Raw genomic sequence first — 64,950 nt, 5'->3', positions numbered from 1 at the left:
TTAATAGGAAAATGATCATCATATCAGTGTATAAATGTATCTTTAATTTGACTGTTGTTCAGTTTTCTAAGTTTCATAACATACACACATATTTATATTCTTACGCTGTTTGTTAAATGCTGTTGTATTTATATACTATATGAAAGTGTAGCATTTTTGTAATTCTATGCTGAAATTCCTATTTTTCATAATAGTAAGTTGTGTTTTGAGTTAATTAGGAATATGTAAATATTGGTTACAAGTCTGTATCACTATATTTGTATGATTAGTTAAAGTGGTATTCTGGTCACCGTAGTTCTGATTGCTGCATTGGTTTTATGTTTATTAGGTTTTCATAAAAATATTTTAACAATTGAATATTAGCAGGTATAGTATGAACTTTTCTTAAACTATAAAGTTTCCACAAAAGAAAACTGCTTTGAAAATTTGTCATGGAAAATCATGGCTCGCTTGTATCATTAATTGCACTATTAGCTAACCGCTGTATTTTTTTATTAATATACTTTTCTGGAAGTTTTTCTATTTGGGGATATGTCTGTTAAAACATATGGATTTAAATTTCAGTAACATTTAGCTAACAGCTACAAATTGTTGTGCATGTATTTCTAGTTCTTTGCACTTTTTCTGAATATTATCTATTACTAATATTAATTAATAAAAAAGTGTAACTAATATTCCCCGAATTTAGTAGAAAAACTGCAAGATCCCTCTCAATAATCTTTTGCTACAAAGTTTTTAAATAGGTTAGGATCAGTTCTGATTTTTGATAAGTGAGTGGGACGAAACGAAAAGTACAAACTTCCACTAGAATCGATGGGGGTGTATCGGTGAATTTCAGCAATAATTTGCATTAAACACAGCGATTTCTACCTTTAAAATTCTTAATACTAAACTTCTGTAATTAGAGAGACACGGCAGCTGTTATGTTAACGCCAGCAACACTGACATTTACCCGCGGCTAACGCTTAGCTTAATGTTGAAGGCAGATGTTTGGCGACTTACCAGGGAATTTATAATGCCCTTGTGTTACCACCTTCATAACTTTCCAAGCGCCTAGGGGCTCAGTGTTGTTTTGGGGTGAAATGGGGGTGTTTAAATGTGATGTTTTTCACAGCGGTGCTAAAATTTTCAATCAACATGAAGGCACGTTTATAGCTAGATGATTTAAATAAGTGATTGTGAAAATCTTAAACCAAAAAAAAGCAAAAAGTTTCACGTATTGCGGTGTGAAAGATTGTTTAAAAAGACGTTAACATTTTTATTTCGCCCTAAAAGTTGCAACATGTGAGCTGGACGGTAAATAGGTATTTCATGTCATGTGATATGTTTTTTGCATTTTGAACTTACATGCTGAAAATATAAGTTTATATGTGGAGTAATATAAATTTAAATTTTGCCATTCAATACTTTCATCACTTTATAAATGCGAATGCTTTTTGCATTTTAGTAAATGGTCCAATTGATTTTGTTTGAACAAACAATGTTCTTTATTATATAACTGTAAATGTTCATATTAATAACCCAAGCTACTTGAAAGCAATAGTTTATTCGCTAGGCAATAATTTGCTTAATTGCAGGTAAACAAGGTATAAAGAACTAAGACTGAACTTCAGGCAGTTTTATTTGATGGCACAATCTAACAAAATTTAGTCGTAATCAGGGAATCAAACTGCTGAGAAACAATTCTGTGCGAAAACTACAGTTTGGGAAAGGTGGTATGCAGTTTCTTTCTTTAACGAAAATATACCTTTTTAACAAAATGAACTACCACTGTTTAAATGACGAATGGCTATTTATCTCACATGACAGTAAAGATTGCTGTGAAAAATTTTGAAGTCGGTTCAAAAAGTTAAATTGGTCGGTCTCCAGCATATCTGCTTTTAGCTGTTGTTCTTTCAACTAACCCAGTGTTTTTTACTTTTTTAAGTAACACAAATATTAAGCGTAAGTATAACAATAAAGCTTTGGTATAGGCTTGAAAGATTGCCTTTGCACACCCAAGCCCCAGGTTGAAAGTTTGGCCTGGGATAAATCCCCATGCAGTTTCTCGCTCAGCCCCGGTCATAGCCGCGCATTTCACGTAAATTCAACGTTAAATGCGGTCAGCCGCGAAAAATCTTAAATGCGCAAAACTTACGTCGCGCTAACGGTTTTCAGTATAGTGCTCCATTTTCAATTTCAGGCGTGCAAATTTTACAAATACCGTTATTAGAGCCGAGCAAATTTGGGTGGAAATGTTATTACAGCCGCGTAATTTCAAGCTGCAAAATCGTCTCCCCCGCGCAAAATCCAAAGTTTCCAATCTGGCCCAAGCCCAGAACAACTAGCCATATCTTTATATTGCTTCCAGAATTTTCTAATTTTTTAAGAAATCTTGCTCAGAAATAATCTCAAAAAAATACATTGGATTGTTTTACATTTAGAACAATCGGCGCTCTTTCACTATTGTACGTGAAAAGTTATGCAAAAAAAAAAAAAAACGCATATTGTTTGGGTTAGGGTTAGCGTTTGGGTGGGTCAAGTAATATTATGTCTATTATTAATAATAACTTGACCCCAACCAAACGCTAACCCGCACCCTAACCCAAACAATATGTGTTGTGGTATGCGGAATTTAAAGATAAAAAAAATTTTATTAATTTTCACGTACAATAGTGAAAGAGCGCCTAACAATCTTTAATGCAAATAAAAAAATACTTTATGGCTTATATTCAGAGTAATAGACTGGCAAACAAAAAATGCGATATTTTACCATTTTAACGATAGTACTTTACTATACAAATATAGTTCTTACAAAACTTACCTAAAGCTCTGCAATCTACACTTTTTCTTGTCAGCAAGATCATGGGCGTGTAGCACAAACAAGGTTTTTGCATACCGGAGTTTGGGAATCCTACCACATCTCAAACTTGATTTCTAAAGTTTAGGGGGACAATCCTACCACATTTTTTCGTCCGGGGGGTTAACATTGATGGAACAAAAATGTGGTAGAATTTAGATGAGCGCCTTGAGTTTTACTCGTAAAACTCTGAGATTCTAAACATTTCTTCAACTGGCGACAAACTTTTGTTTTAAAATAAGTGGCGCGAAATGGCGGAAAAACTTTTCGCGTCGCGTGTTGCGACACACGACAAGACGTAACCTAATCGTTTAGAATGCCAGAATACTACTTTCACGATTGAAATTATCGTTCATTACGCTTTGCATAATTGTTTAAATGACTATAAAACAAAATAGTTTAGTTTATCTCAAAAAGATCAACCACACCTTATTTAAAGCGAATTTGTTGGCATAACAGAACATTTAAAAAGGCGTGTCGCGTGGTATGCTGCGACAAACGTAACACGTAAACTTATCTTTAATTATACCATAGAATACTAACTTATATTTTTATAAGTTGTGCATGTAAAAACAAGTTGTAAAATGACAGATAGTATGTATTTTATATTTTCCACACGTCAACGTTTATCACCCACGTTTAGTATTTGTAACCATAATCACTTCATTTGCTGGTGTCACCTTAAACTTTAAAACGACCAGAGTTTAGCTACAAACTGAAAATTTTAAGTCTTGAAAATACAATAATCCAATGAACAAAATATATCCGCTATGGTGAAAGTTTGTTTGCGAAATATGAAAAGTTCTTTGTCCTCAAAACTCAACCAAATAGCAGATAGATCGATTTCAGCAATGAGAGGTGCGAGTAAATCAATCCGAACAAGGGATTTGAGCCAAATACCTAAGAATACTGTGTTTGACTTTGTATCATGTCGCCTATAGATTAATATATAGATGCGTGTTTACTAACATTATGGTATTTCACTGCAACGTGATAAAATATTTCTATCCAACAGTCAGTTATATGAGGAACAAAAAGACAACTAATATTCAGGAATATTTGTTTTATTAGAGTTTGGCTGATAATAGAAGGGAAAGAACAGTGTGATACAAAGAAATATATTTGGGTAACTTAATCAGGACGGAAGCATCTGAATATCAAACTTCTTTCTAAGAAAGTTTTTAAGAGTTTTGGCAGAATTTTCATCAAGCCTGCCGTGCTTAATCAAATCATCGATAGAGCTGTAAAAAGGAACAATAAAAAGTTGACAGAAGTTCAACGTTTGACTATTATGTGGTCGGCAAATGTGGACCGCAGAACCATTTTTTGTGGGCCGCGAGTTACTTTTGAATAGCTTAGTGTTATAATGTAGTTGTGGGCCGCGTGATAGCCGTACATTCATTGCACTTTATTTTAACAATTGGTGTGGCATACAATTTTTAAATTGTCTCAGCTTGGATGGGCCCACGTGCCAAATTTGGTCCTGGGAGCCTGTCGAACTATATTCTTTGCCAACTTTAACAATATGTAATAGAATATTTATCGCGTATATTCTTCGTTTTATATTATAGTATGTTTTTACATTAAGATATGGCAATGTTTTGGGCACCAAGGCCTTAGGACGTAACCGGTCAACATTTGTTGAGAAACACAATTGACTCGCTACTTTATTGATAACCTTAAATAAAACTACGAACGCCATTTAATCTCCAATCGCCAAAATAGTACGTACAGCTAGTTGAATGCAGAGTGTCGAATGGTAAAATAAATTCTACATAGAACACAGTTTTAAACAGTATTTTACAGGAAAGAAAAAAAAAGATTTTCTAACCGGAATGATTGAAAGAGATAAGGTCACAAAATACGTGCTTACGACCGCCTAAAACAAGTAACATTATATGTAAACTGGGTTTATCGTTCGATGTCGTGCACAAATATGAAACTGAAACCTAGTTTAAATACATTCAAGGAGATAGCGCTATGCCCGAGTAAAAATGGGACATAACCTTGTAAAAAAAACATTTAAAAAAAAAGCATTTTTTTACCGGTACTGCGTATCTGCAACATCATTATTTTACCGTAACGGCGTTCTGGACCATTCCGGCTAACTTTCACCATTGGGGTTTTACAAAATAAGCTTATCTTAATTATTACCACACGGCTTAGATTTGTTGTTAATTCAAATACAACCAAGAATTAATAATGAATTGCAAAGATTCCATTATCAGGCTACATTACAGATCAGTTTACCCACTCATGTATTACCTTTTGCATATCGCTTGCAATGATTTAAACTTGTGGCATAGCTGTAAAGCACCAAGATACGGAATTCCAGGAAAGCTGTTGTAGACGTTGAATAGGTTCTTCAGCTTAGGGTCTGTAGAATAAGCGAGTATCTTGGAATCTATATCATTGCCGTGTCTTCTCTCTGAATATGCAAAGTTGTTAAGAATCTCCGCTGATTGTTCCTGCAAAGGAGTTGAGAAATTGGCGAAACTGACTGATTTAAAACAATATAAAAATCAAAATTTACGACGCCCCCTAAAATAAAATGGAGTCCCACTTTCCCTTTATGCCAGGGGTTCCCAACCTGGAGGCCATAAAAAATAACATTTTTATTGTGTGTTGTAATTATATAATTTTATCATTCTAACTACCGGTTACTAAATAAACCATTTTTTTTAATTAAATTTACGTTTCTTAATTTTTCAAAAGGTTCAAAAAAATTGATTTGCATTGATTGCTCAAAATTTTCAAAGGAGCGACGGTGTAAAAAAGGTTGGGAACCCCTGCTTTATGCACACTTATTTTCGGACATTTAGCTGCAAAGTAATCAGTTTTAATAAATTATAAAGCCGAGTTTGTAATTGTGTTACACAAATGACTATATTTTAACCCTTACAATTTTGGTTTGTATAACAGTTTTAGAAAATTTCAAAGACTTACTGAATTCAATAATACAACTCTTATTTGCATTTAACTTTGCATAAAAATTGACACATTAAACCAAACACCACAGTATGTTAAATCAGCCAGCCATGAAATTGAAAGCAAATAACAAAAGTTCAGAAATAAGGAAATTTGTTTGTTTTTAGGAAAACTCTGATCAATATTTTTGTTTGGCAACAATATTGGTCAAAGTGGAACATCAGTTTGATGTTATGTTTAACCAGTATATCGGTTAAAAAAGTGGTATGTATTCTAATCAGTAAATCTATAATTTTGATAAAGGGATTCCACTTAGGAGCATAATGGTTGGAGGTTGTAGTAAGACGTAATAAGAATATCAAAGCCCATACAGAAGTAGGTATCATATGATGGATTCCACTTAAATTTGGACATAATCGATAATCCTAAATCCAAAAAAAATAATTCATTTACTTAATGCAAAACACAGAATCAAGCTATAAAGTACATCAATGTAAATAACCTGGTTATCGCTGAATAGAAGTCTGAAGTCAGATTGACAGATTGTGATAAGGTTTGAAGTGTAATGATGAAGTTGGGAAGTGCTGCTAAAACTCGCCTTTCCTGAAACAAAACCGCATTGCTTTCTTCTCAAATTTTGGATAAATCTCGTCAGAAAAAAATATAAAAATCTAACCATATAAAAGTAATACAGTCGGCGAACCCAATTTCGGTTGACACTGCATTAGAATACAGAAATAACTATCAAAATCTTGATCAAACCAGTTTAAGGCGGTTCTAACCGGTTTTTACTGAAAAATCCGGTAAATTTCCCATGAAAATTGGATATTTTCAAAAATCGTCAAAAATGAAAAAAACACCAAGGCCATAGCCTTGCCAAATTTTTAAATTTTAATGCAAAAACTTTTTGCTTCAAATTGCCCCAAAATCTTGATTAAATCGGTTTAAGGCGGTTCTAACCGGTTTTGGTTGAAAAATCTGGTAAATTCCCCATGAAAATTGGATATTTTTTAAAATCGTCAAAAATGGAAAAAACACCAAGGCTATTGCCTTGCCAAATTTTCAAATTTTACCAAAATAACTATTGCTTCAAATTGCCCCAAAATCTTGATTAAACCTGTTTAAGGCGGTTCTAACCGGTTTTGGTTTAAAAATCCGGCAAATTCTCCATGAAAATTGGATATTTTTTAAATCGTCAAAAATGGAAAAAACACCAAGGTTTATAGCCTTGCCAAATTTTCAAATTTTGCCAAAACAACTTTTGCTTCAAATTGCCCCAAAATCTTGATTAAACAAGTTTAAGGCGGTTCTAACCGGTTTTTGTTGAAAAATCCGGTAAATTCCCCATGAAGAAGTTTTAAATGGTTTACGTTCAAACCCTTTAATTGAGAAACTGAAACGTCGGGGTCTTTAAAATGGCTCAAGGGACCCTCATAGTCGGGTCCGTTGAACCACGATGAAGGGAACCTTGAGACACGCTATTTAAAGGTTATTTATTTTTCAAAAACCAAGTCAAACAGCACATTTCTTTAAAATGGCATATTTAATAGACGAAAAACAACATTTCAAATAACAATACAAGTTTTCATTTGGAAGCAGCATCGGTACTCAGAAAGTGGCACAAAATATCTTTCATTGAGGACTCAACAATCCGCTTTTATTGTCCTTACCTAAAAATATATACTTTAAAATCACCATCTTTATCATTAACAAATCACCTAATGCACGCTTTTATTCTCTTTATACTTATACACAACAACATAACTATTAATTTTTGCAGTTGAAGAAACTGTTATAATCCTTAACTTTACCTTTTTGCTGCAATCTTTTTTGTATCAGACTTGTGGTTCCAACAGGCATAGTAGTAGATAAATAAAGCCTTTAAACACATCTTTTTCATCTGAAGAGGGGCATTTTTTTTAGTAAACTAAAAATCAGGCTCTGGAAATCCAACTTGGCAATTAGACATTTGGAAACATCTTATGGTGCAAATAGTTGTTATTTGCAAGAGATTCCATGTCAATGTTTGTAAATGCCTATGTATTAAATCAAGTTATTTGACAAAACCAAAACTATCAACAGCTCAAAAAGAAAATAATGGGTAAAAACTCAATGATTAGACCAATAAACAAATTGAACAGCTAAATTCATTCCAAAAGCCATGTAGAACAAAAATTCCACTTTAATAATAAACTTTAAGTCCTTATTGTGGTATTTTTTACATTTTCTTACCTGCATTGTATCATTTTAAAAGCAACTTGATTTTAACCCTTTAGGCTTTTGTCTTTAACATATTATGACAAGGTTCTTTGGTCAACGATCGAGCTTCTGCTTACAATCTTATTGATTAAAATTTATCATTAGCATCTTTGACAGCAAGCTTCATGAAACCTGCTACAAAGGTGCCACATAGTATTTCTGCAATATTTTTTTAACAGACATCTTGCATTATGTTATTTCAACTGTAAATATTAATAATATGTGTTACAATGGCCGTAGTTATCAAAAGACCAGTGGCTCAAAGGTCCCTGTTTTTATTGTCTCATCGGTCCCGCACCACTAATGTTGACTAAATTAGCAAAAAAAACGTTTATAAAAACGTTCAAGTGTGTAAAATACTGGCTTATCTGAAAGAGTACTGTCCATACTTTGTATACTAAGTAAAGATAATTTTAATAATAACTCTTCGAAACACATTAAACAAAAATAGTAAACACCCAAAAATTTAGTGTCAACCTGACAAAATACATTTTTCTACCTAAATTTTACAACATACGACCAATCCTGCTGATTTCGTTGTTAGGAAGCCAGTATAACATGCTCGAAAGAGCTAATTAAGTTGGAGGCGCTAAAGTGTTAAAATTGTAAGTTATTGGGGGTGGCTCATCGGTCCGGCCTGATCATAGGTCCCGGTTTACAGAAATTATAAATAGTTAGCGGTACCCTTGCTCGTATTTTTGCTGAGTCGTGTAAAGTTACAATAAACGAGTTGAAAACAGCACATTAACTGTGCAACAAGGTTAAAAAAAACTTGTAGGGGAAGTGCGGGACCCATGGAACACTGGCATATTGCGCCCCCTGTTGGCAGAACTAAATAAAATTTTGGTTGTGGGAATGAGATTTTGTGTACGGAACTTTGTTCAGAAAGTTCCACAGCGTGCTTTTGGAAATGGTTGATTTATTCCAAATTTTCACTTTTCTAGGTGAAAAATGTAGTTTTTAGCTTGATTTCGTAAGGTGTTTTGATAGTCTTTAGGTAATCGTAAGGGAGTGAATATTGTTTTGTGGAGAGAGGGGATATCTAGGTACATGTTGAAAGTAAGTTTGATTAATTGTATTCAGAGTACTGGCTAGCCATGAGTGTTTTTATTAAAAATGGCGATTAGAGGACCTTTGGAACATTCTGTTCCATTTGTCTCTCGATCATTTAGTGATCATATTCTTAGATTTTAAGGATAGTAGTATGCCGACTTTTAAGATAAGTACATCTAATAAGGGGTTGTTCACTGAGAACCAGAGCTGCGGAGTCGGACTCGGGACTCGAAGGAGTCGGACTAGGGACTCGAGTAAGACCACGTAAAACTACCAGAGTCCGACATGCGCAGTACCAAAAATTGATATTGCCGTCAATTGCAGTTCTTAATAGCGGAATAGCATATTGTGGATATTTTCGAACCATTTATTGTGAATGGATGAATCATATGACATCCCTATGAGTGGATTGCTAAATATCCACCGTACGTAAATTGGCGGAATATAGGCTGTAAAGTCAGAGTCGGACTCGGGACTCGACGAAATCGCACATTTGACTATTATTATATTTGCAGACATGTTCTCCTAAAGAAGAAAAACAATTGATATAATAAACCTGGGTTGCAAATTCTACCAGTTATAAAAAAATATCATTTCAGCATTTTGTGCTTGTTTCCATGTGTTTTTATTATATTTCTTAAAATAAATTTTCTTGTGCCACTATTACTACACCATTAACTGAGTAGTTATGCACTTGGAAATACTCAGCGCAGTGGTTTTAGATGCAGTCATGCTCTGTTCCATGGGGTGTTCCAATGGTCCTGTGGGGTGGGACCGATGGAACAAAAAGTTACGTAAGGATATGTCAGATTTCAATTATTTTTTTCATTTAGGTACCCATAGCTGTAAGCCGTCCAAAGAAAATAACTGCGAGTGTTTTTGAGTTGTATTTTGAAAGATATTACCGAAAAAACAAATCCATTCCATGGGTCCCGCACGAGCAAAAATTGAAACCCTAAAGAATTTCAACATCTCTCGGCACTCTTGAGCGTTAAAAATCGCACTTAGATTTTAATGAAAATGAACCATTTTGGTAGCTTTTGTAATGATAGCAGTCGGTTTGAGTACTGATTTGAATGTTAAGTAATTATTGGAAGGCTGATTTACAGCACCAAAACTTGGTCATAATAATGCAAAATGTGCCATTAGGTATTTACACCACCTATACATTAAGGAAATAGGTAATCGCGTTAAAAGCCAGGAAGGAGCATGGAACGAACCCAGGTTTTAATAGTCAATAGCAGAGCTTTCCAAACTAAGAGTCCCGCTGCGAGTTTAATGTTTCACGAGTACTATTTCATGCCGATCATGGTCCGCATGAACCAAATATATTTTTTAGGTGACCGCGTTAAAAAAGTTAAAAAACCCAGGCCTTAAAGGAAACACTTGAGATTGTAATGCCTCTTCGATTTATTAGAATCCAGTTGGTAAACACCTAATTAATCAAGCATAGGAAATTAAAATACGCAAAGTTAGTGGCTACACGTTAATTACGCGTGGGATTTTGTAATATATTCCCCACAAACCGTTATCTTATTGCTTAAAACAGCGTGTAGGCCTTCATTCGTTTTTAATCCACTGATGCCATGCCACTCATTGTTTACACCCGTAGGGCTACGCTTATCATTGTCCGCCTTGGAAATATTATATGGAAGTGTTTATTTTTTCTGCTTGGTCAGGTACCCATATACCCATTAGTAAATACATTGGTTCAAATACTTTGCTGTCCGCATAAGTCGCCTCTTTCTATTAAAAAAACAAAAAAACACACGCTACAATAACTGCTTATGTATCAAACTGTTAAATAATTCCAAATTTGAGTGGTCAAGGGGTCCCAGTCTTAAACAGAAGTCTAACAACATAGTATGTTTGTAGGTTTAAAATCCCGCTAATGCCAATGTAACTCATTGTTTACCCCGGTAAGATTACGCTTGTTATGGTTTCAAACAGGCACCTAGATTGGTTTTAATCCTGCCGATGTCTTGCATTACACGCAATTTGCACCGCGGTAAGATTACGTTTGTTGTTGTTTACCTTTAAAACATATCCCACATTGGTTTAAATGTCATGCATTGCACGCAATTTACATCGGTAGGATTATCCTGGTTAAAGCAGACTGTGGTATAACGCAATGCGTGCTTACGTCGAACCAGGAAGGAAATATGACACTCGACGCCTTAGAAGACGGAAAAGAATATATTTAGAAGAAAGCTTTGTGAAGAATGGACAGGGAAACGAAACTGCAACGTGTTTTTGTTTGTGAACGATTGACGTGAAGTAACTGTGCTTTGGATTTTAGGATTTGATTCAATGCATTTTATTTCGGTAAGGTTTTGTACATACGTAAGCCAATGCTTTCCTGGAAAGTTTTCCAACAACAAGCATTTCCGTATGTAACACTACGACACTTTGGCAGTATAGAGAAAATCAAACCAGGCTTCTCTTTAAATACTTATGTTAGAAGCTCGTAAACAATTTGCAATAAGTAATTGTGGGTTTTAGATTTTGTGGTTTATTTTACTGGAGATGTTGGTTTTAATTTTTTATAACAAATGTTGCAGCAAAGTTGTTAATTTAATTTCAATATAGGGCAGTTTTATTTAATATTGATGATTAGGTCAGCAAAAAGCATTCCATTGCATTGCTAATTAGAAACTGTTTTCTACGAAAGACGTATTTCGCTTTGCGTTTGTTTTTTGGTCTCCTTAAAATTCTGTTATCTTAGTGCTTAACGCTTTAAACAATATGCGAAAAAGACCTTTATTGGGTACACTGTAGTTTCCGAAAATATCGTATTGTGCTCGCATAATAGAGTGGATACTGCGCGGATAGTAGAGTGGATACTGCTCGCATAGTAAAGTGGATACTGCGCGGATAGTAGAGTGGATACTGCTCGCATAATAGAGTGTATACTGCGGTGGATAGTAGAGTGTATACTGCGCGGATAGTAGAGTGGATACTGCTCGCATAGTAGAGTGGATACTGCGCGGATAGTAGAGTGGATACTGCTCGCATATTAGAGTGTATACTGCGCGGATAGTAGAGTGGATACTGCGCGGATAGTAGAGTGGATACTGCTCGCATAGTAGAGTGGATACTGCGCGGATAGTAGAGTGGATACTGCTCGCATAGTAGAGTGGATACTGCGCGGATAGTAAAGTGGATACTGCGCGGATAGTAGAGTGGATACTGCTCGCATAGTAGAGTGGATACTGCGCGGATAGTAGAGTGGATACTGCGCGGATAGTAGAGTGGATACTGCTCGCATAGTAGAGTGGATACTGCGCGGATAGTAGAGTTGGGTGGTTTAGACCAGGGGTCGGCAATTTTTTCCCTCGCGGGCCAAAACCAAATTCAGAAAGGTCTCTGCGGATCGTAATAAATTATAATCGATTTTTTTACGGTTAAAACGTGTGGTTTGTTATAATAACGGTCAGGTGTTGACATAGGATATCGCAGTTGAAAATGCGCCTAACTATATTTCAAAAGAATGCGAAAATGCGGCCTGAAGCTTGAAACAACGCGTTTGTCTGGTGTAATAATGCATACAGACCGACATAGCCTAGGCTGGTAAAACTTTAGTATTTATAGTTGTAGGGCAGGGGTTCCCAACCTTTTTACGATCTCGTACCACTTAAACGCTTTGTATTGCCACGCGTACCACTTCTTGCAGAACAACTATTTTGAACATTTTGTTCCGATCTATTTTTAGCTTACTAGTATTATTCAACGCTATACGTCGCTGAAGCTATAAAACAGTAGATGATATCTATCAAGAGCAGACCTGGGCAACATACGCCCCGCTAGACGGCATGCCAAGCGATTTAATCCGGGCCGCGGCTTATTTTTCCTAAAGTGCATATAAGCAAAAACAAGGGCGAATTATACATGTTTGGTTGTATCTTAAACACTCTTTCCAAAGTTGGATCTAGTTTTGACCACGCAAAACATTTCTGGCCTGTTTTAAATACTAAAATGGAAATTATTATCGCGCTTCGCGCGAATCTCTTTTGTCTTTCTCGTTAGTGCCACGCGTTTTTTAGCATTTTTACAGTCAAAAGCGGCCTATGCATAATGGTGTTCTCTCCAATAAAAGTTTAACAAACTTATCCTACTATTTCTATATTTTATGCGCTTCGGTCGAATGTATTCCGTCTTTAAAATATGAACTAAACACCAGCCGCCAGCCGTTTTCTAAAGTCTGAAACATACCGATTCACATTTTGTCAGCCTAATTAAGTTAATGAATGCTGTGTGTTTCTCCCGAGTTATGCCGTCTTTGCAATATGGCTGTTGTACCGGGTATCACATCGATAACTTAAAGCCTCAAAAGGCAAAAAAAACATGGTAATTTTTAGTGAAATTTTTTTATGTATTTTAATCTTAACTTTTGGGTCAACGCGCCCTACACCTTGATAAATGCCAATATATCAACAAGATATGTAGGCTACATTTTTTATCTGTGCTCAATGCGTCATGCCCCCACTAAATCTAAATTAAAGTTGTCATTTTAAAACAAACATAGGCGCAATTATTTCGCGCTTTGCGCGACGTCTTCTTTAAATGAGGCTTGAATTGCAAATTTTAGCAGAACTACACGTTATAACAAGTTCGTTAGCTTATTTGTTTTATAGTTTTAGAATATGACGTCATATAGCCCTATTTGAGATCCTATTTTTGACCAGGCTCGCCACACCATTTTAAGTATTGCCCACCCCTGATCAACAGCAATCATTTGACATAATTAACGCCCATTGTCCCACAGCGTTGTACGGCATTTTGACATGGCCTGTGTCTTAAAGATCGTAACAATACGAAACAACAGGAATAGTTACACAATAATAGGAATAGGCTTCAGGATTTTTTTTTTAAACAAACCAGTTAAACAAAATATAAAGTTGTGAAACCAGCTTTTTGTAAAAAATATGGAAGCTACTCGCGTACCACTAGTGGTACGCGTACCACAGGTTGGGAACCCCTGTTCTAGGGTATGCACTGCGCTTTTAAGCTGATTCCCTCAAAACAGAAACGTAGTCTATCTATAAAATGGCTAAATATGACCTTTTAGCGCAACAATTAGCATTTACGACTTAGTTCCGAGTTTGTAAAAGAGGTGGTGGGCCGGATGATTTAGATTGGCGGGTCAAACCATCGGTCGGTAGGTTACCCAAACCGACAGTTCAGTTAGGTCGTACAATTTAACGGCAGCTGGTATTTAAAGTTCTCTAACTGAGATATTGTCTAACTTCGGTAGACGGTTTTACTTCTAGAGTTTTAGTTTTTTACCTTGGATTTTAATTGGTGATATTACAAGCCAGAAACCTAGTTTTATGCTTAGACAGAAACGAATTTGGTTTGATTTGACAAAAAGCATTAACTTTTATAATTGTATAACCTAAAGATGTCATGTAGCTCAAATTTGTTTGAGTCAACCAACTCATGTATTTGCGTGAAAAGAAAATCATGTCAAAAACAGTTCGGTGACATTTCAAACAGTTAAAGTAGCCATAAGTGTCTCTGCGTGCATTGTATTTAATACTACTTTTTCGAAATTTTAGACTAATCTGGGACATGGCTTTCGATGGTATTACATTCTTTGTAAAGGCCGTATTTGTCCTATTCTAAATAGGGTAATCAGGTGGCACTATATAAAGTGGGCTATGGGAATTTCTGCTTTGATCTGATGAACACGGTTGTACTAAAGCTTGTCGATAATCAATAGAGTTTGTCTTTACATAGTGCTACCTGATTAACAAATGGTGATACAAGGTAATAACAAGACGTCATAAACAGTTCTCGAGCGAACTCCGCTCAAAATAAACCACTTTAATAGGACGGGAAATAAATTGGCGTATATTTGGTTCAAATAGACAAAAACAAAGACAGTTTAGAAAAATACTAAAATGAAAGTATAGTCTTAAATAAATAATAAAGCATTAAAATAGTGAAGTCTCGAAAGCGTGGAATTAGGCTATCTTTTGTTTCTAAGTACATTTTGCACATGTGATGATCAAATTGGAATACACGTGGAATATAACAACTGGAAACTTGTACAGTTTTCCAATTAGATTTGACGTAACGCACTTTCACCAGAAATTCAAAATATGTTAAAAAATCTTTTAAACTTGCCCTTTTAAACTGCCCAAATAATACCGTAACTAGATTTAAGTTTCTTTTTTTATGTCGGTTTCTATGTTATTCAACTGAGTCATCGAAAAGTCTAACTCTAAGTGGTAAAGCAATGTGCTTTCAAACTTTAGAAGGTGAAATAAAGGTTCAGGGAAATGTTGCTAATAACAGTTCAATGGCAACTGTCTTAGTTTCGATCGTATACAGTCAAGTCAGCGCAAATGATTAACCCGGGTGACTAATGGTATAAAACAATGCGCATCCACACGGTTCGCAAGGAAGAAATACGCTGCGTCAGAAAGTGCCAGTTTGAATAGTCGGTTTATAAAGCGGATTGTCTTGAAACCCGTTGGCGTTTTAGCATTTTTATTTTAGTTAAAATTAGAGCTATTTAAACGAACATTTATTCTGTACAACGAAAGCCATCGCAGACTAACTGATTCGATCATTAATGCAAGCAAGTCAGGCTTAACAAAATAGCCTGCAGTTAAGTTTGAACTCAATACCTCCTGTCATACTAGGACCGTCAGGACTAGACCACAGTTCAACTATTTGTCCTGCTGTTATCATTTTTCTAAAGAGTTACCTAAACGCAGAACAAATTAAGCATTTTGCGAACGTTTAGAATAATCATTTACTTTTCATTATTTTATTTTTGCAAAGAGCTATTGAGTTTTTGTTTAAAATTACAAAATTTGTAGAAGCTTTAACTAAAATTTGAACTAGAATTACGTTTGTTTAAATGAGAAGCGCCCTATCTTCGGCGTTGCCCAACTATCTTCCAGCCTTAATAATTTCTGGAGTTCGAAAACTCTGGCGAGCGAAGCGATAGCAAGATATTTTAAGTATGCCGATATTTGTCGTGAGTTTCCTGCAAGTTTTATGACATAGGCCACACAGTTGTATAAGAATGCAAATGGTGATGCATATAAGCAAAAACCAGGAAATACTGTAGTAAGGTATTTATGATATTATCTGTGTGAAGTACGAAACAAAAACACCAATGAAATCGTTTGTAGGCTAGTGCTATCATAATAGAAGTTCAGCAATTTCAAATATTTTATTTGAACAAGGAACTGATGTTTCCAAAATATATATTCCTATAAAAAATGCCTGATCTTGGTTTTACTCGAGTGTTTAAACTTTTGAGTTTTATTGTCAATATACGCGTCCAGTGATAGACAAGCAGAAACCTGCTGCTAATGGTTTTTGATTCCATAAAGATACGCCCTTTTATCTCAAACAAAAGTACTTCTTTGTACAAACAACTCATAGTAAAAACACTGAGAAATGGAAATAGCAAAGTGACTCATAGTTTTGCCTCGAGAAAGTTTCGCTAAATGTGTTGTGTCGCATTAACTATTTCAGTACGTACGCCAGTCGTAAAGATGCAGGTTTTACGTAAATGTTATTTCCTTATTAATTTTTTTTATTCGTTTGGTCATATCTTATTGTAGGTCGCACAATACACCTTGCATTAAAAAAAAATTCTGAGCAACATTTTGCATAGAGAACACTAAAAACGAAACGAATAGTAAGTTTACACTAATTTACAAGAAACTTTGCACTAAAGCCTGAAATCAAGTCAAGTAAAAACGCTAACTTAATTTAAGACATTGTGTAACATATTCGTGTATTGCGCAGGAGACATTATTTGCAGCATAGTATATTAACGGACACTTCTTTGAACACTCTATGCCAGGGGTTCCCAACCGGGGGTACTCGTACCCCTTGGGGGTACGGGATTGAACATCAAGGGGTACGAACTTCCTTGGGCCACCGAGCAGTTTTACAAACAGATTTCACTGTATAGTTTTATTTTACAATTGTAAATGATATTATGGTATTACATTCTTTGCTTTAAAAAAAATTATGTACAAATAAGTGTTGTTATTTAGTAAGAAACCTTATTTTTGTCAATGAAGCAGCAACAAATATCTCACTGAGAAGTGATAAACAAAATAACTACTGATATTTAGCAATTTTTGTGTAAAATAACCGTTTAACGCAGTGGTCGGCAAACTGTGGGCCGCGAGTTACTTTTGAATAGCTTAGTGTTATAATGTAGTTGTGGGCCGCGTGATAGTTGTACATTCATTGCACTTTATTTTCAAAGTTGATGTGGCATAGAATTATTAAATTGGTTCATCTTGGAAAGGCCGACGTGCCTAATGTGGTCCTGGGAGCTTGTCGAACTATAATTATTTTTTTCCAACTTAAACTGTATGTAATTCAAATTTTTTCGTGCTTCGCGCGTATATTTTTGTATGTCTCACATTGTGATATGTTTTGCGCGCTAAGGCGCTGTGTCATATTTCACCCTAAAATAAAATATCCAGAATCTGCCACTTTTTAATAGTGGTTTTACTTAGTGGGCCTTCAATAGCTTTGAAAAGAGTCGGGGCTGCGACAAAAAAAGTTTGCCGACCACTGGCTTAATGTTTAAATGAGCTATAAAAGCATTATATATCTGAAAATTTCCATCAGAATTTTTTTGGGGGTAAGAAGAACGCTCTGACCTGACAAAGGGGTACGAGCAGCACAAAAGGTTGGGAAACCCTGCTCTATGCAGTTTATTTGAGATAGTCGAGAATAAATAGCGAAGAGAAAGATACCTTCAACTTCTTAGAGTTGACGCAATAAAAGAAGACTTAAGAAACCTGATATTCTTCGTTTAAAATGTGAAACCGCAATAAAGCGTCAAATCATTTTTAAAATTAAACTTTTTCTTTTAAAAATGTAGACCTATATTTTATTTTTACATATTTGGGTCTTGATAAACCCTTAACCCTTGTCTTATGGGCTCAGCATTTTAACTTGGGAATTGCGATTAATATCGCACTTTCAAAACGCAACCATTTTTCCATTCATTTTTAAACAATTGCAATTTAACCTTTTTACAGACTTTAGATTTGTAATTAGCAATTCTATAAAACTGCATTACTAATATTGGGTTATGTCTCAATGAAAATGGAAAGTTTTCAATGGATTCTTCCGGGTTTGCTGATAGCAATTTTGCAGTCGTCAGCAGTTTTGTCGGGTAAGTTTGGTTGCATCTAAGTTATCATTTCTGGGTAGACAAAATAGCATTGCAGTCAATGACAAGAACCACTTTTTAGTAGAGATGGCCGATATTTGGCATTTAATTTTGGTCGAATAAGCTATCACCATTAAAAAATGTGATGGTTAATGATTTTCAGCTAATTAGGCCTTTGTTTCTCTATAGTAAGTATATTTATCTTTCTAGCTTTTTTGTAATACTTTTTAAAAAATTACGTTTTAAAGTAGAAAACTAAGAAAGACGTAAATTCATTTTTTTTTCGGCGTCGGCAGTGATGCAACCTTAAAAGCGGACAATGACCAATACTATCACTTGGCATCTTGTATTGGCTCCGATCCGATATTATCGAAAAAGTTACTTGCCGCGACGCACAATTCGAACACTTCCGTAGTGTTTTAACTCCAAAATTCGAATGTGGAAAAAGCCAGAAGTATAATTTTTTAAAAGTAGATTTAACTGTAAAAGGTCAGCAATTAGAGCATTATGTGTAGTAAAGCAACGAAAAATTCGCTGCAAATTAAACTATATATGCACAATTATTTCAGCATGCAGTCCAATAACATTTGGCGCCAAGGACAGCGCCTTGACCCTCTCCTCCAACCAAGTCAACGCAGATACAGCTGAGGGGGAATGTGTTAAGTTGGGAGGACATCTTGCGTCAACTAAAGACCAGCAGATCAGCAGCTCTCTAACAACAGGGATATACCGACAAAGTGGTCTATGGCCAGTCCAGTCTCGCCGAGGTAAGCTTACTATAAAATTGGGTTTTCAGCATAGCCTACGTTCCGGTTTTAGAGTTGTAAACAGGGCTGAGAAGTCGGTTAAAAAAAGTCCGACTCCGGCCGAAAAAATTAACCGGAGCTCCTCTCCGGCTCAATGTGCGATTTCGTCAAGTCCCGATCCCAGCTTAGACTCTACAGCCTGTATTTCACCCATTTTGCGCAACTAGAAGGGTGAAAATTTCCGAGTTAAACTCCGCAGCCCTGGTTGTAAACAAGTCATTTTTAAATGACTAAAGTCTAAGTCAAGTCATTAAAATGACAAGTCATGTCCAGTTAATTCATTCTAAGAGCAAGTCACAAATAGCTCAATTTTAAAATAAATGTGAAATAAAAATGCAAAAAAAAAACAGTGACTGAAATAGTCATTGACTGAAGTCAGTCAGTACAACATTGCCGTTGTTTCATGTCCGGAATTCGGGTGATACACTTTGTGTCGGTGAGAGATTTTTTCTAATTAAAACGGCTAAAACAAAACTAGTATAATTTAAAAGAATCTTATTTAGATAGTAGGCTGGGTAAAAAAAATATGATTTTCATACCAAATTTATGGAGTACAGGGTCTGGTTCCTCCCCTGGCAAACAACTTTTCTTTTCTTTTTTCTACGAGTAAAATCAGAGCTCTTAATATGTTGGCATATTTCAGCCGAAATTACCAACACGTAAGCAAATTGCCAATGATTGTATTTTTTCTAGGTATACAAAGAGTCTACATATTCTACAATCCAAGTAACGATAAGGTATATAAATACTCCAAAAGTTCGACTGAGTCAGGAGTTTGGAAAACTACGGGAGGAAAGTCAAGCGAATCTCTATGGTACATTGATCTTTACCGAAGGTAAATTTGTAGAATCAAATATATTGACAGCAGGTTTTACAGTGTAATGACAGTAGGTTTTACAGTTCAATGTAGATCTTAAGACTTTGTGTGAACAAAATGTAGGTCTACTCGAGCCTTAAATACAATTAAGGAAACTAAAGTTGCCATTTTAAGCAATACTTCTTATTGTATTTTACCTGGAGTTTCAGGCTTTAAATTTCATTCGAGTTCGTTAACGTGCATAATATGTTTGTTCTCTATGTTTAAGTAAAATAAATACTTCATATTTTTATTCATTTTTTCTATACCAAGTTATTAAGTGTCATAAAAAGTAAACAGGAAAATTTAACAGACAACAGTGCGTTGTTTGTTTTGCATTAATAGCAGACGAAATGGTTAAATCTAAAACAAGAATATTGGCTGGTGCTGAAGGCTGTGCTGCTCAAACTTTTGTTTCTTGCGACGCCTTTCAAAAACTTGACTAAACATTGTTGCGCGTTTTTAATCCTTGCTTGTAGTGGAATAAATAATGGAATAAAATTCAAACGACGCACTAGGGCGTCAGAACGCACAGTTTAAGAACGTCTGATTAAAAGCAAACCTTGCGCACCAGGGGTTGTTCAACTTTTTTTTAAGACACGTAAGCCGCTATCGTTGGTCATTGTGTGTATGTATCTTACATATACATGTGTTGCTTGTGTACTTAAACAACAGCAACAATTTACTTCCACAGTTCAGCTGACGACCGCACAAGCGTCACATTTTGTCAATATAAGCAAAAAAAGTGGTTGATTTCGGTCGGGCAAACGGGAAGATCCTGTGGACCAGAAAGCGGTGGTAAGACACGATAATTACAGAAATTTTGGAGCATACTGGTTGGAGGTTGTAGTACAGTAAGAATATCAAAGCCCATACGGTTGTTTCTGTTTGTTACAGAGCTACCCGAACTAAGCTTTTATTAACCGCAATTCTAAACCTTCTGGCGGGGGCATCATTTATTTTGTGTACTCTCTTAATTGCCCAAAAAACGAAACAAGCACCATTGTTTCGTAACCACGCAATCAGTCTGAAAGACTGATTTCTTATAGAAGTAACCTATGTATCGCCATTTTTAACATTTGTAATAAATCTTTATTCATTTTAAACACCAAATAAAAAGTTATTTGAAACGAGCCATTAACTTAAGATTTATTTAAAATGTTAAAAAATACTACCTACTTCTGTATGGGCATTGATATTCCTATTACGTCTAACTACAACATCCAGCCATCATACCAAGATTTTTAGAAACGTTCATAAATTACTATCCACTTTTGTATGGGCTTTAATATCCCTACTACGAATTACAGAAATGTTTATCAGTTTGGTCTACAAGAAAAAAGAATTAAATAGCCTGATGAAAAACGCGACACAGATATTTACAATTGTAGAAAATTACACAAATTTAGTTGTTGCAGGCCGTTTAAAACGTAGATTGACCATCAGTTAACCCGGTTCTAATGAAGAACCCACCTATTCCTGTGTTTTTTGGTTTATTTTGTGGATGGAAAAGGGCGATAAAATAATACTCGCCAAAATAATGTAATAAACCCTTCGCGCTACCAAAATCATAAGAAAAAACACTCCTATTGTCCCCCTAGTGGAGAATGGATGACAAGATAAAAATGCGGTGTTGCCAACTAGTCTTTTTGAAATGATTTAACTCAAAGTCAAGCTTTTTTTTCAAAAAACCCAAGTCCAAGTCAAGTCATAATTCAACCAAGTCAATTTCAGTCATGTCGACGTTACGCAGCATATAGAAAGCAAATTGTTTTACGTGCAAAACTTAAGATGAATAACCCAGTTTTATAATGAAAACACTTCGTTTCAACCAAAGTTATTTGTCCAAAATAACTGAAGTCAAGTCATTTGAAAACAGTGACTTAAGTCATTACAACACTGTAAAGAGGTCTTTGACCTTACTCACTCATTGAGCCATTCCCGCCTTCTTTCTGGCCAATTAGAACAACAAAAAGTAACATAATAGCCTTATAAGCTGTTTACAGGCGTAAATGAGGTAGGCCTACTAGTGAAAGTTTACCAAAAATTATTTTATGAAAAGTTTCAAGTCAAATAAACTAATATGTCCAAAAGACTTAATCCAAGTCAAGGAAATGACAAAGTTAAAAATAAATGAGTTAAGTCAAGTAACTTACAACACTGATAAAAATAATGTAATATAATAAAATCGCAGACTGGTATTACGACTTTAAACTTTACGCACCAAACTCAGCGGTTGGAAGCCTGAAGATTTACAGCTACAGAAGCACTACAGTCCATGGAAGCAGGTTAACTTCGCTGCGAGGAAATCATATCAGTGATTTTGACGGCAGGGAGATTACATTTAATTCACCAGGTAATTACGCTACTAAACAAAACATGGTGTTTACCAATGTTTGTACTACGTAGTGCAGAGGCGCGAATCCAGGATTTATGTTTGGGGTTAAGCATGAATTTATTTAGAGATAATGTCATATATTTACGTCGTAACGTGATGTTACAAAGTTAGGTCACAGCATGACGTTAAAATGTGATGTCATAAAGTTCCATCAAAATGTGACGTCATAAAGTTTCATCTAAATGTGACGTCACGAAGAACCAACCTTAAGGACACCACACAGTTCGTTTAGTCTATTTAAGTTTTAGGTTGGAGAAGCTTTACTTTTAATTAAAAAAATACATAACAAAAATTGCGCAAAGCAAAAAAGACGCCTTTGTATTTGCTAAAGCCAAAACCTTTTCTAAGGTACAGAAGACGCATGAGCCTTTTTTGGCGTAAAACGTTATTAAAATGAAGACATAACATAGCCTACATGAATTCAGATTCGCGCAAAAACATTAGGCATAAAAAAAGTTTTTACAACCATAGCACCGTTGCTCGCTGAATCCTGTTTTTCTAAACTAGCCTATGGTGAGGTTTGAACTCCCGACCTTAATTATACTGGGATCGTCGCTCTATCACTGAGCTACACCGGCTCAGAGGGGAACGAGCCGAGAAACAAAAGTAGCAATGCTGCCTTCTGCATCCTATTCTAAAAACTAACCTGTGGTGAGGTTCGAACTCACGACCTCGTTCATACCGGGACCGGCGCTCTACCAACTAAGCTACGCAGGCTCAGAGAGGAGCGAGTCGAGAAACAACCATAGCACTGTTGCCCGCTGCATCCTGTTCGTAAAACTTGCCTGCGGTGAGGTTCGAACTCACGACCTCGTTCATACCGGGACCGGCGCTCTACCAACTGAGCTACGCAGGCTCAGAGAGGAGCGAGTCGAGAAACAACCATAGCACTGTTGCCCGCTGCATCCTGTTCGTAAAACTTGCCTGCGGTGAGGTTCGAACTCACGACCTCGTTCATACCGGGACCGTCACCCTACCAACTGAGCTACACAGGCTCAGAGAGGAGCGAGTCGAGAAACAACCATAGCACTGTTGCCCGCTGCATCCTGTTCGTAAAACTTGCCTGCGGTGAGGTTCGAACTCACGACCTCGTTCATACCGGGACCGGCGCTCTACCAACTGAGCTACACAGGCTCAGAGGGGAGCGAGTCGAGGAATATCCATAGCAATTATATAGGCTACTAAAGCTTCACAAAAATTCGGACCAAAGCAAAAGACGCATTTCTGACTTGAATCAATTACACATTGTTATTTTCAACTGTTTTTCAGATATACAGCGGGTTTACATGTTTTACAATCAAAATGACGACAAATTTTATAAATATTCGACAAATTCAACCGAAGAAGGAGTTTGGAAAAGTACAAAATACAATTCTCTTGAAACCCTGTGGTATATCGATTTGTTCACAATGTAAGTACATATCATAAACGAGAAAAAACACTATTTAAAAATAACTCAATTATCTTGGTTTAATACTAAAATCTTAACAATTTCGACGTGAATCACAACTGTTTCTAGTTTTTTCAATTAATCGTTTTACCGAATTAAGTTGCATTATTGAGACATGTTCTAAACTATGTCTTCATGGCATAGCATAAGATGTATAGTCTGTAGTAAATTGTTTAATTGGGTGACTTAGGTAGAAAATCCACCTCCTACTGTGACCGTTATGTAAACCAGGTTCAAAATAGGAGTTTTATTTCTCTATATATTGGCTTTTTTAGCCCGGTATCATAATACATTAATATCATTGCATATATTATAAACTACTGCTGCATTGTAATAACTTGACTTGGTCTTCAATCATCGAGTTAAATGACTTGGGTTGAAATTAGGTGTTATCATTTGACATTTTACTATAAAAAATGAGCTATTTATCTCAAATTTTGCACGAAAAACGTTCAGATTGCTACAAATTTTGTGTGATTTTTTGTTCAGCAATTGCTCATAATTAGACTACGTTGTTAATTTAAAAAGTTTAACGGTTTATTGTTATAACAAGGACGTGACTTGCTCCAATAATGACTTGACAGGGACTGGGCAATTTTTATCTTGGACTTAGATTTAAGTTATTTCACAAATGACTTGACTGAGACTTGTTCATTTAAAAATAACTTGTTTACAAAACTGAACTACTGTCTTAAACCCTATTTTTACGCCAAATTCATATTTCCTTAGATGGACAACTGGGCGTGTCAAAGTTACGTTCTGCCAAGCGTATAACAACAATAAATGGTTGATCGCGGTGGGACAAAGTGGAACTAACTGCGGACCAGGCAGCTATGGTATGTTTTCAAGGGAGTGTCAGAATGGATATAAAAGTTTAACATAAAAATAAAAAGTATAACAGGTAAACAGTTGATGGGTCTCTCGCGGGGTAGTTTTGATGTCTTTGTTTTTTTAATAACAAAATCAGGCATATTTTACAAATTCAGTATAACAGGAATTTTCAAGCTCACTTTAAACTAGATAAACGACAAAACTTACCGCGCTTCCCAAATGCTTTTCTTTACTTTTCATGTGACTTTCGCTGTAATCCTGTAGAAAAAATAATTTTCACTAAGTTTATTATAACACGTTCACATGTTATTAACGCCGCGGCTTTTGTACGGTATGTAGACTAACACATTTTCAAACAAAAACTTTGTAAAATAAACGCACTAAAATGGCGTTCGAAGAATAGGCTACCTCTCTTAGAAGATACATAAGTTTGCAGATTATTCAGCGCTTTTGTCGCGCGTAAAAGATTGTGACGTCACGTTTTAATGTAACTTTGTGACGTCATTAATTGTCATGGTTCTCCAAACGAAACTTATTGATCTTAGTGTGTGAGGTTTAGTTGGTTTCTCCCACTTATCAAACTGGCATTTGCAACAGGATGTAAATCAGTGTTTCTCAACTAGTGGGTCACCGTGAGATGGTTTGGGTCGCCAACTAAGATCGTTTACATGGTTTAAATTATTAGGAAAACATCGCTTGCATTAATTAAATTTCAACCGATTAATGCTAAAAGAAACACTGGCGCAAGTAAAATGGTATTACATGTTGAGACTTTTTTAAGCAGTAATCTTGGTAATATGATGCCACTGTGACGTCATTCAACACGTAAGAACTATTCGAAATTGGTCCGAAGCAAAGGTTTGCGTTGTAGAGCCGTCGTTTTCAGAGGGGGATGTCTGATAATATCGGATCAGAACCGATATCAAGTTGTAGTTTCGGTGCTTGTCCGATACTAGGCTGCCAAATTAATTTTAGTATTACAACTATAGGCTATAGTTTGCGGTACCTTGTAAGCGATTTTTACTTTAAAATATATTTCTTGTGCATTTAGTTCCCAGCGTAAAGAATTTTTTGGCGTAACAATCCCGAAACACTTTTGGTTTGAAGTGATTGATCAACTTTGCTTATTAGACCAGATCGTGTATGCGGGAACACGCAGTAAGACCTACAAACAACAATAGCTAAAGCAGAATAATCTGTAATAGCATAGTATCAACACCAACGACATAATTAAGCGAAATACGCAGTAATATTTAGGACAACATAAAAACTTTATATTCTGAATAAGATTTAAATCGGTAATTCAAATATTAGGAATAGGGTCTAAATAAGACAAAATAACGCCGAAAGACTGTAGGTAGATGATATGGGACGATTGGGGGTCGTCGGTCTAGCAGCAGCTGTTTTGCTGTCGACGTTAGGCGCCCTAGTTTGAACAGGGCCGTTTGGGGCACCTAAAATGTTGTGTATAGGCCTGCCCAGGTCATTTAGGTTTATTTCGATAGGTTAAGGTCTTATTTAGACTTTATCACGACGATTAGGAATTAGTCGTAATCAGGTCTTGTGTTTTATTTCGTCGTTAATGTTGTTCTAATTTCGGTCCTAATTAAGGCTGTAATATGTGTATATGGCTCATACAACATTGCCAGATGATAAACCGTGAAAATCGCCTTTAAAGGTTGGAGTTATGACTTTCATCTGTACGGATCACCGTCAATAGCTGGAAGCCAGCAAATTTACAGTTACCGAAGAAGTGCTGGTCGAAGTTTTGCAAGCAGATTAACAACTCAACAAGGAAACATTTACAACCAATTTGATGAAAATGAGATCAGCTTCTTTTCACCAGGTATCCCAATATGTGCATAAAAATCAAAGCGGAAAACCAAGCAAATAAAAACAATTTTGCGGAAGACCAAACAAAAAAGTAATTTTGCGAAAGATCAAACAATTAAACATAATTTTTCGGAACACCAAAGTCGCACTTGCCGTTGAGGGGCGCTACAGTCACAAGCTCCTTTGTTTATATTAATGTTTGTAGTTTGACTTAGCTGACCCTTGCGATTACCCGAAATGCTGGAAACTCGACCTTATCGTTTCTGTTGGCAGGGTGTGCGTTCGCGCAAAACCCCATACAAACTGTTTTCGTCCAATTGTGAAAATGGAAGCAACAAATGGCCCTATTGGAGCAACAGAGCAATTTTAGATAACTTCTTTGTCTTTTTCAGCAGATCTTACCTAAATTTTTTTCAAAAGTTTTCACACATCAGCGGTGATTATCAATTTATTAGCCGCTCAGTTGTCAAAAATGAAATTGCAAAGAAGAAATAAATATAGGAGAAAAAATACATTAATAATAATACTTGATCAACCCAAACCTGAACTCAAACTCACACCCATACCTTCCAGTGCTTTTCAACATTTTTGCTGAAGTCGAACCCTATGGAATCATTTCACTGGCTCGAGGAACCCCAGTGTAATAAACACACCTCAATTAGCTAAACAATTTAGAAATTGCGGAACCCCTGGACTATAGTAGCGGAACCCTTAGGTTCTGCGGAAACCTGGTTAAAAAACAACTGACTTAATAGAATGTCTGATATGATTCTACACCAGCGCCATAGATTTTTCTCACCTTTAATTGCTAGGCCATAACTCTACTTAGCTATCCAGTGTATTTAAAACGGTTTGTATTTTTTAGTTCCTGATGTGAAGACATTAATCGGTGCAAGATACAGCAACTCACAATGGCTTTGGAGCGATGGAACTCCAGCAAACTTCGCAGTCCCAACAATAAGTCTATCGACTTGCTTGCAGAAAGCTTACAACCCAATAACAGGCTTATTTGAAGATGCACACAAGCTGCTTATTATGCTTGCCAAGTTAAATGTAGGGAATACAGTAGTTCAATAATGTAAAGCAAGACGTACAATAAATAGCTTCTCCATAGTTGTTTATTAAGTCTAAAAAAACATAGTGTTCTTCCGCCAATTGAAATGAAATTTGTTAATAAATATCCAAGTGAAAGATACAAACACGTATATGTGTTTCACAACTGTGATCTGGCTCTTCTGAAGCTGCTTTTTGACCAACGAAAACGGCCAACGTATTATTAATACACCGAAAAGTCATCGCAGACCGAATCTGACGATCAATGATGCCAGCAAGGCAGGGTAGAAAAACAACTAGCCTATGGTGAGGTTCGAACTCACGACCTCGGTCATACCGGGACCGTCGCTCTACCAACTGAGCTACACAGGCTCAGAGAGGAGCAATTCAAGAAACAACCAAACGCCAATGCTTGCTACATTTTGTAGTACAAGCAACTTTATATTAAAGAGGATCTACACTCTACATCAGTGGTTCCCAACACATTTTTAAGGCGACAAATTAAAAACAAAATCTGTTCGGTAAAACCTTCGCGACCCAAGCAAATTGTCGCCACATTTTAAAAGCCATACAAGATTTCGTTGCAAACAAACAGCACTGTAAACGCAGTAACTTGTTTTGAAAAGAATATGTTTATTAAATCACTAATGAGATAGCTGTGCTAGCTTGCTCCTAGTGAGTTTTTAAATCGAGGCAATTTTTTGTTTAATAAACCTATAGGTAAAACCGAGTTTTAAAAACGCTTCATTGTATGATAGTTCTGCAATTTTTCGTAGGCCTAATAATATTGATTAACAAAAATATAGTTCACTCTGCAATAACCTGTGTTTATATTTTCCAGTTTTGTGATATCTTCATGTTTTTATTTTAATTTATTTTTACATCCAAGATCGTAAAAGTCTGAAAAACAAGCGACCCCCAAAAATAATCAGGCGACCCAACATTGGGTCGCGACCCATGACTTTACAGTACCATACCGTTTAATGAATAATACACACACACCTGTGTGTCAACAACTGTGATCTAGCCCCTGCAGTTATCATTAATCGACAGATTCGGTTAGTGTGCGATGGCTTTCGTTGTACTAAATATCCAAGTGGTTTATTTTATGCCTCGCAGCATTAGTCTGTATAAGTCGGAAGATTGTTAATTATTCAAATTGTTTTTATTGTAGTTGTTGCTTCAATTGCAAAGCAAACACAATGCAAACCAACTGAAATTGTTATTAATTGGACGGACAGTTTGTCACAATTAACAGCATTCACATCACAAACCCTTGTTATTCAGGTAGGAAGCGATGTTTTGACAAATTAAACATATTTTTTACCCCAAACAATGATATTACAGATACAGGGAAGCGATGGTGTTTTGAAAGTGAATGTGGATTATGGAAGATTAAATGACACAGTGAGGAATCTGGCAACAAATAAACACTATCAATTCACAGTAAGAAATACTGTAATATCGTTTTAATTTATAATGAAAACATAATGGAAGAGTAATAAGAATATCGCCCATACAGAAGTAGGCATCATTTTAACACCCAGGTTCCTTACTGAAAAATGAATAAAGAAAAAATAAATAACGAGTTATTTTCAACATTGAAAATGAATAAAGACTTATTCGAAACGTTCACAAAATGCTACCTACTTCTGCATGGGCTTTGAAATTCTTATTACGTCTTACTACAACCTCCAACCATTAAGCTCCAATCAAAGAGTATTTAACGTTTACAAAAGTTCCATTGGAATAAATCAAAACACAAAATTTTCTAATAAAATAAAAATATCTTTACTAAAATAATCTCACAAAAATTTACCAGATTCAAGCTCAGTTCACCGGTTGTACAAGTTTTAACCTTGAAGTTAAAGCAAATGTCACAACAGATTATGGAATCCCAGATTTGTCCACTGCAAGTATTGCACCACAGGAAAATATATGTGTCATTGATATTCCAGCAGATCTTAAATACTACAACATACAGAAAACCCTGGAGTATAAGGTGAAAAACAAAACATGAATAAGTAAATATTTGTGCATTACAAGAGAAAAAGTTTAAAACTAATAAACTATTTTTTCTAATGGAAATATAAATGAACACGGGTATGAATTATTACCCAAGGGCACCTCTGCTTTAGTTCAGAGCGTTGAAACAAACCAACTCAATTATGTTACTAAAGTTGTGCTTTTTATACTCGAACTTGGGTACCAAAACAGCATGTCAAATTATCCCACGCCCTCTATACAATTTATAAATTATTTAGGCAATTTAGATCAAGTTTAAAAGTTCAAAGGTAGACCACATGGTAGTATTTAATGTCCACTGGCCAAAAAAATATGATAGGCCTAAAATACATAAGATAAATAATCAACTATTTAATTATTAAATGTTAAATTTGAAGGTAACCTCCATAAGTACAAACAATACACTAACATTTGTTTACAATATGAACACAACATCTGCTTTACGATACCAGCAATTTCTTGAAATTCCAACAAATCTACATGGATATGGACAAAGCATAAACCTATTAGTAAGTGTGCACCCAACTTGAGATACAAAACAATGAGTTATGGAGATAAAATACTTTTAATGTTAACATGTGTTACAGATTCAAGCAATTACTGCTAATTGCACAAGTGCAGTAAAGACTGTAACTGGAAAATGCTTTTCACCAGGTAAAAAAATGGAGTGTAAACATTAAATAATTTCAACATGTGACTGCAAAAAAACAAATATCGGGGAGATATTTGGCAAAGTAAATAACCACACATGGGCTTCGCGACACCCAATATAAGAAACTGTGGTATCACATTGTGATTGCTAGTTAGGTATATAATAGTTTAGGATTTCTGATAAAAGTTGTACCACTTTTTCAGCATGTGCACTATCAACAAGCTCAATCAATGACAAGATATTGACGTTATCTGATGAAATTGTCACTTCAAACGAGGCTGCATCAAATTGCAGTATGATGGGTGCAAAATTGCTTGTATACAAAGATGTGCAAAAAGTGGAGACTATTAACAATTTATTGAAATCCAAATACACATCAGGTGAAAGTTTAAAAATCAACTCTTTATGTTTATTAAATCACAAGCGATATTTTTAGATTACCGATAATATCGCCCAATATTTAACTTCTATCATATCCGTAAATTTAGACCTATATCATAGCCTTCTGTATATCATACTGTAAAAATATTAAACCGCTTTTCCCCAAAATCAAAAAATTGCATAATCTTTTTTCTTAAGTTTTCAACTAGCAAAAATGTTCACCACTGACTGATTTAATATAGAGTTTGGTTTACACCATGAAAAATTAACACGCAAAATAAGAGTTTTATAATTTAATAAGTAGAAAAACTGAATAAATTTAAATTCTAGGTTCAATTAATTAAAGTTATTAAGTGCATCTCAGGCATATAAAAATCAGGTATCTTTTGGCATAAACTTAAAAAAATTGGTTATCGATATTAGCCAATAGAGCAATATCGGTTAATCTCTAATCAACAGTTAATCTCACCAAAATTCCTAATTAAAAATTTTTGTTTAGGTTTGCAAAGAGTATGGGTTTTTCAGGAGAGTACTTCATCAACAACTTTTAGATATTCACTAACTCAGAATGTTTCTGGAAATTGGCAAATTTACCAAGCAATTCCTTTTTTCGATTTGTTTAAAAAGTAAGCAATTTATTAAGAAACAATTCAATATAACATATCTGTTAAAATTTAATTTTTTTTAGTTTTAAACCGAACACCAAACCTATACATTTTTGTCGAAATAATACACATTGGAAGATTGATATAAACAAACAATGCACAGAAACAGGTGAGCAACATTATGTGACATGTCAAACTTTTTATGATGAATTCCAGCATTATTGGCTTTAAATAGAAACAAAGGGATTAGATTGTGGCTCTTTTTGTTTTTGACTTCATTCATCATGTTTTAAATGCTATCTTGAAAAAAACTATTGTTACATTTTAAATTGTTAACAGAATTGAGGCCCCAAGTGAAAATATCTGTTTCAAAGGAATTTGTATTTAGAAAACGCAACAGTTGGCAAGATAAATAAGGAACTTAGGCAAATTTTTTATATTTAAAAACAGTAATAAGGTGCTCAAGTAGTGTTTTTTTTTATAATATTGTGCAGGTTGGAATTGGAATTTTACACTTTATGGTGGCTCCAGTATGCAGGATGGATATAAAACACTTTACCTCGTCGGTCAAAATCAGCTTATTACAAGTGGGAATACTGGAACTAGTATTACTATTTTTGCATTAGGTAAGACAAAACTATTTTTTGTAATATGTGTAATTAGAAATAAACCTGTTTTATTTTAATACAAAAACTAACATGTTGGGCAAAACAGATAAAAAAAAATAACATAAGTTTATAAGATCACATGTCCGCATCCCTGCTATAGGGTATCTGTTGCAATCTGGTAAAATTAGTCATGTTAAATATTAACTACTTTTGATTGACTAAAGTTATGAATTCACTATACAGTAAAGGCATACATATGTTTTACAGCAAACGTGATTGATGAAAAAACCGACAACATAAAATCTGATCAAAACTATAACATACACTTTTAAACATCAGTAGAAACAAGAAAAAAATGTTTCCAACATGTCATAGATTTATTAGCCTGGCCTTTCCTGATTGATAGACAGATTTGGGTTTGCCTTTTAGGGCTATCGGTGTTCTATAATAAATAAACAGTCTTAACATTATCTTGTACAGCTTTTGTTTGATTGTAATGGCAACTGAATAGAATTACTTTGAATTATTTTAGATGTAAATGTTTTCGTTGGAGCAACTTTTGACCCAAAAACAGAGAAGTGGATTTGGAGCGACGGTTCTGAGGCAAACTTTACAAAATCAACCTCATCGACTTGTCAACAAAAAGCTCTACATTATGAACATACATGGAAACTTGTAGACAAACCGTGCACAAGCTTTAAAGCTTACTATGCATGCCAAGTTCAATGTGAGATTACTATGAATATATACATATGGGCAGCATGTTAACTAACTATATATTTGAAATACCTGTAAGTGTAACAAGGTCGCTAAAAGTTAAATATATTAAATATTTCTGTATTTGTAACCATTATAACACATCTTGTAATGAACTATTAAGCTTTTCAACAAGCAACAATACAATCATATCTTAAACTCATTACATTGGTAACATTAAGCGGACATAATTAACTCAATATTTTAATGCAACTACACTAAGACAAAGCTTAGGCCGTAGGATACAGCACAAAACAGTGTAATGATCTTTTAAGCATTTTAAGAAGCAACATTGCAATCATATATCAAATTAGTAACTTTAATAACTTAATTGTGTTGACTGTGGACATAAATTACTTATTATTTTTTTAGTGGAAATCAAACCAGTTGTGGATCAGTGCAATTCATCAGCTGTTTTTTTGCAAATATCAAACTTTGCCAAATTAACTCAAATTACCAAACAAACTTCTGAACTTTTGGTAAGATTCTATTTCTGCAAAGAATTGTAATCACCCAAAAACATATTTCCTAATTTATTTTGCAGGTCACTATAACGGATCCAACTGGAAAAACAAACACAACCTTAAATAATTACAATACTGTTTTTACCATGCTAACAAAACAAACCACTTATCAACTAAAGGTAGAGATTTTAACCTGTGTATTCACTGTAAACACCATTTTTAAATAAGATTTAGAGTTTTTTGAGATTTGGTTGATCATCCTGAAATTAAAGACTGCTATTTCTAACTATATGAAAAACAAACCATAGTTGCTATAACGCATGTTACTAGTAGAAGTAAATATTTTAAAAATCTGTTTTTGTCTATCATAATACCTTGAAAAATACTGATTATTTATCATTTTTTAAATACACAGGCGAAGGCAACATTAAGTGGTTGTGTCAACTCCAGCATAGAAACCTCAGTTAATGTTACAACTGCTTTCGGGATTCCCGATCCTGTTACAGATGCAAGAATCAACTCAACTCATCCGTGTATTGTAGAAGTAAAACGACCACCAACACAAAACATTAGCTACAAAGTAAGAATTTTTCAATAGAAAAAATGTTTAAAGTTAAATGGAATCAATGATTTCCATGTTTATTTGATGGTTTCTGAATCAATTAAAACTGGAGTTGGACCATGGTATAGTTTTGTGCATGCATTTTGTTGTCGCGCTTACTGGTACAATGCATGCTCTATGTACATTTATTCTATGTTCATCTAAGGCACAGTAAGTATTGATTAACATTTTAATTGTGAATTGTGATTGTATTCTGTGTTTTTTATACTTTAGTTTGACCCTCTTGAGTAATAAACTTTACCTGAACACAATTGCTGTACCCTTCATTTTAGGTTACAGCAAAAAGTAATCTTACAAGCACAAGTGAAATATTCAACAACACATCTACTTTTCCACTGGAAATTCCCACAAGTGGACATAAAGATGGCAGTCAAGTCAATTTGGCGGTAATCGGTATACTTTAAAGATTTTTCTGTAAAAGTTGCCAGTCACTTAACCAAACTGCCACACATTTTTACTGAATAATGCCAAAGATATTTACAAACTTTTAAACAAAATTTATATGTTTTAAAGACCTAAATATCACTTGAAAATAAGTTGAAAACAAAATTGTCCAGAATGCCATGGTCAGTACAATACAAGAATGTTTTAAAATAATTAGTAGCAGAATTTAATACTTTTTTGTTCAAAATAAAACCAAACAGGAATTTTGTGCTATAAACCAACTGTTTAATTTTACTTTAGATTGCAGCTTTTTCTTGCGAGGGGAAAAGTGCTGTAACATCATTAAGTGGATTTTGTAAAGCAAAACCTATAGTTACAACTACAACTACTACAACAGTGTCAGCGACAACTACAACTACTAAAGCAAAACCTATAGTTACAACTACAACAACAGTGTCAGCGGCAACTACAACTACTAAAGCAAAACCTGCCACTAGTGGGCTACCTGTAGCAATAATTGGCGGCTCAGTCGGAGGAATTTTGGCTTTGGTTCTGATTGTATTGCTTATACTTGCGCTATTGAGGTATATAAGAATTTTGGTATTTTTGATACACAAAAGGTATAACAAAAATTCCTACAGATTTCGAATATACATAACTGCAGTAATGATGCTGAACTCTTGCCTCTTTTGATATCTTTTATGAATTTACAATAGTATAAACATCTTAATATAGTATTCAGAGATTCAGTAAAGATAAAGCAAAAAAAAACAATCTGCTAAACATGGAACTAAATACATACACTAGCTAAAATGACAAGTATTTGCATTACGGCAAAAAAATAACTGCAGATTTAACAACAGACCAGAAAAAACAATTTAAAGTCACATATTTTTCGATTTAATAATTTATTCAATGTTTTAGGTATTCAAGAAACAGAAAGAAACCACAAACCAATGTGACTTACACCCATACACAAAATGAACCTGGAGAACAGGTAATATAAATGCTACATGCTGTGTTTACCCTTTTTTATAAAATTATGTGAAATATACGATTTACACAGGCATATTAACATGGTATTCACATTACACTATTGATATATTACAGAACCCCTATCAGAATATTGCAATTGAGTTAGAAAACCCTTATGAAGACACAGGTATATATGGAAAACACATAATCAACTTTTTATTATAGTGTAAAATCATTTCTTCTTTGGTTTACATGGAATAAACATAATGAGGTATTTTTTTATTTTCAGTTGATGACCCGCAAATCAGGCTTAAGGAGATGTATTTGTGCAAAATTGCAAACGGCATGAAAATTTTCAAAAGTGAATTTGAGGTAAAAATAGTGCATTGAAAATTATATAGAATTTTAATTTATTGCTTTTTGTAAAAAGAACTTAGTCATCAATACCAACCATTGATTTTATGAATATCTCTAGCAATAAATGTATACAGCAACCCAATATATACTGTTGTTAAGTGTCTTAAGTGTTACTTTATTTTTGTTTAAAAAAAAAGTTTCATTTGTATATTCCAGAAAATATTGAGTGATAGCAAGAGTAAAATGAAGCCCAGGACTTATTCTCAAAAGGAAATAAATGCTCCGAAAAATAGATACAAGAATATTTTTCCATGTAAGTTGAGATTTTCCATGAATAAATATCTAAAAACCTAACAAATGTGTTTTTTTACAGTTGATCATGCACGGGTAATATTGGATGGCAGAGACAACGAGAATGATTATATAAATGCTTCATACATACAGGTAGAATATGTTTACAGCAATAAACTATATAAAAACATTTTTTATATTGAATTTTATTTATTTAAGGGCTTCATGGACACCAACAAGTTTATAGCATCACAGGGACCCAAGCCTAACACTATAAACGATTTCTGGCTGATGGTTTGGCAACAAAATACTTCAATTATTGTCATGTTAACAAATCTACGTGAAAAAGGAAAGGTAGGTGAATATAGACGAAAAAATGTGTTTTTTTTACAAATTCTGAAATGAATCAAGAATTCTTGAATTCGGGTTGATGGACTCGTTCAAGGTGAACTAGTTTTTTTTGAGCCTATGAAGGTCTATTTATATCTTAAAATATTATTTACAAAATTAACTCATTTTTTCAAAAGAGAAGAGATTAATTGAAAGATGCTTTTGTGCATTCTCCTTTAATATAATTAGACTGAAATTCAGTTTCATATTTGTCTAAAAACATGTTTCTAATTTCTATATAATTTATGGGACTATCCACATAAAATCTTTTACCAGCCCTGTTCCTTGCATACAAAAATATTTTTGTGGTGCGTGTTAGAAACAGTTAAAGAAGCTCTGTCATAATTAAAGTAACTGCATAAAAAATCATAATAATTACAACTCTAGAACAGGAGTGGGCAACCTATTTTACAAACTGAAGACACTTTTACTACAGATAGAATCCTTTTAATCGCAAAATACCCTAGTTTTATACCTGATCATCAGTCGGTGCAGTTGTTTATAATAAGATGCTTAAGTCTACACTGTTAAAATTTACCACCTCACAGAGACCTTCAAGTTTGGTTTTGGTTGGCGACTAGGGAAATGTTGCTTCCCTGCTCTAGAACATGGAAACTTACAAACGCTTGGTTATTTTTCAGCAAAAATGTGAGCAGTATTGGCCAGATCTTGGAAAAACTACAAACTCTGAGAATCTTGTCATCAAAACAATGGAAGAAACCGCAATTGGGGGAATCACAAAAAGAAAATTTAACTTGGTCTTTGGAAATGTAAGTTAATCAAAGAAAACAATCTGACACTATATGTACTTTACTTATTGTGTTTTTGGTTATACACTCAGCCTATGAATACCAATCTGTATAAAATCATTGTTATATCAAACACATTTGATTGCTAAAATAAGAGTAAAAGCAATAATATAATAACATTAAAAAAAGGCAAATATGCACACAATCTGAAAAAAGTTGACTGTCAGACAATTCTAACACAAACACATTCAACCTCTGAACAACAAATGTAATACCAATTTTGATATTTCTGATTTATTGCTTAGGAAACAAGAGAGGTTCAGCAGTTCCAATACACAACCTGGCCTGACCACGGAATCCCTGCAACAACTTCAAACATGATTTACTTGCGAAAAATGGTGGAAGAAAATTATGATAACGCTTCTCCAATAGTTGTACACTGCAGGTGAAGTATTTTATGTTTAGTGGCCTTACCAATAATAGATTAAAATGACCCTAAAACAAATTCAGTTAATTTTTTTGAACCAAGATATATTTACCGTAAACAAACCTTACCTAAATCTGGATTGATTACGAAATAAACAAAATAAAATGTGGAATAATTTTGAATTTTTACAGTGCCCAACTGCAACCACATATTTTAGAAAAATACACACTTTTATACTTTTCAGAGTTCTGTAAATATTACTAAACTTCTATAGTTCTGAATTTTCACATTTCAAGATAAAGATAGTCACGTTACTACTTCAACTATTACACAGTGCTGGATGTGGAAGAACGGGAACTTACATCGCGATGGACATTCTGTTCAACGCAGTTGACAAACGAAGAGACGTAAACGTTCCTCAAACTATAATGGACATGAGAGACAACAGGACAGACATGGTGCAGACCCTGGTAAGTTTAACATTTTGTTTGAGATGTTCAACACACTAAGATAACCAAAAAAATTTGGACATCCTTTACAAGACAAATTCAATAAGCATAACTACAAGACACCATACCATCATATTTTCAGCTAGTATATGGATAGAGAGCATTTAAACCTTGCATGCGCGATTGCATGCATATTAATAGTATAAATTGTTTTGTAAAAGTAATAAATAGTTTGTGTCACACAAAACCTCGTAAGGCAAACTTCTGCACAGTTTAGGAACAATAGCATATTGTATCTTAACATGGAGATAGACTTCGCAAGAAAAATGAAAAATTAATTTTTTAAACAACAATTCCACTACAGCAAAAAATAGAAATTTAGAAAAATAGATATTTCAGTAATTTCCATGAAAATAAAGTTGTTTTTTGAAAAATCTGTTTTCTTTAACACATATACTTTCACTTGAACGTAATATTTGCCTACAAGATAAGCCACATGTGACTTTCTGTTCAGGCTCAATACATATTTATCCACAAGCTTTTGGTTGAACATGAAATGATTCCTGATACAGAGAGAACAACAAATGACATTCAATCAATGACAGAAGCTGATATGTAAGTGCTATGCTTATTATTGCCACATCTGAGCAACCTGTGTGAAACCCCACTTCTCAAAACTGGGCTGATGGCCTCCGCACACCAATTGGGGGCCGTGAAACAGTTGAAGGGGTCAAGTGTGATTTTTTCACCATACACTTGTTACTGTACTATATATATATAAAAAATTGGAATGGCTAAATTAAATATTTTACAAATTAAACTATTGGAAAAATTTAAAAGTCCTTATGAATCAAAAGACCAAAAACATTAAAGTCTCTCTTAAGTAAAAGTATGGGCACTTGGCAAACTCTAAAATGAGTTTATTGCCTTAAATATGCATAGTTTGCAATAAAATCTTTCTATCTTGGCACTTTTAAATGGCCAGCAAACTTTATCTAGATAAGTATGTTGTAAGATCAGTTAATTCAGATAGCAATTTGTCCGGTAACTTATTTATAAACCTACCTTTATTCTCTAGGTCCAAGATAGGATCTGAAGAATTCCAGGTTCTCAGGCAAATTATGCAACAAACACCAGAAAGATGTAAGTTTTTTTTGGCTATACTTGGCAACTGCACAAAACAGGCATTAATGTTGCTAAACTTGAAGCTATGTCTCTTTTGTAGATGAGAAATTTGTAATTTCTATAAGCGAAAATGAGAACATGATAAAGACAAGTGCATCCCATATACAGGTAAGAAATTTAGTACTCTAATTAAAACAAAACTTACATATAACCAGTTTGCCAAAATAATGTTGACTTAAGAAATTGGTGCAGAAAATAACTCGAATTATTTTTTTTTCAATATTTTTGAAGAAATAGACCTTGCATTCTTATTCTTAATATTATTCATATATTTATCTTCTAGATGATTATTGCATCGTTTTTTCTAAACATGGCCAGGTTTATACACTTGGTAACACAGCAATCAAATTTAGAGGGTGTTAAATTTAAATGTGTGAATATAAGAAGAAATTCGGCCGAAATTGTTTGTCACTAGTAAGCTGGCAAGGTTGAACAAGCCTGCATAAATATACCTTAAAACATACTTTGATTAAATTACTTCTCAGGAACTAAGTTGCTAGGCCCAGTTCAGTGCAGACTATAACTGTTTATCGACTTCAAAAATGTTGCGTTTTATTTGAAAATTTTTTTTAATTTAGAATGAGAAGTAAAGCCCTTTTCACACAATGCCTGATATAATGTCATTTATCAAAGTGATTTTGGCCAAATGTGACTAAAAAAAATCATGCCTAAAATGGCAATTTAAATCAGTGCTCCACAATTTTAGGTTAAAATCTAAGAAAATACAATCATAAATATTCATACCTTTTAGAAACACAAATCATAAATATTCATACCTTTTAGGATCTTGGTTGCTCAGTCCAGTTCATCGCATCACAAACTCCAAATGAAAACACACAAGAAAAGTTTTGGAAAGTTGTTGCAGAACAGAATGTGGGCATTGTGGTTTCCCTGGAGGTAATATTTTAATAACAATCAGGTGTTGCATAGTTTTACAGCTAAACATGGTTGGCTAACGATAATTCAACAGGAAAGTCATTGTTGTAAATAACATTTGGTTATTAAGAATAATATGGTTTATATTAGGGTGTTCTATCAATAGAAATGAAAAAAACAAGGGATAGTGTTGCAAGTAAGAAAGACACAATTTTCAATGAGTTTTCTGGACTGACAGAAGATCTAGATCAACAATAATTGCTTAAAAAAAAAAAAAAAAAAAAAATGTAAAAAAATGTAGTGCAAATTAAAAAAATTCCTCGACTGAGAGTTACAATTCCTAATAGTTTTGTCACTTAATCCAACAAATTATGTTTAATTCAACTCGCAATCATTTGGTAATCAAGAAATGGTTGAAAGTGGGGTCTTTTATCCATATAAATCACTGACAAATTTTTAATTCAGAAAATCAAATGACTGAAGTAGCAAAAGGAAAAAAAACAAAATATACCATCTAATATTTTAATGAAAATAAAATGCCAACCTTTCAAGTTATGTAAAAGTTAAACAGAAAGATATAAACAGCAAGTATATTTAGAAAACAGCAGCTGATTTGGTGGCCTCCAGTCATCAGAGGACAACAGCTAACCTTGGTAAATTGCACATAACTGTCTCAGATATCAACAATGACGGCAACATTACAGAGAAAACAGTCACAAGCCAACTGCTCAGACAAAAGGTAAAATACTTTGAAACTATAAACGGATACCAAAGTACAAACTGTGATACTGGCAATGAGATGTTTAACAGTTGAATATGCAAAATACTGCTACAATTTTTTGGGTATTTTTATTTACAGATAGTTGCCTATTTTCTTCCTACATGCATGAACAAGATTTAGTAAAACTGATTTTTTTACCATAACAATGTTTTGTAACAAAAAAAAACAGATAGCAGTTGTTGCCACTGCTTAATATAACTGTAATACACTTAAATGAATTTTTAAAACGAACCTTTTTTAAAACAATGAAACCAAATAACGTATTTTTTTTAACAAAAGTAGCATATTGACAAAACCGTACCCTTTGATACTTCAATTGGAATTTAATTATTTATTTTTTTTGTTAACAGACTAATCTTGATACTCAATATCTTCAAATCGATAACTGGACACAGGCCTCAACTCCACCTAGTGGCAAAATAATGCTAGCGCTGATCGAAAAAGTTCAACAATTGCACCGTGAAGCGAGGAATGGAAAAGTGCTGGTTTGCTGCAGGTATTTTAAATTTAGCAAAAATTTTACTCTTATACAGAGGTACACTGAAACCTTTAATAGTTATTTTTTTCGGCAAGGCAAGATTTGCGAGGTATTGTAACTAACAGGTCAAAATTGTCACATTTGTTTCATGTGGCATGTTCGTTGGAATTTGTCGTCATGTCAATCTTCCCATAAATAAACTGAATCCAATTTCAGAAAGTGTTTATGTCACAATAAAGTATTTAAAGTCACAAATAAAGGCCAGAAGCTTATTTGAAAGTGGTCCTGAAAATTTGTCTTGTGACCCCCTTGGAAAAGTTGTCTAGACTTACAAAATTGATGTGAATTTCATTTGACATTATGTTTAACAACAAGTTAAAATTATTTATTTGTTTGTTTTAAAAAATCATAATCAGTTGCGATTGGTATTTTGTAACAATAAATTTCAAATTACTGGGCCATTCACTAATGTTATCCGCAATAATTTTATTACCCCAATTAAGTTTAAACGAAATACAATTATTGCGTGTTGTAAAGCCCTTGGCAAAGCGAAACAACTCACAGTTTGAGAACCTCTGTCCTATTTTGTTTTCCTATAAATGATCAAGTACCAACCATAACAACAGAATCTCCATGTAAACGATAATAATCTGGTTTAGAATTAATCACATTTAGACAAAATTATGATCTATTTAGTGTGGCCTAAATGTGAACGGACACATAAAGAGGAAAAAATCTTTTACTTAATAGAAGAAATCTTTAAAAGCTTAGTGATAATTTGTCAAAACCCAAAGCCAAAAAATAAATTTTCAATTTTTTTAGTGATGGATGCACCAGAAGTGGTACCTTCATTGCATTGGTGAATATTCTGGAACTGCTGAAAGCTCAAAACAGAGTTGATGTTCTTAGGATGGTTAAAGACCTGAGGGATATGAGACCAAATATGGTCAACAACTTGGTAAGTGAAATGCAATTCTATTTTTGCAGTTTTCCTAAGTTTACGATATGACAACTTGGTGCATGAAATGCATTTGATCATACCAAACGCAAATGATACAGAAAACTGTAATGCAAATAAGTGTGCAAAACCAATATAAGGAAACTCAAGTTTATTTAACTAAGGTGCAATAGTATAACTATTTAAAATTTATCAAGGCAATGAGAATTTTTTAAGTATGGAAATCAATCATAACATAGACAAATGTTAAAATAAAAAATTACTTATTAATTAGGTAAACTTTTATTTTGTTCACAGAATTGCTACACTTATATCTACTCCGTCATCATGGAATACCTTGCTTCTTATGACACCTATGCTAACTTCCAATAAATACCCAAATGACTCTATAAATCAGTGGTTCCCATTTTAAATCATCAACCAATTCTTGCACCCCTTTTAGAATTGCTAAAATAACAAAACTATGGTAATTTTATTTTTCTGCAAGTAACTGATAACACAGTAACACAATTACCACGTAAAACAGGACAACAATTCAAACTTGGTTAGTTCTTTTGTTAACAACAAAACAACAAGGTTGTTGATTCGGAGATAGTGCAAGATAGCAATTTTACACCTACGTTTGTTTTGATCGAATATTTCTAAAAAAAAATGTAACAGTATACTTAATGCAACATGATGAATTAAAAAATAAAGATAACCCTTGAATGGTCTACATTACCGACACATTGCAACTGACATAACATGATGTTGTGTTTCTTTCATTTGCAACCATTTTCAAACAAAATATTTGTCGCTTTCTTCTATTGATATCATGACTTTTCATTCCTTTTTGATGTTTAATATGAAAATTAACTAGTTATGAAGACCCTTTAGGTTCATTTACTTGTGTTTTTTTAATATTTTGTTTATGGTATCACTGCAATTTAATTTGTTCAAATTTATGGTCATGGCTTTCTAGAACTTTTGGGATTAAATAAATTCTTCAAATTAGCAAGATTTTAAACTTTGAAATTATCTTCTTTAAACATGTTTTTATTGAAACAGTCTTGCTTAACTGAAAGCAATATTTGAACGGTTTTATGAATAATTTAATATGCACTTACATTTCTTTTTAAATAATAAATTTTTGTACTTTTTATGAAATTTATCACTGAACTTGTCATCGTGTCACTGTCGAATGATTTTTTTATTCATTTTTTGCAATTTACTGTTTGCTTTTGTTGTTGTTTCATTTTATGCTGAAAATTAAAAAAAAAACTTCAGGTGGCCAACAGCTTTAAAATATTGTATCATGTGAATAGTAAGATGTTTGCATTTAAATTTTACCAATAGAGAAAGTATGGGCATTGTAGTCAATTTGGAGCTAGACCTACATGGCCATACCATGGTTCGTAAAAAATACTTAGTAAGGCACTATAAAAAATAAATAAAATGGTTAGGGCATTATGAAAAATAAATAAGACGGCTAGAATAAATAAAATGGTTAAGGCACTATGGAAAAGAGTTTGGGATTCCATAAATACAGCAAATATTTTGCAAATTCTTGAAGAAAGTGAAAACAGAAGTTGCTGTCAGTATTTTTAGTGTCATGATGTTTAGTTTGGTCAAAGCTTAGCAAAGTGGTTCTCAACCTTACAAAACTCACACGAAATCTTGGAATCTATATCATTGCCGTGTCTTCTCTCTGAAGATGCCAAGTTGTTAAGAATCTCCGCTGATTGTTCCTGCAAAGGAGTTGAGAAATTGGCTTAACTGTCGGAATTAAAAAAAATAGAAAATCGAAATATAGGGCGCATCCGTTCCAAAAAAATGCAGTCTTATTTTCCCTTTCAGTGTTGGTAAATTCTAAACCGAGGTTGAAATTGTGTAACACAAATGACAACATTTTAGGCAACTAACCGAGGATACCGATATATCGGCAGTAGTGGAATATCGGTTGACATTATAGGTTGGTCCATATATCGGTAAAAAAACAAATATATATATATTGCTTATATTAGGACATAATCGATAATGCCAAAATACAAAAAAAAAATTATATACCTAATGCAAAATACAGAACTAATATTAAAAGTACATCAATGTTGAACAACCTGGTTATCGCTGAACAGAAGTCTGAAGTCAGACTGACAGATTGTGATAAGGTTTGAAGTGTAATGGTGGAGTTAAGATGTGCTGCTAAAACTCGCCTTTCCTGAAAACAAAACTTTTCAATTTTCTCAAATTTTGGATACCGTATTTTACGGACCATAAGGCACAATTTAAATCCATTTTTTTCCTCATAAATTGATTGTGAGTCTTATAGGCCGGTGCGCCCAATGTATGGATCAAGTACAGAAGTGCTTCATTGCCTACACTTAAAACAAGTGCCGATAGACGAAAAAGAGGAGCGCGGAGAAAAAGTGGGAGGAGTAGGAGAAAGAGCGGAGCGGTTTACCACGCGGCTGAAGTCTCGGCTTTTTTGTGGAGGCCTCAGCGTGTTGCGGACGCCCGGGCGATTTGGATAAATTGATCGTGCGCCTTATAGCCCGGTGCGCCTTATGTATGAACAAAAATCAAATCACAGCAAAAATACGGTAAATCTTGTCAGAAAAATTAAAAAATCTAACCATGTAAAAGTAATACAGTCGGCGATCAAATGGCGACCCAATTTTGGTTAACATTGATTAGAATACAGAAATAACTATCAAGATCCTCTTAACTTGGTTCTAAATCAATCAAGCCATCGTATTGCTTCCTCAATTTTCTTAAATTTTGGGTAAACTTGCTCAAAATATCTATAAAAACGTAACCATATAAACTAAAGCAGTCGGCGTCCCAACCAAATCAAACAACGACCCAGTTTTGGTTAACACTACACCACAATGCAGAAATAGCGTTGGACATTTTTCCCAACTTGGTGCTCAATCTATGAGCATCGGACCTTTACCAGTCGGGATTCGAACCCAAGACCCTATCTTGCTGTACAATGGTAGCACACTTACGTTGAGGACACTGCATTAAAATACAGGCCAGCACATAATGTTGAAAAAAGTCCTCTTGTTTAAACGCTTAATCTGCGAGCATCGCACGTTTCCCAGCCGGGATTTGAACCCAGAACCTAAGATTGCTGTGCAGTGGTAGCACACTTACTTTGAGGAAACTTTATTAAAATACAGGCCAGCACATAATGTTGAAAAAGTCCTCTTGTCTAAGCACTCAATCTGCGAGCATCGCACGTTTCCCAGCCGGGATTTGAACCCAGAACCTAAGATAGCTGTGCAGTGGTAGCACACTTACTTTGAGGACACTGCATAAAAATACAGGCCAGCACATAATGTTGAAAAAAGTCCTCTTGTTTAAACGCTCAATCTACGAGCATCACACCTTTTTCCAGCCGGGATTCGAACCCATGACCCTAAGATTGCTGTGCAATGGTACCACACTTACCGCTTCTTACGCGGTCCTTCTCCACGATGAGGACAACTTTAGCGAAGTAGGTTTGCGCTGAAGTTAGTTGGGATGCGATCTTTTGACGACTTGCAACAGTTGAGAGGTCGGAGGCAGTTTTACGCACAGCAGCCAACCTTATAACGATTGGAAGTTGTTACTAGGAATACCCAATACTTTGTAATTCATTACGATACCAATACCCGATAAATTAGGTAAAAGATCGACCGTCTGATCTAAAAGCAAATTACCTTATTAGTTATTACTAATGTTCAAGTTGTAAAATAATGAAATTGAAACTTGTAACATACTTATGAATGTCAAAGCCGAAAAGGTCGAGCAGATCGACATCATCTTGACAAAGACGTTTTGATGCACACGTATATTATCATTTATCAATGCGGCTGAGATATATCCAATCCTCACTTATAAAAGGTGGGACGCAATTCTTATCTTATTTTTGATTTACAGTTTAAACTAAAAATAGTTCGATCGCAAGTTATGACGAAAATACCTATATTAATTTTGATATAGGTTTGACACTGATATTAACCTAGTGTCGGACAAGCTTGCCATTGTGCATCGGCTTTTATCAGACATAGAATATGGGACATTCTTATTTTGAAATCTAACCACATCAGGCGTTCTAAAACTTTTTTAACGCAAGCGCCTGAAATGAAAATACTTAAAAAAACGGTTGTTTTCAGTCAACCAAATGTAGAACTAAAATGGAGTCTATATAAATTCAAAGAGATAGCACCAAAGTGTTTTTTAAATAAACCCCTTTTTGCGGAAAAAAAATATTTGATTTTTTAATTACACCCAATAATTTGTTAGGCCTTTATAGCCCCTTTAAAACTAGCACCAAGAGGACTAGGGGTCTCGGTTGAACACCTAAACTTCATTCTCCCAATCGCTATCGACTCACCTATAGCCGAGAATATAGTCGCACACTTGTAATGAAGCCACAGTAGCGTTAACGTTATGCTGAGTACGAAGTAGTTGCACCAACCGACTTGCACCACTGCTCACTTCACGACTGTCACTCAAAATCACCAACTGACCTGCGTGGTAAAAACAAATGAAACGTGATTAATAATGAAGTAATGAAGAACCTACTGAAGAAATATAACGAAGAATGCCAAAATAACACCAAAAAAAAAGTTGTCAAAATAATGCGCAATTTTTTTAGCAACTTAAAATCGGCTTGAACAGGTTGGTAAACATTTTACATTTTAAAGATTTTTTAAATAAAATTTTCCAAAAAATTGTAAATTGTTTATTTTTTTCGCGAAACTATGGCAGCTTGAACAGGGTTTCCACACACAAATTAATTTAAAAATGTTATAGATTGAAGTCCAAAATTTTACATGAACAATGGTTTTGGTTTTCTCATAGAAGTACAAATATTTCATCTTTACGTTCAAACATTTTTTTTCTAAGGTTTTAAATTTGGATTTTTTTCAGGTTGTAAGTTTGCGCTTAGGTTGGTCTCTTTAAAAAAAGAGTCGTCCTATTTAAAAGCGAAATAACTATTTAACATAATTTTTTAACTTAATCTACTAATTTGGAGCATAATGGTTGGTGTTTTTTCCATTTTTGACGATTTTAAAAATATCCAATTTTCATGGGGAATTTACCGGATTTTTCAACAAAAACCGGTTAGAACCGCCTTAAACTGGTTTAATCAAGATTTTTGGGCAATTTGTAGCAAAAAGTTGTTTCGTTAAAATTTGAAAATTTGGCAAGGCCATAGCCTTGGTGTTTTTTCCATTTTTGACGATTTTAAAAATATCCAATTTTCATGGGGAATTTACCGGAATTTTTCAACAAAAAACGGTTAGAACCGCCTTAAACTGGTTTAATCAAGATTTTGGGGCAATTTGAAGCAAAAAGTTTTTTTGGTAAAATTTGGAAATTTGGCAAGGCAAAACCAAACCAAAAGTTATTTTGATAAAATTTGAAAATTTGGCAAGGCTATATATTTTGGGGCAATTTGAAGCCAAAAGTTATTTTGGCAAAATTTGAATAACTGGTCAGTTAACGACCTCGGTAGGAAGGATGCAAACGGGGAAAAATATACGTTTTTAAACAGACTTTTCGAGGACACACGCGAAACAAACACGTTGTAATTACTAATAGAAATGCCGATGCTTGATCGCAACACAGTATCGGAATAAAATATCAATTTAATTATCGAACTTTCTACAGACTAGAACCTCAAAGAAAACACTCTATTTTTTAAACGCTAGACCAGCGTTTCGCAACCTTTTTTGTCTTGCGGCACCCTTGCTCGTATTTTTGCTGAGTCGTGTAAAGTTACAATAAACGAGTTGAAAACAGCACATTAACTGTGCAACAAGGTTAAAAAAAACTTGTAGGGGAAGTGCGGGACCCATCGAACACTGGCATATTGCGCCCCCTGTTGGCAGAACTAAATAGAATTTTGGTTGTGGGAATGAGATTTTGTGTACGGAACTTTGTTCAGAAAGTTCCACAGCTTGCTTTTGGAAATGGTTGATTTATTCCAAATTTTCACTTTTCTAGGTAAAAAATGTACTTTTTAGCTTGATATTCGTAAGGTGTTTTGATAGTCTTTAGGTAATTGTAAATCAATGAATATTTTTTTGTGGAGAGAGGGGATATCTAGGTACATGTTGAAAGTAAGTTTGATTAATTGTATTCAGAGTACTGGCTAGCCATGAGTGTTTTTATTAAAAATGGCGATTAGAGTAGCTTTGGAACAGTCTGTTCCATTGGCCTCTCGATCCTTTAGTGATCATATTCTTAGATTTTAAGGATAGTAGTATGCTGACTTTTAAGATAAGTACATCCAATAAGGGGTTGTTCACTGAAAACCAGAGCTGCGGAGTCGGACTCGGGACTCGACGAAATCGCACATTTGACTATTATTATATTTGCAGACATGTTCTCCTAAAAAAGAAAAACAATTGATATAATAAACCTGGGTTGCAAATTCTACCAGTTATAAAAAAATATCATTTCAGCATTTTGTGCTTGTTTCCATGTGTTTTTATTATATTTCTTAAAATAAATTTTCTTGTGCCACTATTACTACACCATTAACTGAGTAGTTATGCACTTGGAAATACTCAGCGCAGTGGTTTTAGATGCAGTCATGCTCTGTTCCATGGGGTGTTCCAATGGTCCTGTGGGGTGGGACCGATGGAACAAAAAGTTACGTTTTTTATATTAAAAAAAAAACTTAGAAGGATATGTCAGATTTCAATTATTTTTTTCATTTAGGTACCCATAGCTGTAAGCCGTCCAAAGAAAATAACTGCGAGTGTTTTTGAGTTGTATTTTGAAAGATATTACCGAAAAAACAAATCCATTCCATGGGTCCCGCACTTACTGGCACTTTTATTGTACACGAAAACTGTATCATGAAGCTTACCAATAGAGCAAAAATTAAAACCCTAAAGAATTTCAACATCTCTCGGCACCCTTGAGCGTTAAAAATGACACCCTAAAGTGCCGCGGCAAGCCGGTTGAGAACCACTGCAAGAGACAGACAGACTTCTATAGTTGAAGGTGGGAGCCTAGAGTATGCTTAATTTAGTAGGAAATACCCACGTGGTAATTTTTTCACGCTACAAACTATACAATAACGGATGCCCATCAATCAACAGTAGCCTACTCGAGTGCGCTTTTTCAGTCCACATATGACCTGAAGTAACCCCGCACGAAAAAACAAATCCATTCCATGGGTCCCGCACTTACTGGCACTTTTATTGTACACGAAAACTGTATCATGAAGCTTACCAATAGAGCAAAAATTAAAACCCTAAAGAATTTCAACATCTCTCGGCACCCTTGAGCGTTAAAAATGACACCCTAAAGTGCCGCGGCAAGCCGGTTGAGAACCACTGCAAGAGACAGACAGACTTCTATAGTTGAAGGTGGGAGCCTAGAGTATGCTTAATTTAGTAGGAAATACCCACGTGGTAATTTTTTCACGCTACAAACTATACAATAACGGATGCCCATCAATCAACAGTAGCCTACTCGAGTGCGCTTTTTCAGTCCACATATGACCTGTAGTAACCCTGACCACCACAACGTGGTTTCGCAGTGGATTTCGGATTCCTGGATTAAAATACATTCGATATATATGTTTTGTTTTCCGATAAGTACAGGTGTAAAGAATTTTTTTTAAAAAGCTTACGCTAAGTCAGATAAATTCAAATAAAGGCGAACGGTAGTTTTATTCTCATGAGCATTTTCGCTTAAATCAAAGATAATATAAACGAAATGTTAATTTGCTTTTGTCATGGGACTGAAATATTTTTTGTAGTATATTGTTCGAATAGGGCTAGGCCATACACTTTCCATAATAATTAAAAAAAACTTGGTGTATAGTCGTAAAAATTAGAAAAGTAAACAGGAACTGAAAGGTTGTTTACTTAAATCACCAATAGAATTAATGATAGTGTTACTTGATTTTCGTCATGAAATTGAATATATTTGTTTGTAGTTTATTAAAAAAAAAAAAAAAAAACTAAACTGTTTATCTAATTAGTTTAAAATATCATAACGATTTAGCTCAATTTTGCATTCGTCAAACATTTCGATTAAAAAAGTAACCGTATTTCGGGATAATTTAGGAATTCGCAGGCGGGAAAAAATAAACCGGCGGGCCGGATCTGGCACACAGGCAGAAGTTCGGTAACCCCCGCACTAGATTATTGTTTATATTCAGAGTTCAGAAATCAATGAGCTCCCAAAAAACCCTTGTTCAATATACATTTCTATTCTTACCACGCTGCTCCGTTAGCTAAATCATCAATAAAATCAAGGGAATAATGATGTCATGCTTGTACGAACAAGACGCATATGTTGCTGTCAGCGATGTACGGTACGTTAGTATTGTTGTAACCTCTTCATAATTGATTTACTGATAGCATTATTGTAGGCCTATTTTGACCTCATAATTCACACTTAGCTTTTAATGAAAATGAACCATTTTGGTAGCTTTTGTAATGATAGCAGTCGGTTTGAGTACTGATTTGAATGTTAAGTAATTATTGGAAGGCTGATTTACAGAACCAAAACTTGGTCATAATAATGCAAAATGTGCCATTAGGTATTTACACCACCTATACATTAAGGAAATAGGTAATCGCGTTAAAGCCAGGAAGGAGCATGGAACGAACCCAGGTTTTAATAGTTAATAGCAGAGCTTTCCAAACTAAGAGTCCAGCTGCGAGTTTAATGTTTCACGAGTACTATTTCATGCCGATCATGGTCCGCATGAACCAAATATATTTTTTAGGTGACCGCGTTAAAAAAAGTTAAAAAACCCAGGCCTTAAAGGAAACACTTGAGATTGTAATGCCTCTTCGATTTATTAGAATCCAGTTGGTAAACACCTAATTAATCAAGCATAGGAAATTAAAATACGCAAAGTAAGTGGCTACACGTTAATTACGCGTGGGATTTTGTAATATATTCCCCACAAACCGTTATCTTATTGCTTAAAACAGCGTGTAGGCCTTCATTCGTTTTTAATCCACTGATGCCATGCCACTCATTGTTTACACCCGTAGGGCTACGCTTATCATTGTCCGCCTTGGAAATATTATATGGAAGTGTTTATTTTTTCTGCTTGGTCAGGTACCCATATACCCATTAGTAAATACATTGGTTCAAATACTTTGCTGTCCACATAAGTCGCCTCTTTCTATTAAAAAAACAAAAAAACACACGCTACAATAACTGCTTATGTATCAAACTGTTAAATAATTCCAAATTTGAGTGGTCAAGGGGTCCCAGTCTTAAACAGAAGTCTAACAACATAGTATGTTTGTAGGTTTAAAATCCCGCTAATGCCAATGTAACTCATTGTTTACCCCGGTAAGATTACGCTTGTTATGGTTTCAAACAGGCACCTAGATTGGTTTTAATCCTGCCGATGTCTTGCATTACACGCAATTTGCACCGCGGTAAGATTACGTTTGTTGTTGTTCAACTTTAAAACTAGCGCACACATTTGTTTTAAAGCCATGCATTGCACGCAATTTACATCGGTAGGATTATCCTGGTTAAAGCAGACTGTGGTATAACAAATTGCGTGCTTACGTCGAACCAGGAAGGAAATATGAACAGACGATGTCTTAGTATCCATCAAAGTGTATTTATAGAAGAAAGCTTTGTGAAGAATGGACAGGGAAACGAAACTGCAGCGTGTTTTTGTTTGTGAACGATTTACGCGAAGTAACTGTGCTTTAGATTAAGGATTTGATTCAATGCATTTTATTTCGGTAAGGTTTAGTACATACGTAAGCCAATGCTTTTCTGGAAAGTTTTCCAATACCAAACTTTTCCGTATGTAACACTACGACACTTTGGCAGTATAGAGAAAATCAAACCAGGCTTCTCTTTAAAGACTTATGTTAGAAGCTCGTAAACAATTTGCAATAAGTAATTGTGGGTTTTAGATTTTGCGGTTTATTTCACTGGAGATGTTGGTTTTAATTTTTTATAACAAATGTTGCAGCAAAGTTGTTAATTTAATTTCAATATAGGGCAGTTTTATTTAATATTGATTATTAGGTCAGCAAAAAGCATTCCATTGCATTGCTAATTAGAAACTGTTTTCTACGAAAGGTGTATTTCGCTTTGCGTTTGTTTTTTGGTCTCCTTAAAATTCTGTTATCTTAGTGCTTAACGCTTTAAACAATATGCGAAAAAGACCTTTATTGGGTACACTGTAGTTTCCGAAAATATCGTATTGTGCTCGCATAGTAGAGTGGATACTGCTCGCATAGTAGAGTGGGATACTGCTCGCATTGTAGATGGGATACTGCTCGCATAGTAGAGTGGATACTGCGCGGATAGTAGAGTGGATACTGCGCGGATAGTAGAGTGGATACTGCTCGCATAGTAGAGTGGATACTGCTCGCATAGTAGAGTGGAGTGGATACTGCGCGGATAGTAGAGTGGATACTGCGCGGATAGTAGAGTGGATACTGCGCGGATAGTAGAGTGGATACTGCGCGGATAGTAGAGTGGATACTGCTCGCATAGTAGAGTGGATACTGCTCGCATAGTAGAGTGGATACTGCTCGCATAGTAGAGTGGATACTGCTCGCATAGTAGAGTGGATACTGCTCGCATAGTAGAGTGGATACTGCTCGCATAGTAGAGTGGAGTGGATACTGCGCGGATAGTAGAGTGGATACTGCGCGGATAGTAGAGTGGATACTGCGCGGATAGTAGAGTGGATACTGCGCGGATAGTAGAGTGGATACTGCTCGCATAGTAGAGTGGATGCTGCTCGCATAGTAGAGTGGATACTGCTCACATAGTAGAGTGGATACTGCTCGCATAGTAGAGTGGAGTGGATACTGCGCGGATAGTAGAGTGGATACTGCGCGGATAGTAGAGTGGATACTGCGCGGATAGTAGAGTGGATACTGCTCGCATAGTAGAGTGGAGTGGATACTGCGAGGATAGTAGAGTGGATACTGCGCGGATAGTAGAGTGGATACTGCTCGCATAGTAGAGTGGATACTGCTCGCATAGTAGAGTGGAGTGGATACTGCGCGGATAGTAGAGTGGATACTGCGCGGATAGTAGAGTGGATACTGCGCGGATAGTAGAGTGGATACTGCTCGCATAGTAGAGTGGATGCTGCTCGCATAGTAGAGTGGATACTGCTCGCATAGTAGAGTGGAGTGGATACTGCGCGGATAGTAGAGTGGATACTGCGCGGATAGTAGAGTGGATACTGCGCGGATAGTAGAGTGGATACTGCTCGCATAGTAGAGTGGATACTGCTCGCATAGTAGAGTGGAGTGGATACTGCGCGGATAGTAGAGTGGATACTGCTCGCATAGTAGAGTGGATACTGCTCGCATAGTAGAGTGGATACTGCTCGCATAGTAGAGTGGATACTGCTCGCATAGTAGAGTGGATACTAGAGTGTATACTGCGCGGATAGTAGAGTGGATACTGCTCGCATAGTAGAGTGGATACTGCTCGCATAGTAGAGTGGATACTGCGCGGATAGTAGAGTGGATACTGCTCGCATAGTAGAGTGGATACTGCTCGCATAGTAGAGTGGATACTGCTCGCATAGTAGAGTGGATACTGCTCGCATAGTAGAGTGGATACTGCGCGGATAGTAGAGTGGATGCTGCACGGATAGTAGAGTGGAGTGGATACTGCGCGGATAGTAGAGTGGATACTGCGCGGATAGTAGAGTGGATACTGCTCGCATAGTAGAGTGGAGTGGATACTGCGCGGATAGTAGAGTGGATACTGCGCGGATAGTAGAGTGGATACTGCTCGCATAGTAGAGTGGATACTGCTCGCATAGTAGAGTGGATACTGCGCGGATAGTAGAGTGGATGCTGCACGGATAGTAGAGTGGATACTGCGCGGATAGTAGAGTGGATACTGCTCGCATAGTAGAGTGGATACTGCTCGCATAGTAGAGTGGATACTGCTCGCATAGTAGAGTGGATACTGCTCGCATAGTAGAGTGGATACTGCTCGCATAGTAGAGTGGATACTGCTAGCATAGTAGAGTGGATACTGCGCGGATAGTAGAGTGGATACTGCTCGCATAGTAGAGTGGATACTGCGCGGATAGTAGAGTGGATACTGCGCGGATAGTAGAGTGGATACTGCTCGCATAGTAGAGTGGATACTGCTCGCATAGTAGAGTGGATACTGCGCGGATAGTAGAGTGGATACTGCTCGCATAGTAGAGTGGATACTGCTCGCATAGTAGAGTGGATACTGCGCGGATAGTAGAGTGGATACTGCTCGCATAGTAGAGTGGATACTGCTCGCATAGTAGAGTGGATACTGCTCGCATAGTAGAGTGGATACTGCTCGCATAGTAGAGTGGATACTGCGCGGATAGTAGAGTGGATACTGCGCGGATAGTAGAGTGGATACTGCTCGCATAGTAGAGTGGATACTGCTCGCATAGTAGAGTGGATACTGCGCGGATAGTAGAGTGGATACTGCACGGATAGTAGAGTGGATACTGCTCGTATAGTAGAGTGGATACTGCTCGTATAGTAGAGTGGATACTGCTCGCATAGTACAGTGGATACTGCGCGGATAGTAGAGTGGATACTGCGCGGATAGTAGAGTGGATACTGCGCGGATAGTAGAGTGGATACTGCGCGTATAGTAGAGTGGATACTGCGCGGATAGTAGAGTGGATACTGCGCGGATAGTAGAGTTGGGTGGTTTAGACCAGGGGTCGGCAATTTTTTCCCTCGCGGGCCAAAACCAAATTCAGAAAGGTCTCTGCGAATCGTTATAAATTATAATCGAATTTTTTACGGTTAAAACGTGTGGTTTGTCATAGGCGCCCTAACTATATTTCGAAAGAATGCGGAAATGCGGCCTGAAGCTTGAAACAACGCGTTTGTCTGGTGTAATAATGCATACAGACCGACATAGCCTAAGCTGGTAAAACTTTAGTATTTATAGTTGTAGGGCAGGGGTTCCCAACCTTTTTACGATCTCGTACCACTTAGACGCTTTGTATTGCCACGCGTACCACTTCTTGCAGAACAACTATTTTGAACATTTTGTTCCGATCTATTTTTAGCTTACTAGTATTATTCAACGCTATACGTCGCTGAAGCTATAAAACAGTAGATGATATCTATCAAGAGCAGACCTGGGCAACATCACCCCGCTAGACGGCATGCCAAGCGATTTAATCCGGGCCGCGGCTTATTTTTCCTAAAGTGCATATAAGCAAAAACAAGGCCGAATTATACATGTTTGGTTGTATCTTAAACACTCTTTCCAAAGTTGGATCTAGTTTTGACCACGCAAAACATTTCTGGCCTGTTTTAAATACTAAAATGGAAATTATTATCGCGCTTCGCGCGAATCTCTTTTGTCTTTCTCGTTAGTGCCACGCGTTTTTTAGCATTTTTACAGTCAAAAGCGGCCTATGCATAATGGTGTTCTCTCCAATAAAAGTTTAACAAACTTATCCTACTATTTCTATATTTTATGCGCTTCGGTCGAATGTATTCCGTCTTTAAAATATGAACTAAACACCAGCCGCCAGCCGTTTTCTAAAGTCTGAAACATACCGATTCACATTTTGTCAGCCTAATTAAGTTAATGAATGCTGTGTGTTTCTCCCGAGTTATGCCGTCTTTGCAATATGGCTGTTGTACCGGGTATCACATCGGTAACTTAAAGCCTCAAAAGGCAAAAAAAACATGGTAATTTTTAGTGAAATTTTTTTATGTATTTTAATCTTAACTTTTGGGTCAACGCGCCCTACACCTTGATAAATGCCAATATATCAACAAGATGTGTAGGCTACATTTTTTATCTGTGCTTAATGCGTCATGCCCCCACTAAATCTAAATTAAAGTTGTCATTTTAAAACAAACATAGGCGCAATTATTTCGCGCTTTGCGCGACGTCTTCTTTAAATGAGGCTTGAATTGCAAATTTTAGCAGAACTACACGTTATAACAAGTTCGTTAGCTTATTTGTTTTATAGTTTTAGAATATGACGTCATATAGCCCTATTTGAGATCCTATTTTTGACCAGGCTCGCCACACCATTTTAAGTATTGCCCACCCCTGATCAACAGCAATCATTTGACATAATTAACGCCCATTGTCCCACAGCGTTGTACGGCATTTTGACATGGCCTGTGTCTTAAAGATCGTAACAATACGAAACAACAGGAATAGTTACATAATACTAGGAATAGGCTTCAGGATTTTTTTTATAAACAAACCAGTTAAACAAAATATAAAGTTGTGAAACCAGCTTTTTGCACAAAATATGGAAGCTACTCGCGTACCACTAGTGGTACGCGTACCACAGGTTGGGAACCCCTGTTCTAGGGTATGCACTGCGCTTTTAAGCTGATTCCCTCAAAACAGAAACGTAGTCTATCTATAAAATGGCTAAATATGACCTTTTAGCGCAACAATTATCATTTACGACTTAGTTCCGAGTTTGTAAAAGAGGTGGTGGGCCGGATGATTTAGATTGGCGGGTCCAACCATCGGTCGGTAGGTTACCCAAACCGACAGTTCAGTTAGGTCGTACAATTTAACGGCAGCTGGTATTTAAAGTTCTCTAACTGAGATATTGTCTAACTTCGGTAGACGGTTTTACTTCTAGAGTTTTAGTTTTTTACCTTGGATTTTAATTGGTGATATTACAAGCCAGAAACCTAGTTTTATGCTTAGACAGAAACGAATTTGGTTTGATTTTACAAAAAGCATTAACTTTTATAATTGTATAACCTAAAGATGTCATGTAGCTCAAATTTGTTTGAGTCAACCAACTCATGTATTTGCGTAAAAAGAAAATCACGTCAAAAACAGTTAAGTGTCTCTGCAACATTTTGCATAGAGAAGTCGTTTAGGTTGACTTACAAGTCAAATTCAACTTATAACAAGCAAATCCAAGACAGACTGTTGGGATCTAAAAAAATAAATGGTAAATTTAGAGAAAAATTCTGAGCAACATTTTGCATAGAGAACACTAAAAACGAAACGAATAGTAAGTTTACACTAATTTACAAGAAACTTTGCACTAAAGCCTGAAATCAAGTCAAGTAAAAACGCTAACTTAATTTAAGACATTGTGTAACATATTCGTGTATTGCGCAGGAGACATTATTTGCAGCAGAGTATATTAACGGACACTTCTTTGAACACTCTATGCCAGGGGTTCCCAACCGGGGTACGAGATTGAACATCAAGGGGTACGAACTTCCTTGGGCCACTGAGCAGTTTTACAAACAGATTTCACTGTACAGTTTTATTTTACAATTATAAATGATATTATGGTATTACATTCTTTGCTTTAAAAAAAATTATCTACAAATAAGTGTTGTTATTTAGTAAGAAACCTTATTTTTGTCAATGAAGCAGCAACAAATATCTCACTGAGAAGTGATAAACAAAATAACTATTGATATCTAGCAATTTTTGTGTGAAATAACCGTTTAACGCAGTGGTCGGCAAACTGTGGGCCGCGAGTTACTTTTGAATAGCTTAGTGTTATCATGTAGTTGTGGGCCGCGTGATAGTTGTACATTCATTGCACTTTATTTTCAAAGTTGGTGTGGCATAGAATTATTAAATTGGTTCATCTTGGAAAGGCCAACGTGCCTAATGTGGTCCTGGGAGCTTGTCGAAGTAATTCAAAATTTTTTCGCGCTTCGCGCGTATATTTTTGTATGTTTTACATTATGATATGTTTTGGGCGCCAAGGCGCTGTGTTATATTTCATCTAAAATAAATATCCAGAATCTGCCACTTTTTAATAGTGGTTTTACTTAGTGGACCTTCAATAGCTTTGAAAAGAGTCGGGGCTGCGACAAAAAAAGTTTGCCGACCACTGGCTTAATGTTTAAATGAGCTATAAAAGCATTATATATCTGAAAATTTCCATCAGAATTTTTTGGGGGTAAGAAGAACACTCTGACCTGACAAAGGGGTACGAGCAGCACAAAAGGTTGGGAAACCCTGCTCTATGCAGTTTATTTGAGATAGTCGAGAATAAATAGCGAAGAGAAAGATACCTTCAACTTCTTAGAGTTGACGCAATAAAAGAAGACTTAAGAAACCTGATATTCTTCGTTTAAAATGTGAAACCGCAATGAAGCGTATAATCAGAAGAAAAAGCGCCAAATCATTTTTTAAATTAAACTTTTTTTTTTTAAATGTAGACCTATATTTTATTTTTACATATTTGGGTCTTGATAAACCCTTAACCCTTGTCTTATGGGCTCAGCATTTTAACTTGTGAATTGCGATTAATATCGCACTTTCAAAACGCAACCATTTTTCCATTCATTTTTAAACAATTGCAATTTAACCTTTTTACAGACTTTAGATTTGTAATTAGCAATTCTATAAAACTGCATTACTAATATTGGGTTATGTCTCAATGAAAATGGAAAGTTTTCAATGGATTCTTCCGGGTTTGCTGATAGCAATTTTGCAGTCGTCAGCAGTTTTGTCGGGTAAGTTTGGTTACATCTAGGTTATCATTTCTGGGTAGACAAAATAGCATTGCAGTCAATGACAAGAACTACTTTTCAGTACAGATGGCCGATATTTGGCATTTAATTTTGGTCGAATAAGCTATCACCATTAAAAAATGTAATGGTAATGATTTTCAGCTAATTAGGCCTTTGTTTCTCTATAGTAAGTATATTTATCTTTCTAGCTTTTTTGTAATACTTTTTTAAACAATTTACGCTTTAAAGTAGAAAACTAAGAAAGACGTTTAAAAGCGGACAATGACCAATACTATCACTTGGCATCTGGTATTGGCTCCGATCCGATATTATCGAAAAAGTTACTTGCCGCGACGCACAATTCGAACACTTCCGTAGTGTTTTAGCTCCAAAATTCGAATGTGGCAAAAGCCAGAAGTATAATTTTTTAAAAGTAGATTTAACTGTGACAGGTTAGCAATTAGAGCATTATGTGTAGTAAAGCAACGAAAAATTCGCTGCAAATTAAACTATATATGCACAATTATTTCAGCATGCAGTCCAATAACATTTGGCGCCAAGGACAGCGCCTTGACCCTCTCCTCCAACCAAGTCAACGCAGATACAGCTGAGGGGGAATGTGTTAAGTTGGGAGGACATCTTGCTTCAACTAAAGACCAGCAGATCAGCAACTCTCTAACAACAGGGATATACCGACAAAGTGGCCTATGGCCAGTCCAGTCTCGCCGAGGTAAGCTTACTATAAAATTGGGTTTTCAGTATAGACTACGTTCCGGTTTCAAAGTTCTAAACAGGGCTGAGAAGTCGGTTAAAAAAAGTCCGACTCCGGCTAAATGTGCGATTTCGTTAAGTCCAGATCCCAGCTTAGACTCTACACTCTTCAGCCTGTATTTTACCCATTTTGCGCAACTAGAAATGTGTAAATTTCCGAGTCAAACTCCGCAGCCCTGATTGCAAACAAGTCATTTTTAAATGACTAAAGTCTAAGTCAAGTCATAAAAATGACAAGCCATGTCCAGTTAATTCATTCTTAGAGCAAGTCACAAATAGCTCTATTTTAAAATAAATGTACAACATTGCCGTTGTTTCATGTCCGGAATTCGGGTGATACACTTTGTGTCGGGGGAGATTTTTTTTAACTAAAACAGCTAAAAAAAAACTAGTATAATTAAAAAGAATCGTATTTAGATAGTAGGCTGGGTAAAAAAAATATGATTTTCATACCAAATTTGTGGAGGACAGGGTCTGGTTCCTCCCCCTGGCAAACAACTTTTCATTTATTTTTTCGTTTTTATTTCTACGAGTAAAACAGGGCTCTTAATATGTTGGCATATTTCAGTCGAAATTACCAACAAGTAAGCAAATTGCTAATGTTCGTATTTTTTCTAGGTATACAAAGAGTCTACATATTCTACAATCCAAACGACGACAAGGTTTATAAATACTCCAAAAGTTCGACTGAGTCAGGAGTTTGGAGAACTACGAAAGGAAATGCAAACGAGTCTCTATGGTACATTGATCTTTACCGAAGGTAAGTTAAAAAACAAGTGATGTAGATGTAAGACTTTGCATAAAAAAAATGTAGGCCTACTCCCTGAATGTAATTAAGGAAACCAAAGTTTCCATTTTAAGCAATATCTGTTATTGTGTTTTATCCGGGGTTCTAGGCTTTAAGTTTCATTGTAGTTTAAAAACGTACATAATATCTTTGTCCTCCATTTTTTAAGCAAAATAAAAACATCACATTTTTATTTATTTTTTTCGATACCAAGTTAAGTGTCATAACAAATAAACTTAAGGAAAATTTAACAGACAACAGTGCGTTGTTTGTTTTGCATTAATGACAGACGAAAAAGTAAAATCTAAAACAAGAATATTGGCGGGTGCTGAAGGCTGTGCTGCTCAAACTTTTGTTTCTTGCGACGCCTTTCAAAAACTCGACTAAACATTGTTGCGCGTTTTTAATCCTTGCTTGTAGTCCAATAAATAATGGAATAAAATTCAAACGACGCACTAGGGCGTCAGAACGCACAGTTTAAGAACGTCTGATTAAAAGCAAACCTTGCGCACCAGGGGTTGTTAAACTTTTTTTTAAAGACACGTAAGCCGCTATCGTTGGTCATTGTGTGTATGTATCTTACATATACGTGTATTGCTTGTGTGCTTAAACAACAGCAACAATTTACTTCCACAGTTCAGCTGACGACCGCACAAGCGTCACATTTTGTCAATATAAGCAAATACAGTGGTTGATTTCGGTCGGGCAACCGGGAAGATACTGTGGACCAGAAAGCGGTGGTAAGACAAGATAATTACAAAAATTTTGGAGCATACTGGTTGGAGGTTGTAGTACAGTAAGAATATCAAAGCCCATACGGTTGTTTCTGTTTGTTACAGAGCTACCCGAACTAAGCTTTTATTAACCGCAATTCTAAACCTTCTGGCGGGGGCATCATTTATTTTGTGTACTCTCTTAATTGCCTAAAAAACGAAACAAGCACCATTGTTTCGTAACCACGCAATCAGTCTGAAAGACTGATTTCTTATAGAAGTAACCTATGTATCGCCATTTTTAACATTTGGAATAAATCTTTATTAATTTTCAACACCAAATAAAAAGTTATTTGAAACGATCCATTAACATAAGATTTATTTAAAATGTTAAAAAATACTACCTACTTCTGTATGGGCATTGATATTCCTATTACGTCTAACTACAACATCCAGCCATCATACAAAGATTTTTAGAAACGTTCATAAAATACTATCCACTTTTGTATGGGCTTTAATATCCCTACTACGAATTACAGAAATGTTTATCAGTTTGGTCTACAAGAAAAAATAATTAAATAGCCTGATGAAAAACGCGACACAGATATTTCCAATTGTAGAAAATTACACAAATTTAGTTGTTGCAGGCCGTTTTATTCGGAAAACGTAGATTGGCCTCCAGTTAACCCGGTTCTAATGAAGAACCCACCTATTCCTGTGTTTTTTGGTTTATTTTGTGGATAAAAAAGGGAAGAGGGCGATAAAATAATACTCGCCAAAATAATGTAATAAACCCTTCGCGCTATCAAAATCATAAGAAAACACACTCCTATTGTCACCCTAGTCGAGAATGGTTGACAAGATAAAGATGAGGTGTTGCACACAAGTCATTTTGAAATGATTTAACTCAAAGTCAAGTTTTTTTTTCAAAAAACCGAAGTCCAAGTCAAGTCTTAATTCAACCAAGTCAATTTCAGTCATGCCGACGTTACGCAGCATATAGCAAGCAAATTGTTTTACGTGCAAAACTTAAGATGAACAACCCAGTTTTATAATAAAAACACTTCGTTTCAACCAAAGTTATTTGTCCAAAAAAACTGAAGTCAAGTCATTTGAAAACAGTGACTTAAGTCAAGTCATTACAACACTGTAAAGAGGTCTTTGACCTTACTCACTCATTGAGCCATTCCCGCCTTCTTTCTGGCTAATTAGAACAACAAAAAGTAACATAATAGCCTTATAAGCGGTTTACAGGCGTAAATGAGGAAGGCCTACTAGTGAAAGTTTACCAAAAATTATTTTATGAAAAGTTTCAAGTCAAATAAACTAATATGTCCAAAAGATTTAATCCAAGTCAAGGAAATGACAAAGTTAAAAATAAATGAGTTAAGTCAAGTAACTTACAACACTGATAAAAATAATGTAATATAATAAAATCGCAGGTTGGTCTTACGACTTTAAACTTTACGCACCAAACTCAGCGGTTGGAAGCCTAAAGATTTACAGCTACAGAAGCGCTACATTCCATGGAAGCAGGTTAACTTCGCTGCGAGGAAATCATATCAGTGATTTTGACGGCAGAGAGATTACATTTAATTCACCAGGTAATTACGCTACTAAACAAAACATGGTGTTTACCAATGTTTGTACTACGTAGTGCAGAGGCGCGAATCCAGGATTTATGTTTGGGGTTACGCATGAATTTATTTAGAGATAATGTCATATATTCACGTCGTAACGTGATGTTACAAAGTTAGGTCACAGCATGACGTCAAAATGTGACGTCATAAAGTTCCATCTAAATGTGACGTCATAAAGTTTCATCTAAATGTGACGTCACGAAGAACCAACCTTTAGGACACCACACAGTTCGTTTAGTCTATTTAAGTTTTAGGTTGGAGAAGCTTTACTTTTAATTAAAAAAATACATAACAAAAATTCAAAGCAAAAAAACCCTTTTGTATTTGCTAAAGCCAAAACCTTTTCTAAGGTACGTAAGACGCATGAGCCTTTTTTGGCGTAAAACGTTATTAAAGTGGGTGTAAGACATAACATAGCCTACATGAATTCAGATTCGCGCAAAAACATTAGGCATAAAAAAGTTTTTACAACCATAGCACCGTTGCTCGCTGAATCCTGTTTTTTTAAAACTAGCCTATGGTGAGGTTTGAACTCCCGACCTTAATTATACTGGGATCGTCGCTCTATCACTGAGCTACACCGGCTCAGAGGGGGACGAGTCGAAAACAAAAGTAGCAATGTTGCCTTCTGCATCCTATTCTAAAAACTAACCTGTGGTGAGGTTCGAACTCACGACCTCGTTCATACCGGGACCGGCGCTCTACCAACTAAGCTACGCAGGCTCAGAGAGGAGCGAGTCGAGAAACAACCATAGCACTGTTGCCCGCTGCATCCTGTTCGTAAAACCTGCCTGCGGTGAGGTTCGAACTCACGACCTCGTTCATACCGAACCGTCACTCTACCAACTGAGCTACACAGGCTCAGAGGGGAGCGAGTTGAGGAATATCCATAGCAATTATATAGGCTACTAAAGTTTCACAAAAATTCGGACCAAAGCAAAAGACGCATTTCTGGCATGAATCAATTACACTTTGTTATTTTCAACTGTTTTTCAGATATACAGCGGGTTTACATGTTTTACAATCAAAATGACGACAAATTTTATAAATATTCGACAAATTCAGCCGAAGAAGGAGTTTGGAAAAGTACAAAATACAATTCTCTTGAAACCCTGTGGTATATCGATTTGTTCACAATGTAAGTACATATCATAAACGAGAAAAAACACTATTTAAAAATAACTCAATTATCTTGGTTTAATACTAAAATCTTAACAATTTCGACGTGAATCACAACGGTTTCTAGTTTTTTCAATTAATCGTTTTACCGAATTAAGTTGCATTAATAGGACATGGTTCTAAACTATGTCTTCATGGCATTATTAGGAAATGTGTTAGAAAACGTGGTAAAAATTGGGTATTGACGGTTCTAAACTAAGTCTTCATGGTATAGCATAAGATGTATAGTCTGCAGTAAATTGTCAAATTGGGTGATTTCCCAAAAGTTTTTTCACTTTATTCTACTAACTAAATATAAAAAATGTTCAAAAATATACAATACAAAACAAGGTTTAACAAACATTAAAAAGGACAACAGTTCATAGCGTACTGCGTTACCTATACACAATTTAAAATACACATAACACTGTGGTCCCAGATGTTAGCTATGTTAAATCAGGCTGGTAACGGTCATAGGTAGAAAATCCACCTCTTACTGTGACCATTATGTAAACCAGGTTCAAAATAGGAGTTTTATTTCTCTATATATTGGCTCTTTTAGCCCGGTATCATAATACATTAATATCATTGCATATATTATAAAACTACTGCTGCATTGAAATGACTGAAGTCAATGACTTGACCTTCAATCATCGAGTTAAATAACTTGGGTTGAAATTAGGTGTTATCATTTGACATTTTACTATAAAAAATGAGCTATTTATCTCAAATTTTGCACGAAAAACGTTCAGATTGCTACAAATTTTGTGTGATTTTTTGTTCAGCAATTGCTCATAATTAGATTACGTTGTTAATTTAAAAAGTTTAACGGTTTATTGTTATAACAAGGACGTGACTTGCTCTAATAATGACTTGACAGGGACTGGGCGCAACTGTTATCTTGGACTTAGATTTAATTTATTTCACAAATGACTTGACCGAGACCTGGCATTTAAAAATAACTTGTTTACGAAACTGAACTACTGTCTTAAACCCTATTTTTACGCCAAGTTCATATTTCCTTAGATGGACAACTGGACGTGTCAAAGTTACGTTCTGCCAAGCAGGTAACAATAAATGGTTGATCGCGGTGGGACAAAGTGGAATTTACTGCGGACCAGACAGTTCTGGTAGGTTTTCAAAGGAGTGTCAGAATGGATATAAAACTTTAACATAAAAATAAAAAGTATAACAGGTAAACAGTTGAGGGGTCTCTCGCGGGGTAGTTTTGATGTCTTTGTTTTTTTAATAACAAAATCAGGCATATTTTACAAATTTCGTATAACAGGAATTTTCAAGCTCATTTTAAACTAGATAAACGACAAAACTTACCGCGCTTTCCAAATGCTTTTCTTCACTTTTCATGTGACTTTCGCTGTAATCCTGTGGAAAAAATAATTTTAAGTTTATTATAACACATTCACATGTTATTAACGCCGCGGTGTAGACCAACACATTTTCAAACAAAAACTTTGTAAAATAAACGCACTAAAATGGCGTTCGAAGAATAGGCTACCTCTCTTAGGAGATACATAAGTTTGCAGATTATTAAGCGCT

General features: G+C 35.3%; 2 protein-coding genes and 4 non-coding genes across 6 annotated transcripts; 2 read left to right on the top strand and 4 right to left on the bottom strand.

The window, feature by feature from the left end:
- Positions 1 to 18,178: 18,178 nt before the first annotated feature.
- LOC146141214 (uncharacterized) lies at positions 18,179 to 39,926 on the top strand. The gene is made up of 35 exons (XM_083392856.1): positions 18,179 to 18,248; positions 18,815 to 19,012; positions 19,745 to 19,886; positions 20,602 to 20,705; positions 22,102 to 22,263; positions 26,265 to 26,432; positions 27,285 to 27,472; positions 28,820 to 28,918; positions 29,295 to 29,474; positions 29,875 to 30,006; positions 30,085 to 30,151; positions 30,353 to 30,529; positions 31,030 to 31,156; positions 31,219 to 31,304; positions 31,630 to 31,761; positions 32,276 to 32,470; positions 32,872 to 32,978; positions 33,044 to 33,142; positions 33,379 to 33,543; positions 33,858 to 33,978; positions 34,424 to 34,553; positions 34,894 to 34,966; positions 35,080 to 35,131; positions 35,234 to 35,316; positions 35,518 to 35,614; positions 35,675 to 35,745; positions 35,812 to 35,946; positions 36,624 to 36,752; positions 37,037 to 37,176; positions 37,493 to 37,628; positions 38,122 to 38,222; positions 38,686 to 38,750; positions 38,833 to 38,900; positions 39,576 to 39,689; positions 39,819 to 39,926. Exons 1-35 carry the CDS (start codon positions 18,179 to 18,181, stop codon positions 39,924 to 39,926), a joined length of 4,221 nt encoding a protein of 1,406 aa, XP_083248982.1.
- Positions 23,088 to 23,161, bottom strand: Trnat-ggu (transfer RNA threonine (anticodon GGU)). Its single transcript has one exon. It is a non-coding gene; the product is annotated as a tRNA-Thr (tRNA).
- Positions 23,366 to 23,439, bottom strand: Trnat-ggu (transfer RNA threonine (anticodon GGU)). Its single transcript has one exon. It is a non-coding gene; the product is annotated as a tRNA-Thr (tRNA).
- Trnat-ggu (transfer RNA threonine (anticodon GGU)) lies at positions 27,771 to 27,844 on the bottom strand. The gene has a single exon. It is a non-coding gene; the product is annotated as a tRNA-Thr (tRNA).
- Positions 39,927 to 40,077: 151 nt separating the features above from the next.
- On the top strand, positions 40,078 to 42,320 carry LOC146141213 (receptor-type tyrosine-protein phosphatase epsilon-like). Its single transcript, XM_083392855.1, has 5 exons — positions 40,078 to 40,087; positions 40,346 to 40,407; positions 40,800 to 40,945; positions 41,750 to 41,885; positions 42,183 to 42,320. Exons 1-5 carry the CDS (start codon positions 40,078 to 40,080, stop codon positions 42,255 to 42,257), a joined length of 429 nt encoding a protein of 142 aa, XP_083248981.1. The 3' UTR covers positions 42,258 to 42,320.
- A 20,703-nt stretch (positions 42,321 to 63,023) lies between these two features.
- Trnah-aug (transfer RNA histidin (anticodon AUG)) lies at positions 63,024 to 63,096 on the bottom strand. Its single transcript has one exon. It is a non-coding gene; the product is annotated as a tRNA-His (tRNA).
- Positions 63,097 to 64,950: the final 1,854 nt, after the last annotated feature.

Source organism: Ascidiella aspersa, chromosome 6 (genome assembly GCF_963924565.1).
Source record: "Ascidiella aspersa chromosome 6, kaAscAspe10.2, whole genome shotgun sequence".
Taxonomy (NCBI): domain Eukaryota; kingdom Metazoa; phylum Chordata; class Ascidiacea; order Phlebobranchia; family Ascidiidae; genus Ascidiella; species Ascidiella aspersa.
Note: the sequence above shows the minus strand (reverse complement) of the source record. Positions and strands in the feature narration are given on the sequence as shown.

Excerpts from the sequence above, each read along its gene's own strand:
- LOC146141214 (XM_083392856.1), top strand. The coding sequence starts at position 18,179 with ATGGAAAGTTTTCAATGGATTCTTCCGGGTTTGCTGATAGCAATTTTG. Across the intron at positions 27,473-28,819 it reads TTATGCTTGCCAAGTTAAAT|ATACAGGGAAGCGATGGTGT; the intron begins GTAGGGAATACA and ends ATGATATTACAG. Across the intron at positions 39,690-39,818 it reads GCATTGTGGTTTCCCTGGAG|GGTGTTCTATCAATAGAAAT; the intron begins GTAATATTTTAA and ends GGTTTATATTAG.
- LOC146141213 (XM_083392855.1), top strand. Across the intron at positions 40,408-40,799 it reads GCCAACTGCTCAGACAAAAG|ACTAATCTTGATACTCAATA; the intron begins GTAAAATACTTT and ends TTTTGTTAACAG. Across the intron at positions 41,886-42,182 it reads CAAATATGGTCAACAACTTG|AATTGCTACACTTATATCTA; the intron begins GTAAGTGAAATG and ends TTTTGTTCACAG.